We start from the raw sequence: 72,089 nt of genomic DNA, 5'->3' as shown, positions 1-72,089 counted from the left end.
AATTTCTTTATTCCCTCCTTAATGTCTTCTATAACCCAGTCTTTTTTGAGCAGGGTATTGTTCAGTTTCCAAGTATTTGATTTCTTTTCCCTGATTTTTCTGTTATTGATTTCCACTTTTATGGCCTTGTGGTCTGAGAAGATGCTTAGTAATATTTTGATGTTTTGGATTCTGCAAAGGTTTGTTTTATGACCTAATATGTGGTCTATTCTTGAGAATGTTCCATGTGCACTAGGAAAAAAGTATACTTTGCAGCGATTGGGTGGAGTGTTGTGTACAATGATTTATAGCGATTTTATAGGACAGTAGAACTGCCCGTATGGTATCCAAGGAGCGCCTGGTGGATTTGAACTGCCAACTTTTTGGTTAGCAGTGGTAGCTCTTAACGACTATGCTACCAGTGTTTCCATATATATATATGTATAAAAAAAAAATATCTGTATATATATGCACACACACATATAGCAGACGTAAAGAGTCAAAATCAAAATTTCTTCAAAAATAAAATTCCCAAGTGAAGTTTAAGATTTGTTTGCTCTTCTCTTTGTATTTAAGATATATATTGCTAAGAGTGCACATAAACAGGCAGATCTCCATTTACATGGTTCTGATATGTGTGAATTTCAATTACCATGATTTAGTTCAGTGTTTTTTTTTTTTTTAGTTAAATAACAGCACCCAAGAATATGGTTGAATTTCAGTTACCACTGCATATTAACTGTGAGATACTGAATAAATTACAAACTTGGCACTAGATCCTCAGTTTACAAATCACTACCTAAATAACAGATGCTTATCAGTGACCAGTAGGAGCCCTGGTAGCAAAGTGGTTAAGTGCTCCACTGCTAATCAAAATGTTGGTGGTTCAAACCCATCGGCTGCTCCGCAGGAGAAAGACATGGCAGTCTGCTTCCATAAAGATTACAGCCTTGGAAACCCTGTGGGGCAATTCTGCTCTGTCCTTTAGGGTCACTATGAATCGACTGCAACGGGCTTTTAGGTATCAGTAATCAATCACATCACTTTTTTCAGTCTATCAGTGATTGGCCACTTCACCTCTGTTATTCAGTTCGCACACATACAACATTTAGTTGTGTTTCCTACTTGTCCCCCAGTGATAAACTCAGGTGACATTTTATAAAAAGAAATATTTGAAAGCGGGAATTGGCCAGCAAAGAAATTCCAAGTGATAACACTGCAAGTGAAATTCAAACTGAACATAAGTAGAAGAAATAGATGTCTATTTTGAGAGGCTAGATGTGCAGCCACCCCCAAGTGGTGCAAACTGTTATTCTGCTTGGCTACTAACCAAAAGGCTGTAAAGGTTCAAGTCATCCCAGAGAAGTCTCAGAAGAAAGGCCAGGTGAGCTACACCTGAGAAATCAGCCATTAAAACCCTTACGGAGCAGAGCTCCACTCTGACACACACGGACAGCAACTGCTGAATATGCAACCAGAGAAGGATAGGGGAGGTAACCTAATCAATATGAGTGAAGATCTTTGTTGCCAATTAGGTTGATAGTTTTATTTATGACTTCCATAACCCTGCTTGTGTTTTGTCTGCTTGTTCTATCAATCATTGAATGGAGATAAAATCTCAAGATATAACTGTATTTTTTTATATTTGTCCTTTCAATTTTTCCTTTTTTGGTGTTGTTTCAGTTACCCTGAAGCTACACACAAAATAGCTCTTTATGGCACATATTTTTCCATCCTTATATATTTAAACTATGTCTTTCCTCATAGATAATATTTATTTCCTCTAAATATAATTTAGTTGGATGTTTCTTTTTTCCATCTGGCAACATCTGTCTTCCAATTGGGGTATTTTGACTATATATATTTAAGAAAGTTATTGATTTATTTGGGAGAATTCTACCATCATGTCATCATGCCATTTGTTTTCTCTTTGACTCATTTATGCTTTTTACTCCCTCTTCTCTTTTTTTTTTATGTTTATTGGTTAATTTTACAAATCCTTTCATCTCCATTATTGTTAGCTATAACCCTTTGATTTGCATGCATGTCTGTGTGTATTGTGTTGCCCTGAAGTTTATAATAGGCCTCTTTAGGTTATTACGCCTACTTTTAAACATTATCTCATGTATTAGATAAAAAATCTTTCGCAAATTTATTTTCAATATACCTCCCTCATCTTTTTTAATATTGTCGTTATACATTGTACTTTTTACATGTTTGAAAACCCAGAATTTGTTGTTATCATTTTTACTTGAAAGTCAATTATCTTTTGCTACTACTTTTGAAAGAATTAAAAATCAAGAAAAGACCTTCCTTATGTGACAATGTACTTAACAATGCCGATCCTCTCTATTAGTTTCTGAAGATTGTAGTTTCATTTTGGTATCATTTACATTTTATTTGAAGATTTTTTTGAAAGATATTTGTGATGAGTAAAAAATTTCTTTGTGCATGTTAAAAATACCTTTACACTTTTATGACTTGCAATTTATATGTCCAGTATTTTTTGATTGGATGTTGTGCATTGTAAATAACAGATTATTGAATGGATTTTTTTGTCTGCTTTTAATATTGAAATTTGTTTTCCCACAGAGTTACCTTTCAAATCAGTTTGATCATGTGAGCTTTGTTCTGTGCTTTATTGGGATGGGTCTAGTATATAGAAAAAAAAAAAAAAAAACCTATTGCTTTGCAGTCGCTTCCAACTCATGGAAACCCTATAGGGTGAGTAGAACCGTCCCACAGGGTTTCCGAGGAGCAGCTGGTGGACTCGAACTGCTATTCTATTAGTTAGCAGCCCATAGTTCTTAACCACTGCTCCACCAGAGCTCCCTAGCATATACCACTGCTAGTTTTTCTTACTAGTAAGGTGTGATATTTTGGGGATCTGCAATGATCACTCAACTAACTGTTCATCAAGGTCTTTCTACTCTGGCTGGTTGGAATTTGAGCATCTCTAAGCACTGGCTTTTTTTTTAAGCACTGGCGGGAATCAACTCGACGGCACTGGGTTTGGTTTTGGTTTTTTTTAAGCACTGGTGGTGCAGTGGTTAAGCGCTACACAGCTAACTAAAATATCGGCAGTTCAAACTCACCAGTGCCTCCTTGGAAACCTTATGGAGCAGTTCTACTCAGTACTGTAGTGTCATTAGGAATCTGAATGGACTCGATGGCAATGGTTTTTGGTATTAAGCCTTGTGTTTTTTTTTTTTTCTAGTATAGCTCCTTGGCAGTTATTCTTTACAACTTCGTATAACATCACCTAACATGTGCATATTAATATTCAGAAAACACTCAAGGAAATTCCTCTGCAAATTTCTGAATTTCTTTTTTTCTGGTATTTCCCTTATCTCCAGTACTGTACCTTACAAATTTCAGGCATATTATTCTTTGCCTTTTTAATCCAAAGGGGCCTCCATTCTTCACGTGAGTTCCCATCCGTTTTCCATGGTCCAAAATTTTTCATAAGGACAAAAGTCAGAATGATTACAAGACTTCCTCAATTTGTTTTCCTTCTCTTGGGGACTAGAGGTCCATGATACATACTCTTCAAATTGTAAAAACAGTTGCTTCATATATGTTCATCCAGCGTTTTAGATTTTTAAGGCAGAATGGCAAGTTCTGTGCCACTAACTCCTTTGAAATTTGAAACCAGTTTTTTTTTTTTTTTAAGTTGTTTTAGCAGTCATTTAGCACTGCAGTAATGACTTAATAAATCCTAACAGGAAGAAATCTAATCTGTTTTTCCTTCAGTCTATTGCTAAGCATTTTTTATTTAATTTTTTTCTAATAAACAACATGTGATTACAAATAAAAATACTTAAAATTGTATTTTGATCGAAATCATCAAAACTATTAGTGACATTCAGCTGACTAATGTACCAACTGAATAAATAAACATGAGCAAAGTCATCTAATCACCCCTGCCTAATCAATAAAAACTTATACACTCTTACTAATTATTTGTAATTATAATCTTTAACTGAATTTTTTTCTTTCTAGAAATAAAAATTGAAAAAAAGTGCCATAACCACATTTATCTACTTAGGTTCCTTTGGATTACCTTTAAGATCCACAGTTTAAGAAATCTGGACTATCTGACCTTCAAAGACTTTAGAATGCTAATATTGTAATAAAAAAGGATAATTTTGCAACACATGATACTTGTAACAGTTTTCCTCCCCCACTCTCTAACAACAGTGCCTCAGACTTTTTAGATATATAAACAACTGAGGTAAAATTTTAGATTTGCTTAATAGAAAAATAAAGTTTTGGTATAAGCCTTCATTTTTATTTTCAACAAGCTTGTATCTCATAAACTCATCCAAACTGGGAATTTCTTAGCTTCCCTCATGAGAAACATCAGTGTGATGATATGTAAAATAAAAATATTGAGAAAAGAAATTCAAGAATGCAAAGCAGAAGAAAATATTGTACAGGTTCTTTTGTAGTACTAAGTTCTCATACAGAGTGGCTAGCTCTGTGATTGAAATTGTGCTTTCTGATATTCACACTGTTTATAAATCTGTCATAAAAAGTTACCCAAACTAATGCTGTTTAACAATGGGATTAATAAATGCAACTCGATTTAAAGCTTTTTCTGATTGAAGTGAATTTTAATGGTAAATACCATAGCGAAGTACCAAGAGGAAATAAAGAGTTCACTTATATTCATATTTATAACAATTTTCCAAGGCTTAATTTCAATATATCCCACCATACAAAAAGGGTAGAATAAGGAGGTATACATAAATTTCTTTGATCCACTCCTAGGTTACTTTTCTGTTCTCCCTCTGCCTTTGAACAATTCTTTTCCAATTGTTCTCAGCTATGTAGGTAATAGCTTAGAAAATACATTCTGAACACCTACAATGTGGCAGAGCTGTGCTCTCTGCAAGAAATACACCAGTGAAGAATGCTGAGGTGTTTCCAGTTTGGTAAAGAACACAATTGCAGTGTGTTTTTATTGTTTCTGGCTATTTGGTGCCACCAACATGGGTGCCTACTTTCCCTCATTCACTCTGTGTATTTCGTAGTATCCTTCCCTACTGTCATTTAATAAAATGTCCAGTCTTACAGAATAGGACCTCAGCCAGTAATTGGGAGAGCACTGATTATATTCAGTAGCCTGCCACTGAGGTATAAAATACTCATAGCCTGGATTTAAATACCTGGAAGGATATTTGCATTTCCTTTTTAATACGAAAGAATAAATCACAGAAGACTATCATTTAAAATGTTAAGTGAACTGGAGAACTATGAGCAGACATTATTCCACATGGGATTTCAAACAGGAAGTCTTTTGGGAGAGTTAACATGGTAGTTTATCCCTAAAAGAGGCTGTTTTTCCATTTGATACCAACCATATTAAAAATTACTCCCAAATCTATTTTTAAAATACAATCTAAGCTAATTTGGTTGTTCAAAGTTTGGAATATATATATATATGTGTGTGTGCATATATATATATATAGCTTTGGTGATTAGAAGCCATTAGGATTATAAGTACCCTTTTCCAAAACCTCTCAAACGGAAAGCTACAATAAAGAGTTATTAAAAATTCTGCCAAATGTACAAATATGCAATAGCGAACTGGCACTGAAAGAATAAAATAATGGATGTTGGTAGGCTAGAGAAGCTTCATCTCCAAAATTAACTTAAAAACATACATCATACTGCTTACATATAAGAAAACAACATCCCACAGAGAAAATATAACACAAGCATTTCATTAATCAACTCAACTGTTGTCTCCTCCTTGCCTCACTGTGCTTGTTTTTTTTGTTTGTTTTTAACAGTAATTGATGTTCACATGGTTTTCGAGAAACTGTACTAACTTTTCTTCCTACTACTTAATTCCCCATATATATCCAGTTCATAAATAGTATAATCAAATGATTTAAAAACAGAGTTTTAATATTTATTTTTACCATGTATTATTTCCTTCCAGAATAGTTGTTTAACATGTGCCATCATTTTTGTTATTCCATTTGTAAAAATAGTTTAAACTCACTCTTATTTGTGTGATTATCATGCCTTTTTTTGCCTGAACTTGATGTCAGAGCTTTCAGTTTTCAAGTTTTTTTCATGATTATTTTACTGGTGTAGACCTTTATGTATTGATATCAGCCAACTCAAATGGTTTCTGAATCCGTAAAGACTGATATACGTTGCTTTTATTCTCCAAAACAGTGGACAACATGGCTGCTCATACATTCTTTGCCACTCTACTATCCTTTCAAAAATTGTGTAATATTATTTAATTTTCTTCTGAAATTTAGGGTTGTTAAGAAAGTGTATATGAAAACTAACTTTTGTTCTGTAGCTTGCAGACTTTTTCTGCCTAAATACTTCTATTTTGGTTTAACATTTGTCATGTTTATTATCCATGTCATTGTTATTGGCCTATTTTTTTTCCTTCTTTCTTTGATGAGAAGTTATCCATTCTCATCCATATTATAAAAGCAGAAATGCTGTGTGCTGGAACTTGGTCCTATTCATAGTTATTTTTTTAAAACCATAGCTGAAAAGGAGCACTTCTAACCCAATTTATTTTGTCTAGTAGTCATTCATCTCATGCAGTTTTCCTCTGCTAAAATAGAATCTTTTCTCTTTTTTTTTTTTTTTTTGGCACGTGGTGGTGTAAGCAGTTACGTGCTCAACTACTAACCAAAAGATTGTTGGTTCCGTTCAAACCCACTCAGAGTCATCTCAGGAGAAAGGCTTGGTGATATGCTTCCAAAATATCACAGCCATGAAAATCCTTGGAACCTAGTTTTACACTGAAACACATGGGGTCACCATGACTAGGAAGTGATTCCATGGCAACTGGTTTGTTTTTTATGTTGTTGTTTTTATTTGGCATTCTGGCCATTTAAACTGATAAAGATTAGTAAGTGTCCAGTCTTCAATATTTAAAGCTGTCATGAACCTTCACATCTACGTTCTGTGCCTAGAATGATTTATAAATGAGGTCAACAAATCACTTGCCACACACCCACCCACGTGCTAACATCCCAATCCCACCTCATTTTGTTCTGATGGTGAATGGAAATGACATTTATGCACTGTGTGGAGAGTGAGATGAACGATACCTTAGTGTGTTAGTTATGCATTACTCTGTAAAAGATGGCACAAAACTTAGAGACTTGAACAATAATAGATACTTAATACAGACACAATTTCTGTTGGTCATTAGTTTGGGAGAAGCTTACTTAGGTTCTGACACAGGACCTCTCATGATCTTGTAGCCCAGATGTTAGCTGGGGCTGCTGTCACATCAAGGCTTGATGGGCCGAAGTATCCAATTCCAGGATCGTTTGCTCACAGGTTTATCAAGTCCATTTTAGCTGTTGGTAGGAGGCCTCAGTTCCTTGACATAAGGACAACTCCAAAGAGCTGCTGGAGTACCAAAATCATAGTCGTAATGTTTCCCAGAGAGTACAATTCAAGACAGAGCAAGGTAGAAATAGCAATATCTTTTGTAATCTAAACTTGGAAGCCATACACTATCATTTCTAAAGAATTGCATTGGTTGCAGAGGTTAGCCCCATAATAAGTATGGGAGGGGGCTTTGCATGGATATGAGTGCCAGGCAAAAAGGATCATTTGGCGCCATCGTCCAGCTTTGCATCACACTAAGTATTCTCAAGTACACCCAACAGAGTAGAAGTTTAGCTAATTTTTGTGTTTGAAACAGACCTTGCATTCATAAGCCTCAGAGCAAAGAAAGGCTGATTTTGAAATCATTTTTTGATTGACTTTTTTTTTAGGAATTCAGTTTCACTCCCCCCTCCCTACCCATGGCAGCGTTTGCTGCATCTCTGACCTTAGATTTATTATTTATCCTTTTTACTCAAATAACTTATATTTAGTGAGCATTGGTCCTGATTCTGGTAACATAAATTCTAGATGTCAGTGTTAGTTTTGAACTTTTTTTTCCTTAATATGCACTTAATTTGGAATAAGTTGCTCCAAAGATTGATAGTCACATGTTATTATTTATTTTCCAATTAAAAGTAAGCCTATTCTTGGTATCCTGTCTAATTACATCTAGAAAAGTCAATTAATATTAAGAACCTTGATGTTATTCAGACTGAAGCAAGTGTTAACAAATATTAACCATGTGGGGAAGATCATCAATAATTCTACTGGTAAACAACATACTTTTAATTTAAATAATATTATACATTTTTTCACGTCAGTTATATGAAAGACTTACAAATCGAGAACCTCATAATGAAAGAATATGAACTCCAGTTGAAGGGACTAAACATATATAGTAAAAGAAAGTTAAGAAGACAAGCTAGGATTCACTAGTGGCCAGAAAATGAAAAGTTAAGGATAATTTCAATGAAGTTGTAAAACCTTTCAGTAGAACATTAAGGGAAAAAAATAAATAAATAAAAGACAGTACGCAAAAAAGCAATATATTTTTTCATAATTTTTTACTAAAATTGACTTAATTTTTTTAATATTTAGAGCTAAGAACCAGTAGATTTAAAGTATGTACTGCAAGTTATATTCATGAGGTATTTTAAGTAAAGTACAAGGACTACACTTGAATCTCCATTTACTGATTTTGATGATAGAATGTTTGATAACAGAAATTTTTAGGACTTAATGAATTATTGAATTATTTCTCCTCTGGGATTAAAATATCCTTTTTCTTCCTTGGTGCAAAGTTGAAGCTTTAAATTCTTGTCATTGATGTGATGTTTCATCTGCAATGAGCTACTCTTGAATAATAAGAAAGTAGTTGCTGACCAAAGAACAGGTAAGAAAAATGCTTGTATTGCTGATTTATATGTCTCTTACGTTTATATGTAATCTTGCTTGAATACATGTGATTTTCTAAAAAGATTCTCAAAAGATTACTAAATTTCTTTCAGGTACTTGACTTCAAACCTATTTTCTATGTTTTATCTACTGAAGAAGAAATATTAAGTACTAAAATGTGTAATCTTTAGTGAATAATGTAAGTAGCGTTAAAAATAATCTGAAGGAAAATATGAGGAATTGAAGTTATTGATTAGATAAAAATACTAGCAGCTATATTGAAAATTTGATAACGATGATCTCTGTCTACTATGATTTATTTGCTATAACCAAATTATGGAAAAGACCCACATTTCACTTTTAAGTGTAGCTGTATTCCTCAGAAAGCCTGGAATCTATGTTTATCTATCCATCCATTCAAGCCAATTTGTAGTTCCTTCTCATTTGTTTTTCTACCCTAACGAATTTAACTCATTAAAAATAAAAATTTTAGAAATAATCATTTGGGAATCTAAGGTCAAAATGTTTGTTTACAAAACCAATATCCTAAAAAGTGTTAACCTAATCATTTTGGGAAGGTCTTGTTCTAAACATGAAGCCTTACTCTTGCTTGAGATGGACTGCTAACTGAGCTTATGGATGAATAATTGCTATATCATTGTAACATTAGTTTTTATATATTGTGTTAAGCGTTCTCAAAACAAATTATTTTTACTTAAAAAGAAAGTTACTTAAATTCATGTTATTACAAGTTTCCATGTGTACAGTGAATGGGTTATTATAAACTAATAATAAACACCAACATAATGCCAAGTTCATGTATAATATGAAGTTGGCATCTTTAAAGAAAAATTGCATTAAAACAAGAAAAAACTCTTGAACATACATCTCCCACATGTAATTCAAAATCAACAGTCACTTCCTCCCTATTCCTTATAGGCAATTTATGAAAGAAATTCATTATTGTAATTAAAAGTGATATTCATAACTAGATATATTTTCTTATTTGTTATGTCAATCCACAGGGGTAAGAATTCACACTGAAAAAAAATAGTTCACTGCTTGAGTGCCATCGTATATAAGAATGCCATATTTAGGAAAATTAATGTTGTTGTTGTTAGGTGCTCTGGAGTAAGTTTTGACTCGTAGCAACCTTGTGTACAACAGAACAAACACTGCCTGATCCTGCACCACCATCAAAATCCTTGTTATGCTTGAGTCCATTGTTGCAGCCACTGTATCAATCCATCACTTTGAGAGTCTTCCTCTTTTTCACTGACCCTCTGCTTCACCAAGCATGATGTCCTTCTCCAGGGACTGGCTGTCTTAGTTATCTAGTGCTGCTATAACAGAAATACCACAAGTGCATGGCTTTAACAAAGAGAAATTTATTCTTTCACAGTCTAGGCAGCTTGCAATCCGAATTCAGGACACCAGCTGCAGGGGTAGGCTTTCTCTCTCTGTCACTTCTCAGGCAATGTCCTTGTCATCAATCTTCCCCTTTTCGAGGAGTTTTCAGCTCAGGGACCCAGCTCCAAAGGACTCTGTATGCTCCCAGTGCTTCTTTCCTGGTGGTATGAGGTCCCCATATCTCTCTGCTAGCTTCTCCCTTTTTTATTTCAAAAGAGGTTGGCTTAAAACACAATATAATCTTATAGCTTTCATCAACAAAACTGCCTCTAATCCATCTCATTAACATCATAGTGATAAGACTTACAATACATAGGAAAACCACATCAGATGAAAAAATTGATACACATATTTTGGGGGGACACAATTCAATCCATGACATTCCACTCTTTGGCCTGCCAAAATTCATGTCCTTGCAACAAGTAAAGCACATCACCCCATCGTATCATAGCAACAGTCTTAAATCAACTCCAAATCCAAAATTCAACAATTCCTCTTAATCTGTGAAACCTAGAATACAAATTATCTGCTTCCAAAGTACATTGGCAGAACTGGCACAAACTAGACATTTCCATTACAAATGGGAGAAATTGAAGGGAAAGAAGGGATAACAGACACCAAACAAGTCAGCAGAACACATTATATTAGCCCTCAAGGCTTTGAAAATAATTTTGTTCTCTGAGACCATTTACACAATTGCCCTGCCTTCCAGACTCTGGGTGTTGGCCACACTCTCCAGATTCTGGGTGGAGGCTCCTCAGCCCTGGGCTTCAGCTTCCTTTTCTAGGCCCACTGGAAAAGAAACTCTGCTGCCTCAGATTTGGGCATACCATTCTCCTAGTCCATCTGAGTGGTGACTCCACTCTTAGAAACAACAGAGGCCATGGTTCCACCCTTTGAAATCTCAGAAGTCAAGGCTATACCCCTCGAGACTGAGGCAGCTTGGCTTCCTGTGTTCCTTGTCTTTTCAGCTTCTGCTCCCTGGTCCTTGGCCTCTTGCCCTTCATGCCTCACAGCCACCATACACGTCTGCCCTGCTGGGGCAAGTATTCCAAAGCTGTGTAGCTCCACCAATAAGTGCCTGGAAGCGCCCCACTCTGCCAGTAAACTTCGGCTGGAAGACACTCAGCTCTCGCTCTGTAGGTTGGCAAGCCCTGGTCCACAGATAAGTGCCTGGAGGCACCCCACTCAGCCAGAAAGCCTCCTGCACACAGGCACGCAGGTCTTTTGCTCTATGGGCCAGCTCTAGTCCAGCGCTGTCTCACACTGATCTCCGGCATCTGTCACTGCCTATCCTCTACCATTTCTTGCCATCTGCACTGTCTCCAGTATAAGAGCTCTCCTCATTTAATTCTGAGTCCCCTATCCATTCACAGTTTCAAAACCGCTTCCACATTTTAACTATCGGTTAGAGCAGTACTCCACTCTTGGTACCAAATGCTGTCTTGGTTATCCAGTGCTGCTATAACCGAAATACCGCAAGTGGATGGCTTTAACAAAGAGAAATTTATTCTCTCACAGTCTAGGAAGACTGAAATCTGAAGTCAGGGCACCAGCTCCAGGGGAAGGCTTTCTCTCTTTGTCAGCTCTGAGGGAATGTCCTTGTCATCAATCTTCCCCTGGTTGAGGAGCTTTGCAGCCCAGAGATCCCTAGTCCAAAGGATGTTATGCTCTCAGTGCTTCTTTCTCGGTGGTATGAGGTCCCCATATCTCTCTGCTAGCTTCTTTCTTATATATCTCAAAAGAAATTAGCTTAAGACACAATTTAATCTTGTAGATCTCATCAATATAACTGCTGCTAATATATTTCATTAACATCAAGGTGATAGAAATTTACATAGGAAAACCACATCAGATGAAAAAACAGCAGACTATCGCACAGTACTGGAAATCATGGCCTAGACAAATTGATACACATATTTTTGGGGGACACAATTCATTTCATGTCACCTGCCCATCCCAATAACGTGTCCAAAGTATGTGAGACGAAGTCTCTGCAATCTTGCTTCTAATGAGCATTCTGGTTGTACTTCCGAGACAGATTTTTTCCTTCTTCTGACAGTCCATGGTATACTCAATATTCTTCTTCAACACCGTAATGCAAAGGCATCAATTCTTCTTCAGTCTTCCTTATTCACTGTTCAGCTTTCACATGCATATGTGGTGATTGAAAACATCATGGCTTGGGTCAGGCACGCCTTAGTCCTTAAAGTGACATCTTTGTTTTTTAACACTTTAAAGAGATCTTTTGCAGCAGATTTTCCCAATGCAATTGGTGGTTTGATTTCCTGACTGCTGCTTCCCTGGGTGTTGATTGTGGATACAAGCAAAATGAAATCCTTGGCAACCTCAGTCTTTTCTCCCTTTATCATGATGTTGCTTACTGGTACAGTGTGAGGATTTTTGTTATCTTTATGTTGAAGTGTAGTCCATACTGAAGGTTGTGGTCTTTGATATTCAACAGTAAGTACTTCAAGTACACTTCACTTTCAGCAAGCAAGGTTGTATCATCTGCATATCGCAGGTTGTTAATGAGTCTTCCTCCAGTCCTGATGCTGCATTCTTCTTCATGTAGTCCAGCTGCTTTTATTATTTGCTCAACATACTGATTGAATAAAACAAAACAAAACCCATTGCCATCAAGTCGATTCTGACTCATAGCTACCCTATAGGACAGAGTAGAACTGTCCCCATAAGGTTTCCAAGGAATGCCTGGAGGATTTAAACTGCCAAACTTTTGGTTAGCAGCCATAGCACTTAACCACTGTGCCACCAGTGTTTCCAGATGTTGAATAAGCATGGTGAAAGAATACAACCCTGGCACACACCTTTCTGACTTTGAACTATGCAGTATCCCTTTGTTCTGATCAAATGACTGCCTCTTGGTCTAAGTACAGGTTCCTTATGAACACAACTGAGTGCTCTAGAATTCCCATTCTTCACAATGTTATCCATAATTTGTTATGATCCACACAGTTGAACGCCTTTGCATAGTCAGTAAAAGACAAGTAAACATCTTTCTGGTATTCTCTACTTTCAGCCATGATCCATCTGACATCAGCAATGACATCCCTTGTTCCTTGCCCTCTTCTGAATCAAGCTTGAATTTCTGGCAGTTCTCTGTCCATGTACTGTTGCAGCCATTGTTGAATGATCTTCAGCAACATTTTTCTTGTGTATTATATTAATGATATTGTTTGATAATTTTTCATTCTGTTGGGTCACCTTCCTTTGGAATGAGTACAAATATGGATCTCTTCCAGTTGGTTGCCCAGGTAGCTGTCTTCCAGATTTCTCAGCATAGACCAATGATTGCTTCCAGCTCGGTATCCATTTGTTGAAACATCTCAATTGGTAGTCTGTCAGTTCCTGGAGACTTGTTTTTTGCTAATTCCTTCAGCACAGCTTGGACCTCTTCCTTCAGTACCATTGATTCTTGATCATATGCTACCTCCTGAAATGGTAGAACATCAATCAATTCTTTTTGGTACAGTGACTCTGTGTATTCATTTGATCTGCTTTTGATGCTTCTTGCTTCGTTTAATATTTTTCCTGTACGATCCTTCAAATTGCAACTTGTGTCTTGAATTTTTTTCTTCTGTTCATTCAGCTTGAAAAATTCCAAGTGTGTTCTTCACTTTTGATTTTTTGTCTCTAGTTCTTTGCACATTTCACTATAATATTTTATTTTGTCTTAGTGAACTGCCCTTTGAAATTTTCTGTTCAGATCTTATACTTCATCATTTCTTCCTTTCGCTTTAGCAACTTGATGTTCAAAAGCAAGTTTCAAAGCCTCTTCTGACATCTATTTGGTCTTTTCTTTCTTTCCTGCCTTCTCATTGACCTCGTGCTTTCTTTATGTATGATGTCCTTGATATCATTCCACAACTTGTCTGATCCTCGGTCATTAGTGTTCAACTGGTCAAATCTATTCTTGAGATGGTCTCTAAATTCAGGTAGGATGTATTCAATGTCCTACTTTGGTTCTCATGGACTTGATTTAATTTTCTTTAACTTCAAGTTGAAATTGCATACCAACAATTGATGGTCTGTTCCACAGTCAGCCCCTGGCCTTGTTCTGACTGATGATATTGAGCTTTTCCATTGTCTCTTTCCACAGATGCACTCGATGTGATTCCTGTGTATTCCATCTGGTGAGGTTGACACATAGTTGCCATTTATGTTGTTGAAAAAAGTATTTGCAAAGAAGTCATTGGTTTTGCAAAATTCTGTCATGCCATCTCCAGAGTTGTTTCTGTCATCAAGATTATATTTTCCAACTACAAATCCTTCTTTGTTTCCAACTTTTGCATTCCAATCACCAGTAATTATCAATGCATTCTGATTACAAGTTTGATTAATTCCGGACTGCAGATGTTGGTAAAAATCTTCAATTTCATCTTTGGCCTTAGTGATTGGTGTGTAAATTTGAAAAATAGTTGTATTAACTGGTCTTCCTTGTAGGTATACAGATATTGTCCTATCACTGACAGGGTTGTACTTCAGAGTAGTTCTTGAAGTGTTCTTTTTGACAATGAACATGATGTCATTCTTCTTCAATTTGTCATTTCCAGCATAGGAGACCATATGATTGTCTGATTCAAAATGGCCCAAACCAGTCCATTTCAGCTCACAAATGCCTAGGATATCAATCTGTATGCTTTCCATTTCATTTTGGTGACATATAATTTCCCAGCATTTGTATTCGTACATGCCAAGTTCCTAGTATTAATGGATGTTTGCAGCTGTTTCTTCTCATTTTGTGTCTTCCACATGAGCAAATGAAGGTCCTGAAAGTTTGATTCCATCCAGGTCATTAACATTGACTCTACTTTGAGGAGGCAGCTCTGCCCCAGTCATATTTTTGGTTCCTTCCAACCTGCAGGAGTCATCTTTTTGGCACTATTTCGAACAATGTTCCACTGCTATTCATGTTTTCTTTGGCCATTTTTTTTCAGAAGTGTACTACCAGTTCCTTCTTTCTAGTCTGTCTTAGTCTGGAAGCTCAGTTGAAACCTGTCCACCAAGGGTGACCCTGCTGGTATTTGAAATATTGGTGGCAAAGCTTCCAGTATCACAGCAACATGCAAGCCACGAGAGTACAACAAACTGACAGACGTGTAAGGATTCACATTGAAGAAAAATAGTTCCTTGCATGATTGCCATCAAATATAGTATTTCCAACTATATACTACAAATATATATATACCATAAACCTGTACAACATTTTGTATTATATTTAGGTTTATGTTCAAAACAGGAGATTTTATCTGAATAGATGATCAAAGTTGGAAGAACCTCAAGTTTTGATTTATACTGTATGATCTTCTATTATAATTTTTTATTGCTGTATTTTTTCTCCTAATTTCTTCCACAGTATTAATACTATAAATTAGGAATGCTTAAAGAGTATCTTAACAGTAATGAAAACACACAAAAAGCATGTTTTCATTTTAATGACCAGCAGCTGTGCATTGGTTCATATGCGAAGTCCCAAAAACTTTATATGCTGAAACCTACTTCAGCATGGCTTAGTGAACTGGCTTATCAACCCCAGGTTTTAGATATCAGTTTATTGGCTCTGTACTATTTGCATGGATCATAAAGAATATATGGAGGGGCACAGACTTAATTTACATGGATGTCTTATATGAGAGCCTTTATAATGTTAACAAAAGTATCTTTTATATCTCATTTATCTCCTAAGAAAGTTGAATGAATAGGAAAGAATTAAGGTGAAAAAGCACGAGGCAACCATCTTGTAATAACTGAATCTGAGTAAACATTTATATACATATGTATATAAACATTATATATGTGTATATATATACATTATATGCATATAAAAACATTTATATAAATATTTTAAATTATCACCTTCCTAGTCACCATTGAGGAAACCCTGGTGGCATAGTGGTTAAGTGCTACGGCTGCTAACCAAGAGGTCAGCAGTTCAAATCCACCAGGTGCTCCTTAGAAACTCTATGGGGCATTTCTACTCTGTCCTATCAGGTCGTTATGAGTCAGAATCGGAATTGACTCGACGGCAGTGGGTTTGGTTTTTGGGGAGTTACCATTGATTACATATCTGGAAGGGAAAATAAGGAAGTTATGTAAATTATTCATTAGTTTTTAAATAAATTCTATTGACAGTTTATCCAGTGTTTCTACCATATATTAGGGAAAGAAAACATTAATTTTCCCATGAGTCACATAACTATTGCATAAGGAAGTCAACTTTTGTTTTGTTTTTGAAAGTATACATGGAAGAAGATTGCCTGAAGGGACAAGATCAGCCAGGAGAAAACAGGTGAAGGTGCACTACAGGAGACCTGACTGAGGAGAGGCTCACCAGTGTCAGGGTAAAAGTTTCAATGATTTGCCCTAGGAGCATCAGAGTATGTGTACCTGCTATGATTAAAAACAAAACAAAACAAACCCACTGTCATCCAGTTGGTTTCAACTAAAGGTGACCCCATGCGTGACAGAATAGAACTTGCCTCGTAGTGTTTTCTTGACTATAATCTCTACAGAAGCAGATCATCAGGGATTTCTTCCACGGTGCCATTGGGTGGATTTGAAACGCCAACTTTTAGGTTAGTGTACAAGTACAACCATTTGTACCACCCAGATGGTTGGTGCTGTTTAAAATGCTTTCGTGACTATTAAGTATTCCCTGAGTGTACATAAGAGTCAAGAAATCATTTTAAACACCACTAGCTAAGAAACACTGTTTCATCCCATTTTTCTCCTTTCTTCTGCCTTTCCTTCCTCCTCCACTTCCAACACTCAAGGGACTAATGGCAGGAAAGGAGGAGGCGGAAAAAAGGAGAACGAATAACAGCCCAAGGCCTACCACCATCTTCCTTATTCTGCTGTTGGTCTCTGTAAGTCAAAACCGAGGCGTAATGAGGGGGCAAATCTTTTAACCATATGATTTCAACTAAGGAGCTCAGTTTCTCCTGGACTGAACTTTTTGTTAACTGAACATAAGATCAATCTTATAACTGGAAATTTCCAAAAAGCATTGGCCACTTTGAAAAGTCATCAAACAATAGGGAATGAGATTCAGAACTGAGTTTAAAGATGGTGGCAAGGGAAAAAAACAAAGAAGCTATTTCCTTTTTATACCCTATGGCTGAAAGTGTCAACTCTTTCAGGGGAGTCACATTTTGTAAAATAAATAGCGGCAATCTTACAACTCAAGTAATATTTTACTCTTAAGATTGAAGTCTTAAGATTGAAGTCCAGATTTTTTTTTTTTTTTTAACCAGAAGTTCTTCTTGGTGTCCTTTGAATCATACTATACATTTCTCCAGGACGCTCCTCTACGACTGTGTGCTGCCAAGTTGTTTACAGTATGTAAAACACGTTGAAAATGTGTTTGGAAAATGTCTCTAGTTAAGGCAAAGACTAATTTTTTTTTTTTTTTCAAATATGCTTTAAGGGCCATCACTGGATGAGGGGTGACTTGGTGGGTGGCGTTCTGAGCTCCATCCCAGCTTCAATAGGAGAGACTCCTTTGGTATCTAGTTTTATATTGAGTTTTCTTAGTAGCATTTTTCTTAAATGAAATATTTCAAGACTAAAATATTTGAACATTACCAAAATTAAATTAAAATAAAGAAACAGAAATAAGAAGTCTAAACACATGGAATCAAAGTAATATTAAAAAGATTGTCAGTGATCAATGACTAAATATAAATATCATATAAAATGCATCTGAAAGATATTCATGTACTAATCTTTTTTTTTTTTTTAATCACTGGTAAGTTAACGAAGTAACCCATCAAAATATGTGATCCTTTTTTTCTAAGAGTTCTACTTTGCAACTCAATAAAAATGCACCAGCAAGTATCCGAGATCAAAAAGGTCAAGATCAATTCACTAAAATGAAATTAAAAAATGGTTTGTTACATTTCTGTAATTCATTTACTAACTGCATGTTATTATTATTTGTAGTTTTAACTGCATTGGAACTAGCCCATTCAATATACAAATTTTCATCTCATTCCAATTTTGTTTGTTCCTCTTCAGTTTATTCTTTTATCTTCTACCAAGCAAAATTCAACTAGTTTTTGTATGCCAAAAAACTGGGTCAGTGATGCCAGATATAATTTTAACCTTATTATCTATTCCTAATACATAATTTAAACCATTAACTTTTTTATGTTGTTGCTAAATTCTATTATCAGGTTAAATTAGTATTTCAATAGAAAAATTGCTTTATTCTTCTAATCCTTCTCTTCCTAAATTGTGCTTCTAATATAATTTTTAAAAATTGAGGGTTTCTGTTGGAACAAAGATAAAAATAAAACCTTAATGAGTAACACACTTATTTTATCATTTATCAATATGGTGTATTAAATTATTTTAGTCCATTTAATTAAGATTTCCAAAGCTCCATTTATAAGAGTCTTAAAAATTTCAGATTCAGTAAAAGTAAATTGTAAAAAGATGCATTTTTAATATTTGATTTAATTTTTAAAAGTGCTATAAAAACTGTACTAATTTTATGACTTTAGCAAAGCAAACAAGTGTTATGAGAGTTTATAAGTAAAGGAATAGAGTGAGCCAAGTGGACAGCACCTAATAACAACAACAACACAGGGTGACAAGACTCCCTTGTCCTCATTATATTTTGGATACAGAACAAGGAAAGACCCAAGAGGAAAATGTCAATTGAGCTTGCACAGCTCAATATGGTCTTAGATATTGATGTTCAATATATGGTGCTTTGGTTAATATACCAATTTTGAACCATTATTTTTGCATTTCTAAAGAGACAGACTATATGTAGAATAAGGGTTTTCTCAGATTAAGTGGTTATTCTCTTTTTCAGTTATCTCTGTAAGAAAATGGGACCTTTACAAATGGTCATAGGTTGGTGTTGTTTGGTGCCATTGAGTTGATTTCAACTCATAGTAACCCCATGTGACAGAGTAGAACTGCACCCTAGGGTTTTCTAGGTTGTTACCTTTACAGAACCAGATCACCAAGGCTTTCTCATGCAGAGTAGCTGGGTGAGTTCAAACTGCGAACCTTTTGGTTGTTAGCAGCTGAGCTCTTAACTGCTGTGTCACCTGGGCTCCTTGGTTGTAGAATAGGTCAAAGAAAAAATGTCATCTTTCCCCAAGAGCAGAGGATCACTCTGGACTGGCTTCCTAGAGAGGCTTGGAGATCTTCAGGTGGCTTGCAAACTTTGGGTAAGTGGAACCCCCACACGTGTAGGGTGAAAAATTTAAGATGTGACTTCTGTAAAAATTTCAGATAAAAACTTACCTTCAGATCTAGACATGTACTAATTTATGGAATTATTTGTATTAATGGAAAAACCAAAGAATCTGAAATTGAAAGATTTTTAATTTTTCTAATTACATAGAAATTTTTTTTTAAAGAATGTCATCTTTTAATTAATATTTTATGTTAGTACTCTAAGACAATACTATGGTTTTTGTAGTTAGATACCTTCCCGTCAGCTTGAAATCGGTGATCATATGTACAACAGAATGAACCACTGCCCAATCCTGAGCCATATGTACAACTGAATGAACCACTGCCCGATCCTGAGCCATATGCACAATCGGTGCTATGTTTGAGCCCACTGTTGCAGTCACTGTGTCAATCCATCTTTTTGAGGCTCTTCCTCTTTTTCACCGACCCTCTGTTTTACCAAGCATGATATCCTTCTCCAGAGAATGGCCCCTTCTAGTAACATGTCCAAAATACATAAGAGGAAGTCTCTCCATCCTGGCTTCTAAGGAGCATTCTGGCTGTACTTCTTCCAAGACAAATTTGTCTGTTCTTCAGGCAGTCCGTGGTATATACTATATTGTTTGCCTACACTGTAATTCAAACAGATCAATTCTTCTTCAGAATTCCTTATTCATTGTCCAGCTTTCACATGTATATGAAAAAGGTGATTGAAAATACCATGGCTTGGATTAGGTGTACCTTAGGCCTGAAAGTGACAGCTTTGCTTTTTAACACTAAGAAGGTCTTTTGCTACAGATTTCTATAATTCAGTATGTCGTTTGGTTTCTTGACTACTGCTGCCATGGGTGTTGATTGTGGATCCAAGTAAAATGATATCCTTGATGTCGTGGATTGAATTATGTTCCCGCAAAAATGTGAGTATCAATTTGGCTGGGCCAAGATTCCCAGCATCGTGTGGTTGCCCTCCACTTTGTGATTGTAATTTTATGTTGAGAGGATTAGGGTGGGATTGTAACACCACACTTACTCAGGTCACCTCACTGATTCAATGTAAAGGGAATTTCCCTTGGGTGTAGCCTGCACCACCTTTCTCTCTCAAGAGATAAAAGGAAAGGGAAGCAAGCAGAGAGTTGGGGACCTCATACCACCAAGAATATAGTACCGGGAGCAGAGCACGTCCTTTGGACCTGGGGTCCCTGCATCTGAGAAGCTCCTTGACCAGGGGAAGATTGAGGACAAAGACCTTCCTCCAGAATCGACGGAGAGAGAAAGATTCCCCTGGAGCTGATGCCTTGTATTTGGACTTTCAGCCTACTTCACTGTGAGGAAATAAATTTCTCTTTATTAAAGCCATCCACTTGTGGTATATCTGTTATGGCAGCACTAGATGACTAAGACACTTGACATCTTCAATCTTTTCTCCATTTATCATTATGTTGCTTATTGCTCCAGTTCTGAGGATTTTATTTTTTTTCATTATGTTGAGGCATAATCCATACAGGAGGCTGTAGTCTTTGATCTCCAGCAGTAAGTGCTTCAAGTTTTCTTCTCTTTCAACAAGCAAGATTGTATCATCTGCATATAGAAAGTAGTTAATGAGTCTTCATCCAATTCTAATGCCACATTCTTCTCCATATAGTCAAGTTTCTCAGATTATTTGCTCAGCGTACAGATTGAATAAGTGTGGTGAAAGGATACAACCCTGGTGATTGGAATGCAAAAGCTGGAAACAAAGAAGGATAGGATCAGTAGTGGAAAATATGGCCTTGGTGATAGAAATGATGCTTGAGACCACATGACAGATGTTTGCAAGACCAATGACTTCTTTGTTGCAAAATACCTTTATTCAACAACATAAATGGTGACTATACATTTGGACCTTGCCAGATGGAATACACAGAAATCAAATTGGCTATATCTGTGGGAAGAGATAATAAAAAAAAAAAAAATAGTGCTATCGAGTCATTTCCAACTCATAGTGACCCTATGCAATGCCCCATAGGGTTTCCTAGGAGCGCCTGGCAGACTTGAACTGCCGACCATTTGGTTAGCAGCCATAGCACTTAGCCGCTACGCCACCAGGGTTTAGAGAAGTTTAATAAGATCAGTCAGAACAAGACAAGGGGGTGACTGTGGAACAGACCATTAGTTGCTAATATGCAAGTTCAAGTTGAAGGTAAAGAAAATTAAAACAAGTCCACAAGAGCCACAGTACTACCTTGAATATATCCTACCTTAATTTAGAGATCATTTCAAGAACAGATTTGACACATTGAACACTAATGACTGAAGAACCAGAAAAGTTGTAGGATAACATCAAAGACCTCATACATAAAGAAAGCAAGAGGTCATTAAAAAGACTGGAAAGAAACAAAAGACAGAAATGGATGTCAGAAGAGGCTCTGAAACTTGCTCTTGAACGTACAGTAGCTAAAGCAAAAGGAAGAAATGATGAAGCAAAAGAGCTGAACAGAATATTCCAAAGGGTGACTCAAGAAGACAAAGCAAATTATTATAATGGTATGTGCAAAGACCTGGTGTTAGAAAACCAAAAAGGAAGAACAGGCTAGGCATTTCTCAAGCTGAAAGAACTGAAGAAAAAATTCAAGCTTTAAGTTACAGTAGTGAAAGATTCTATGGGCAAAATTTTAAATGACACAGAAAGCACAAAAAGAAGATGGAAGAAATATACGAAGTCAATCTGTCAAAAAGAATTGGTTGAAGTTCAACCATTTCGAGAGGTTGCATATGATCAAGAACCTGTGATACTGAAGGAAGAAGTCCAAGCTGCACTGAAGACACTGGCGAAAAACAAGTCTCCAGGAATTGATGGAATATCAATTGAGATGTTTCAGCAAACTTGGCCAAGTGACTGGAAGAGATGCATATTTGTGCCCATTCCAAAGAAAGGTGATCCAACAGAATTTGGAAATTATCTAACAATATCATTAAATTTTACACACAAGCAAAATTTTGCTGAAGATTGTTCAAAAGCAGTTGTGCAGTACATTCACAGGAACGTCTAGAAATTCAAGCTGAATTCAGAAGAGCATGTAGGTTGAGGGATGTCATTGTTGATGTCAGATGGATTGACTGAAAGCAGAGAATACCAGAAAGATGTTTACCTGTGTTTGACTGGTTATGCAAAGGTATTTGACTGTGTAGATCACAACAAATTATTGATAACATTGTGAAGAATGGCAATTTCAGAACACTTAATAGTGCTCATGCAGAACCTGTACATAGATGAAGAGACAGTCTTTCAAACAGAACAAGGGAATACTACATGGTTTAAAATCAGAAAAAACAATGATATTCAAATTTTTAGTAGTGTTAATTGCAGGTTATCCATATGTTACTTTTCACATAATTAATGTGAAAATTTGGAGAAATATTTAAAAATTATCCTTTCTTTATTAGAGGTTACAGGTTATAGTATCAAGGGACAATTACATTAAAATCCACAGTCTACCATTTCTATTGCCTTTTGCTTTTGTTCTAAATAGATTTCATACGATTTGAAGTTATCTCCAGGGAAATAAGGTGGGTAAGTTCTATAAATGTGCTACTTACTGTTCATATGAATTATTCTCATATCAATAGATTTGTGCAATGCCAGAAGTTCTTATATTAAAACAGTTTTAATACTTATGAGAGGTAGCAAAATACTGAAGTCATTAAGGAACTGAAGCCTTCAAACTGTGCATACCAGAGATAGAGCTGAGGTAGTAAAAAATACAGCATACGATTTAAATTTTAAAATATTTTCAAAAGTGCATTTTCATTTAGGGAATTATGTTTTGATGAAAGTAACATTATAATTCCCAGAAAATGTTTAAGTGTGGAATAAACACAGAATTCTTACCTGCTGTCTGCTAGTGGGTTTCTAGGAATTTCTAATCCTGCCGAAACTGTTCACAAATTCAGTGTCTGTGCGTTGGTAGGGGAACAGGTGGCAGTCAGTGGATAATGTCTCAAGCTTGCAACAGATTGGTCTCTGATCCAAACAATTTTAGATATGACTAGTGTGTAAATGCACCACAGATCTGTCAGTTTGTCGTACTGTGGTGGCTTTCGTGTTGCTGTGATACTGGGAACTTAGCCACTAATATTTCAAATACCAGCAGGGTCAATCTTGGCGGACAGGCAGTGGACTTTCCAGACTAGGAAGGAGGACCTGGGGGTTTACCTATGAAAAAAAATGGCCAGTGAAAACCTTGTGAACAGCAGAGGAACATTGTCTGATATAGTTCCTGAAGATGAGTCCCTCAAAATACCATTGAGGAAGAGCTGCTTTCTCAAAGTGGAGCTGACATTAATGATGTGGAAGGAGCCAAGCTTTGGAGACCTTCATTTGTTGATGTGGCATGACTCAAAATGAGAAGAAACAGTTACAAACATTCATTAATAATCAGAATGTGGAATGTACAAAGCATGAAACTAGGAAAATTGAAAGTCATCAAAAATGAAATGGGATACATAAAGATCAATATCCTACACATTAGTGAGCTGAAATGGACTGGTATTGGCCATTTTGCATCAGACAATCATGTGGTCTATTAAACTGGGAAGGATAAAGTGAAGAGGATTGGTGTCTCATTTATCCTCAAAAAGAACAATTCGATACCTTTCCTGAAGTGCAGCACTGTCAGTGATAGGATAATATCCATAAGCCTACAAAGAAGACCCCATGCACCTGTCAGTTTGTCATAATGTGGTGGCTTCCATGTTGCTTTCATGTTGCAAACTATGCCATCAGTATTTTAAATACCAGCAGGGTCACTCATGGTGGACAAGTTTCAGCTGAACTTCCAGATTAAGACAGACTAGGAAGAAGGACCTGGCCTACTTCTGAAAAAATGAACCCAGTGAAAGCCTTATGAATATCAGGGGAATGTCATCTGATATGGTGCTGAAAGATGAGACCTTCAAAATACGACTAGGGTAGAGCTGCCTTCTCAAGGTAGAATTGAACTTAATGAAGCGGATGGACTAAAGCTTTCACAACCTTCATTTGCTGATGGGGCTCAACTCAAAATGAGATGGACAGCTGCAAACATCCATTGATTGTCATACTGTGGGGGCTTGTGTGTTGCTGTGATGCTGGAAGCTATGCCACCAGTATTCAGATACTAGCAGGGTCACCAATGGAGGACAGGTTTCAGCTGAGCTTCCAGACTAAAACAGACTAGGAAGAAGGACCCAGCAGTCTACTTCTGAAAAGCATTAGCCAGTGAAAACCTTATGAATACCAGCAGAACACTATCTGATATAGTGCTGGAAGATGAGCCCCCCAGGTTGGAAGGCACTCAAAAGATGACTGGAGAAGAGCTGCCTCATCTAAATAGAGTCGACCTTAATGACGTGGATGGATTAAAGCTTTTGGGACCTTTGTTTGCTGAGGTGGAACGACTCAAAATGAGAAGAAACAGCTGCAAACATCTGTTAATAATTGGAACCTGGAATGTACAAAGTATGAATCTAGGAAAATTAGAAATCATCAAAAATGTAATCGAATGCATAAACATTGATATCCTAGGCATTAGTGAACTGAAATGGACTGGTATTGGCCATTCTGAATGGGACTATCAATAGTCTACTATGCTGGTAACAACAACTTGAAGAGGAATGGTATTGCATTCAAAAGGACATTTGAATGGTATTGCGTCAAAAAGGACATTTCAAGATCTATCCTGAAGTACAATGCTGTCAGTGATAGGATAATATCCATATGCCTACAAGGAAGATCAGTTAATACAACTACTATTCAAATATACGCACCAAACACTAGGGCCAAAGATGAAGAAATCGAAGATTTTTATCAGCTGCTGCAGTCTGAAATTGATCAAACATGCAATTAAGATGCATTGATAATTACCAGTGATTTTAACGCAAAAGTTGGAAACAAAGAAGGATCAGTAGTTGGAAAATACGGCCTTGGTGATAGAAACAATGCTGGACATCAAATGATAGGATTTTGCAAGACCAACGATTTCTTCATTGCAAATATCTTCTTTCACCAACATAAACAGCAACTATACACGTGGACCTCACCAGATAGAACACACAGAAATCAAATTGACTACATCTGTGGAAAGAGACGATGGAAAAGCTCAATATCAGCAGTCACAACAAGGCCAGGAACAGGCTATGGAACAGAACATCAATTGCTCATATGCAAGTTCAAGCTGAAACTGAAGAAAATCAGACCAAGTCCATGAGAGCCAAAATATGACCTTGAGTATATCCCACCTGAATTTAGAGACCATCTGAGAAATAGATTTGACGCAGTGAACAGTGGTGAATGAAGACCAGACGAGTTGTGGAATGACATCAAGGACATCATACATGAAGAAAGCAAGAAGTCATTGAACAAACAGGAAACAAAGAAAAGACCAAGATAGTTGTCGGAGGACACTCTGAATCTTGCTCTCGAACGTCGAGCAGCTAAAGCAAAAGGAAGAACTGATGAAGTAAAAGAACTAAACAGAAGATTTCAACGGGTGTCTCAAGAAGACAAAGTAAAGTATTATAATGACAAGTGCAAAGAGCTGGAGATGGAAAACCAAAAGGGAAGAACACGCTTGGTGTTTCTCAAGCTGAAAGAACTGAAGAAAAATTCAAGTTTCGAGTTGCAATAGTGAAGGATTCTATGGGGAAAATGTTAAATGACGCAGGAAGCATAAAAAGAAGATGTAAGGAATACACAGAGTCATTATACCAAAAGGAATTAGTCCGTGTTCAACCATTTGAAGAAGTGGCATATGATCAGGAACCGATGGTACTGAAGGAAGAAGTCCAATCTGCTCTGAAGGCATTGGTGAAAAACAAAAACCAACCAGGCTCCAGGAATTGATGGAATATCAGTTGAGGCATTTCAACAAACCAATGCAGCACTGGAGGTGCTCACTTGTCTATGCCAAGAAATATGGAAGACAGCTTCCTGGCCAACTGACTGGAAGAGATCCATACTTATGCCTATTCCCAAGAAAGGTGATCCAACTGAGTCTGGAAATTATAGAAAAACATCATTAATATCACACGCAAGCAATTTTGCTGAAGATCATTCACCAAAAACAGCTGGAGCTGTATATCACAGGGAACTGCCAGAAATTCAGACCGGTTTCAGGAGAGGATGTGGAACCAGGGATATCATTGCTGATGTCAGATGGATCCTGGCTGAAAGCAGAAAATACCAGAAGGACGTTTGCCTGTGTTTTATTGACTATGCAAAGGCATTCGACTGTATGGGTCATAACAAATTATGGATAATGTTACAAAGAATGGGAATTCCAGATCACTTAATTGTGCTTATGAGGAACCTTTACATAGATCAAGAGGCAGTTGTTCGAACAGAACGAGGGGATACTGATTGGTTTAAAGTCAGAAATGGTGTGTGCTAGGGTTGTATTCTTTCACCATAGCTATTCAATCTGTATGCTGAGCAAATAATCCGAGAAGCTGTACTATAAGAAGAAGAAAGGGGCATCCGGATTGTAGGAAGACTCATTAACGACCTGCATTATGCAGATGACACAACCTGGCTTGCTGAAAGTGAGGAGGACTTGAAGCACTTACTAATGAAGATCAAAGACCACAGCCTTCAGTATGGATTACACCTCAACACGAAGAAAACAAAAATCCTCACAACTGGACCAATGAGCAACATCATGATAAATGGAGAAAAGATTGAAGTTGTCAAGGATTTCATTTTACTTGGATCCACAATCAACATCCACAGAAGGAGCAGTCAAGAAATCAAAAGATGCATTGCATTGGGTAAATCTGCTGCAAAGGACCTCTTTAAAGTGTTAAAGAGAAAAGACGTCACCTTGAAGACTAAGGTGCACCTGACCCCAAGCCATGGTATTTTCAATCGCATCATATGCATGTGAAACTGGACAATGAATAAGGAAGGCCGAAGAAGAACTGATGCCTTTGAATTGTGGTGTTAGTGAAGAATGTTGAATATACCATGGATTGCCAGAAGAATGAATAAATTTGTCTTGGAATAAGTACAACCAGAATGCTCCTTAGAAGCAAGGATGGTGAGACTGCATCTTACGTACTTTGGACATGTTGTCAGCAGGGATCAGTCTCTGGAGAAGGACATCATGCTTGGCAGAGTACAGGGTCAGCGGAAAAGAAGAAGACTCTCAACAAGGTGAGTTGACACAGTGGCTGCAACAATGGGCTCAAGCATAACAATGATTGTAAGGATGGCTCAGGACCAGGCAGTGTTTCGTTCTGTTGTGCATAGGGTCGCTGTGAGTTGGAGCCAACTTGATGGCACCTAACAACAACAACAATAAGGAAAACTGGAAGTAAACAATAAAATAGCATGCATAAAGATCGATATCCTAGGCATTCAATCTTTATGCTGAGCAAATAATCTGAGAAGCTGGAGTGTATGAAGAAGAACACGGCATGAGAATTGGAAAAAGACTCACCAACAACCTAGGATATGTAGATGACACAACCTTGCTTGCCGAAAGTGAAGAAAGCTTGAATCACTTACTGATGAAGATAAAAGACTACAGCCTTCTCTATGAATTACAACTCAACATAGAGAATACAGGAATCCTTGCAACTCAACCAATAAACAATATCATGATACACAGAGAAAACAGTGATGCTGTCAAGGATTTCATTTTACTTGAATCCACAATCAGCACCCATGGAAGGAGCAGTCAGGAAATCAAAGGACATGTTGCATTGGTCAAATCTGATGCAAAAGACTTCTTTAAAGTGTTAAAAGGCAAGGGTGTCGCTCTGAGAACTAAGGTGTGCCTGACCCAAGCCATGATATTTTCAATTGCCTCACATGCTCTTGAAATCTGGACAGTGATTAAGGAAGACCTACTAAGAATTGATGCCTTTGAGTTATGGTGTTGGAGAAGAATATTGACTATACCATGGACTGCCAGAAGAATGAACAAGTCTATCTTGGTATAAAGAATGAGTGCTCCATGGAAGCCAGGATGGAGAAATTTCCTCTCACATATGTTGGACATTTTATCAGGAGGGACCAGTCCCTGGAGAAAGACATCATGCTTGGTAAGGTAGAAGGTCATTGAAAAAGAGGAAGACCGTCAAAGAGATGGATTAATTCAGTGGGTGCACAATGAGCTCAAACATAGCAATGATTGAGGATGACGCTGGACCTCGCATTGTTTTCTTCTGTTGTACATAGGGTCACTATGAGTCAGAACCAACTCGACGGTACCTAACAACAACAACAACAAGTATGTATAGAGTTTAATTTCAGATCTAATGTATTCAATAAGAAGAAAAATTAAGAAAACCTTTATTTGAAATATAGACCTTACTCTTAAGCCCCCTCAGGGCAAGGAACTGTTACCATATACTTACGAATCAAATGTGACAATGAAATACTCTTATAATTTGCACTTATTTCTGACAAAATTAGAGTGTAAAAAACAAACAGCAGCAGCAACAACAAAAACTTCCTTTTGAAAGACAACAAAAGAGAAGAGAGTGTTGCTGACACTCATTACGTGTGCTACCATGGGGAAAACCATGGTGACAAAACCAATTCATCATTGTATAAAGTCATTAGTGTAAAAAATAAAATTGACATACGATATCCCAGATTTCAAACAAGCCATTGACATACCACTCCTTCAGTACAGAGGAATCTGCCTGAATGTATTTTTCTGCTGATAATTGGAAGCAATATAATTGTTTGTGCAAATGGCTAATTGCAGGTTCAGTGAGCCTTGCTTGCTCTAAGATGATGGGCAGGTGGCTAATTGGTGTTAAAATTATTTCCACACACAATAAAATGTATGTGTTTAAAACTGAGGTTGTAGAGAGGAAAGTCATTCATGTAAATTCCTGCTTTGGACTTTTAACACCAGTTTACAAGATCATATCTAGAATACTGCAACCACTAGAATACTGCAACCCTTACATCTTGTTCAATGACCTCTTTTGCAAGAGAATTTTTACAACTACTTTCTCACAATAGCTGAAGGGGAAAAAGAAAAAAGTAGTTGGAAGTGTTTTTATTAGGTACGGAGATATTTTTAGATTTTTTATGATGAGACATTTGTTAATTTACTTGTTAGTTCAGACCACAAAATACCAATCCATCAGCAACTACAACTCTAGCTTGTATCTGCTAAAATAAAAGAAAATAGATGGGGAGGACACTTGGGATACTATATGAAAACAGATTGGACAATTCTAGAAAAATTTTACTAGTGGAACAGAGCAGTCAAAAAGAATTCTTGTGATTAGAAAGTCTATCACTATATGCCAAAGAGCAGAAGTTTTGTACAAAACAAAATGAAATAAACTCCTCTTGGATACTTTTTTGAAAATCACACTAAGTTACTTACCTTCTTAAAAATATTTTGGAGCAAGAAAATAGTTAATTAACAGGTGTTATTAGTGACTTTTGTTTTCTGTTAAATTAAACCTTTCAGAAGCCCATTAAAGATCCATTTATTTAAATATTGAAATTACCTAAGTAGAATTTCAAATGTATTCATAATGCAATATAGATGACATTTGTATTTTAATCAATTAATTTGTGTTTGAATATTGAGAATAAAATATTGCAACTCACTGCCATCTTTTTGGCAAACAAAACTTTATTCTCCTTCACATTCAAGAATAATGGCAAGTATTATAAAGGATAGTGTATGTTACCCAAAATTTTCCCATCCATCTTGTTGATTGGAATTTTCTTAATATTATATTATTTTCTCAGTATACATCAATTATTATTTAAAGTATCTACTTCTTATTGTCACAGATTTAAGGGGATTTCATTAAAGGAAAAAATATTTGGGAATACTCCACCTATTTTTGACTTTTTATAATTTAAAGCGGTGTTTCCAGCTTTTTAGTTTGAGAAACTTGTTTTTGTTAATAACCTAAGTGTCTCTGAAATGGTCTCAAATCATATAACTCAAAATAGATCAGTGTATAAAAAAAAAAAATAATAATATTTTTTCTTTTTTTATAAACTAAAGTGTCAGATTTTTATGCCATAATATCAAATGTAATTGAAAAGCAGGCTAAATTCCCTGGAGAGTATAATCTGCATCTGTAGACAAATCTGCCAGAGAAATTAAGTTATAATATGAAGGTTGCTTAGTGTTCATGGTATCAGTACAAGGGGAGTCGATTGTATCATTCAACTATATATACGCATCAAACTGTGAAGTCTGTTGTTTAGGCATATGGTAAGCATCAAATTTATTGATTTAATGTGACAGACCATTGTAAATATGGTTTTCCTCTTCCATCGATGTCATTCTGTTTTTTTTTAAGATGACTGTTTTTTTTGTATAGGCTACTAACCAAAAGGTCGGCAGTTTGAATCCTCCAGGCACTCCTTGGAAACTCTTATGAGGCAGTTCTACTCTGTACTACAGGGTTGTTATGAGTCAGAATCAACTCAACAGCAACAGTTTTTTTTTTCTTTCTTTCTTTCTTTTTTTGGTATATGTAAATAATACCATCCATCGTATCTTGTTTTTTATCATTTTATCATTTAACACCTCTCCTAGGTTTAAATTATCAATAACAACAAACAAATCAGGAAGCTTCTTTCAAAGAGAAAAAAAAAAGAATGCTAGCAGTTTAACCTTTTTTTTTTTTTTACTAAACTTATTTAGCTTATTAAAACTTTGTCACCATTTCATAACAATTTAAAAAACTATATGCACACAACTGTAGGACAATTGGAATGAAGAACCAACAGAGAAGTTGATGCTTTCTCAAATGAGAAAAGTTACCTATGGGTTAGTTGTAGAAAAAAAATAGTAAGAGCTGATGGTGGGTTTTCATAGTCTCTCTTTTTCTAGTAAATTGAAGAATTTAAGACACAGCCTGACCAATTAGCCTGGGTTCCAGAATAAAGATTCAGGGGTAAAGCCTGAATAAGAAATAAACCTAGGATTCTGGGGTTGTTCGTTATGACAACATAATCTAACTTCTCTTGAATTGCATTAAAATTAGTAGCTAAAAGTGGGTTTTTGATATTAAATAAAAGCCTAAAACGTATGCCATTATTTAGAGAGAGAGAGCAAATCCAAGAACATCTAAAAAAGAAATGTGGGATTGGCTATTGATGTAAGTAATGAATTTGAATCTAACCACGGTTTTGAAAGTGATGTACTACCAAAGAAACCACCGACTCAATACACTTGCCACGAAGAGCCCAAAGGCAGGAATACAGCTGAAAAAGCTGTCCAGTTTTAAAAGACAGCTTATTTTTCAATGCCTACATCATACGTCCAGGGAAGAGAAAAGGCATAGCTAACAGGACTATGAGAACAGACTAGGGAACACCATTCAGGGAAAGAATTAGAGGCTAATCAAGGAATATTTTCCATGGGCTGAGCTAAGAGCCCTCGCAACATCTGCCCAGAACAATATCAGAATTCCTAGAGGCTGTTGTTGATTGTTTCATGATTCCTATTCCTGTCTTTTCCTAGTAGGAGTGATTATCGTAATTATTCTGTCCCTGTCAATCATGGTATACTGGATATGTGTTTTTTGGTGTAGGGAGGTAATGTATCTTTTGATTCACAGTTCTATGGATCGGGATTACTACATCTGTATGTAGTTAATGGCTAATTTACCACATATCTCATAATGTACAGACTATGATGCATTACAAAAGACTCTAGGCTTTCAGTTTTTGCCGTTGTTACTGGATATGACTATGGTGTCTTGATCAGAGCGAGATAAACTATTTGGTGACTTGAACTGACATAGTCATTAGTGCTATCCACCATATATTTCTTACTTTCTATCTTTTAGGCACATGGCTGTATTATACCCCACTCCCTTTGAAGTTAGGTGTTGCCGTGTGATTTTTGTCAGGCAATGAAATGTTCATCAGATGAAATATAGAAGTTAAAAATTTGATCAATACAGATTTTTTCAAATTTCAGTTTATAATTTTACAAATTGTTCAAATTTTTAGCTTATACAATGGGCCACACGCACAGACACCATTTGTGTAAAGTTTTAGGCTATGTTCAACTTCGTATTTAATAGTTTCAAATATTGGAGTTAGATATAAAATGATATATTCAGCTGCTTTACTGGCAGTTATCAGCTGAAATTTCACTGATGTACCAAGTATGAACTTATCACTTGCTTATAGCCTGCAGCTGAACTGATTAGTTGGTGACCATGTTGTATTATTTCCTTATTATTATTAAGATCACTGTTATTTATAGAAATATCTTATAAAGCATTTATAAATTGTAGTTTCCTTTTTTCTTCTGTGTCCTATTTTTAATTTTTGAAGAATTAAGAGATTTCATACTCTATTTCTAGTATAAAATCTGTGTTTTTGTTTGGTTGGTTGTTTTGGGTGGCAGACTTGTTGATGTTTTTGATTGACAAATGTGTGGCTTTTCATTCATGATATGTTAGGCTTCTACTTTCACAAAAACACACTGAAGGACTTAAATAGGGATATTCCTGATGGAACTTTGCAATTTTAGAGCTGAGGGAAATAACTGAAGGCAGAAATAGGTTAAGAATCCATTTATGATTACTGGCACTAAGTACTTTTTTTTTTTTTTTTAATTTCTGGCTAGCCAAATATACTCTAAATTGGAATTATGGCTTTATTTTAGGAGATATTAATCCAATACTAATTTCAACTTCATGAAAAAAGAATTTTCACAAAAGGATAAATCAATGTTATACAAGGAGTACAAATGTGACTTCAGTAGTGGCTCCACTGATCTTCTGTTAAAACAGCTACCTGTACATACTTTAAGCTGTATCTCTCACAATAAAATCCTTGTCTAATAAATTAGGAAAAAATGGTTTTTCAAATATTTACCTATTACTTTCAAACACTACATTTAGCCTAGTTTATTGAATTATGAAACAGTGTAGGACATATTTTGTTTTAGTATGTAGATAGCACCAGGATCCAAAAGATTGTGTGTGTGTGTGTGTGTGTGTGTGTTTCCCTTTTGGCTCTGATGAACCTAACCTGCCTCAATTTTTTTTTTGCCAAACCTCTATTTATAAAGTTGGGTTCTTTTAGTCTTAGTGTGTTGAGATGGTATAAGCAAAATGAGTTTGCAACACCTGGCCTAGAATATCTAGCTCATGAGAAATCCTGTGCCCAAATTACAATAACTTAACATTTTTTCACATGACCATGGCGTAAAAGCAAAGCCACCTGAGAGTGTTTTCATAAAGGCAGGTATACTAAGAAAAAGTTTAATGGTTACATAAATATGTGTAATTCTCCAGAGAGCAGTGCCATTTCTTTTTGTAAATCCAAGTTAACAAAAGATTATTTGAAAGGTAAATTGTTGCCAAGGGCTTTTGTGTTCCAATCTGTTTTATATAGACTAGTTTTTAAGGAATAACTAAAATAGCATCGATATTCTGTAGAAATTAGCTGACTTAATTACCTAATAAAGGTTGAGAAATTAAACATTTAAAATCAGCCTTACTTTCCACTTTCAAAATTAAAATTTAAATGCTTTGTTTCTCAGAAATCAAGGCAGAAGTTGTTTTTGTTTAATTCTACTTTTTTATTTGTCAAAAGAGAAGTTTGAATTTTTGTACCACACTTGTTAACAACCCAGAAACTCATCCTAATATTTTTTTCAAGGATCTGAATAATACTAACTATAGTTCAAGCTAAAAGGAGTGTCTGAATAGAATCTAATAAACCTTAGGGGGAAAAAATGAATATCCAGACCTCCAAAAGGGCAGGAAGGAGGAAAACTCTGACACCCCGGAAAGAAATGCATGGATTTAGTTCTCTAAGAAAATATTAGTTATTCCCAATCCTACACAATTTCTATAAATTAGCTCAGATTTTCATATGGAAAAATCTGATTTGTTCCTCTAAACTCAAACATTCAACTGACCTGATCTGCTTTGACCAAGGAGTCACTATTACATAGCTAAACCCAGTTTTCTAATAACAACACGGATAAAGAGGAGATTATGGGTATTTCTTAACTTCCCAGCACACATGTTCTCTTCTCCAGTGCATTTCTAAAAGTCCATTCACATAACTCGTTTCAAATATCACAAATGCCAATGGCAAACATGCATTCTTTTCCCATCTTGAGACAACATGAATCATGACAATTTTAATAAAATAGAAGGGGAATGGTAAGAAGTCACATAATTCCTGTTTAACTGGGGGGCCTAACCACTAATAGTTAATGTAGTTATTCATCTGGTTGGATTTAAATTGATTATTTTACCATTTGTTTTCTGTCTTTCCCCACTTCCAATTTTGTTCCTCAGTGCCTCCTTTCTTGCCTTTTCATGAAATAATTGATTAAAAAAAAATAATTTAACCTTATCATTTGTCTTTGCCTCTTTGTATTGTTTTAGTTGATTTTGTTAGTAGTTACCACTGATATTTTGAGTTGGATGATTCTTTGTTATTGTGGGCTACCCTATGCATCATAGATGTTAAAGCAACAATCTTTGCCTTGACCCAGTAGATGCTAGTAACACACCACCAAGTCATGGCATTAAAAAATGTCTCCACACGTTGCCAAATGTGCCCTGAGTTGAGTTTACTGCTCTAATAATTAAAATAGAGTTAAAGTAATGCACATATTTCTCACCTGTGCTCTCCTAACGTTTTATGCTGATCAAATGGTCGCCCTAACCAAATATACCTTCAGTCTCACTGATGGTTAAGTATACTGGGTGTTACAGCATTTTTGTATCTTCTATAATAAAATCCAAGTTTATAATTCTGACACTTTTTTTCTAATATCTAATTATGTACTCAACTCTCCCTAGCTTAATATGCCAAAAATCAAGCTCTGATCTCACCTACAAAACATACTCTTCTCACTTTATTAAATATCAAACACCACCATCCTAATCTAAGCCACTATCATATTTTACCCAGACATTTCAATTCTAATTGACCTCCATACTTTTATTTTGCCCCTCCTTCTTTCCTCTCAAATAAAGTCAGAATGATCCCTTTAAATAAAAATTGGATCATTTCACTCCTCTGCCCTACACTCAATAGACTTTTCATTTCAACAGATTGAATTTAAAACATTTAACCATGTTCCCCAGGACTTTTTAAAGGCTCTGTTACCTCCATGACCTCAACTTCTAGCATTCCTACTTCTTGCTCTCAATTTGAGTCATGGATCCATCTTCTTGCTGTCCCTTGAGCTGGCGAGGCAATATTTACTCTATCCTCACATCGTTGCAGTTGCTATTTTCTTTGCCTGGGGAGTTTTTTGCCTTCAACAACTGCTGTATAAAAAAATCCTTTCTCATACCTCCCGTCATGACCCATTTCTCTAACCCCTCCCCTTTGTTTTCATGTATACCACTCACCATTACTTGGTGTATGTTTTATATGTCTGTGTATTAAACGTCTCCTCCCACTAGAACATGAAGTACTGAAAAGAGGAGGCTGTTTTCCTTCCCCTTCTTTTCTTCCTTCCTTCCTCCTTTCCTCCCTACCTCCCTTCTTCTCTCCTTCTCTTCATTCTTTCCTTCCTTCTATTCTTTCTTTCCTTCCTTCTATTCTTTCTTTTACTATTTAACCTAAGTGAATGGAAAAGTGATAGGTACCACATACTATGTGCTCAATAAATGTTTGCCTAAAAATGAATCTTTCTTGCAAGCATAAAAACATGCTGTATAATTCTCAACTTTAAAAAAAATAAAAACTTTAACATATTCCCTTAACCTGCTTATTCTCCCAATTATTTACTTTATTTCTCTTCTCCCCTTTGAAACAAAATTTCTAAAATATTTGGCTATATTCAGTCTCTATTTTCTTAAATTACATAATCTTCTCAACCTATCCAATCAGGATTTGCATATGGATTCCTCATATAGCCATTAAAATAGTCAGTGCTAAGACTTCAACATTCTGAACCTATAAGCATTGTTTGACCCAAATAATTACTTGTTCTTTTTTTCATTTTGCCTCTAGGGCAGAAAGATCTCCTGGTTTGCTGCCTACCTAAGTCGGCAGTTCTTAAGTCTCTTTTGCTGGTTGCTGCTTCTCTTCCTGACTTCTAAACTTTGAAATAAACTAGTGTGCAATTTTTATCCTTTTCCTTGTCTTCTTAAATCATGTAATCCCATCCTGTCTTTAGAAATTAACTGTAGTCTTGACTGTAAAATTAAAATCTCTGACTTCTATAAACTGTAGATTTGTATACCTACCTGCTTATACTTCATCTACACTTACATGTCTAAACATTGAAATCTTGTCACACTCAGGTTTACATCTTAACTTCTTTTGCTCCCAAACATGATACACCGTGATTCCATTCTCAATAAAGAGCATAATTGTTCTCCTAACTATTCAGGCCATAATTTCTGAGTCATCTTTATCGTCTTAAATATACTACAAAGGTCACCATCCTCTCTATTCCACATTACAGCGTTAGCATACTATCTGAACTCTTTGCTTCCTCTCTTGCTCCTCCAAACAGTGCCAATATAATTCTTTTAAAACATAAATAAGATTGTGTGACACTTGTGCTGTCAAACATTTCAATGACCCTGACCTAACTTCTTAGCAGTTTCCCAAATACTTAACGTAGTCCTGCCACACTGGTCTTGTTTTGATTTGTTTTTTTTTTTTTGGCAGGGGCAGGGCTTGAGCATGTAAAGTGTGTTTCCAGCCTGCAGAGAGAGAAAGCTGAGTGCCTTTGGGCAGACTAAGGGCCAGAGAGAGGTCTGCCTTCTAGCACAGCTGGGGAGAGGCTATCCTGATGGAAGAACTGTAACCTGAGTATTCTTGAGCCTGAATTGTAACTGTTAACTTCCCTAATAAACCCCATAATTTTGAGTATGGTCTGCGAGTTCTGCGTGGCCGTCACAATGAATTATTGATCCTAGTAGAATGCTGTGGGAGGGACGGTTGGTGTCAGGTTTAGTAAAGATGGCAGAGAGAGGCGGCTTGTCTGGCCTCCACCTCGTGGAAGCCAGCCTTGCACTGTTGATCTTGGTTCTCCTTCCCTCTTGTAGGGTTGAAGGAGGTCAGACACCTCCCCCACACTGGTTTTACTGTCAGAATACAACTTTTGCTCTTCCTGTTCCCCCATCCTGGGCTGATCTTCTCCTAGATGTTACCCGAAATGCTCTCTCACTTTCTTTGGGCATGTGCGGTCTTCTATAAATGCTCACCGTCATGAAACTATTTAATAAATAGGCAGTTCCTTTTCTCTCTCACCCTTGATTTTCTTGTCGCATGTATAATTATACAGCTATTCATTTCTTTTCCATTTCTGTAAATATAACATAAACTTCATGAGGGAAGGGACTTTGCTTTTTCCGTATCACAGATGCTTGTCTAGCACATAGTAATCACTCAATAAATATTTGCTAAATGAGGAAAAGAATAAATTACTCAAAAAATACAACCTTGGCCAAAAACAAATAACAAAAGTTTAAATTTCTTTCAAAAGATCATGTACTTTCCAGAAAATAGAACATTCACTTTCAATTTGCAATAAATGTATTGCTTTGAAGCAGAATATACTCCTGTGCCTCCACATTTTATAAGTCATGTATGTATGGCATGATGGCTTAGAGGCTGTACCAGGATAGTGGTGAGGGTGGAAAGTGAGAGCAAGAAATACTATTGGACCATAACCAAACATATTTTTCACTCACACCAAAAAGAACCCCTCATTTTTTAATAACTTATTCTCAAATTCTTAAAGAGTATTTTTCTTACAGATAACTTCTATTCTTATTTAAATGAATTCCATCAACCAGATGAACAGACAATATTTTTTTCAAGATGTGTCAAATAGTAATAGGGCAAAAGTAATTCAGAAAAAAAAATTAATCTTTATATTAGAAAATTTCTTTTCAATCAGAACATACAAGCTGGGTGTTTGAAAGCTGAGGCAATTTGTTGTAGGTTGCAGAGAATGTAAGAATCCAAGTAGCCCCTTAGGCTGAAAACAATGACTGGTTCATACTGAGTCATTAATTAGTTTTGTGACCTAAGGGAAGTCACTTAACCTCTCTGAATCTCAGTTTTCTAATCTGTAATATTAAAGTGTTGGATTCAATTATCTCTAAAATTCATTCCATGTCTGAGATTATATGAGAATTTGAAAAAAGGTCTCTGTGGATTCAAAGTGATGTTATTCCTGTCCATTAAAAGGACAAAAAATATTAATTCAGTTCACTTAGCTTTAGATCTTAATCAAGTTACAAGTCTTAAAAAATGCATTTAGAAGCCTGAATAAATTGATTAGATATAATGAGTAGAAGCCAATTTGACTATATGAGCTTTAGTACAATTTAAATTTCTATGATGCAGTGATAATTACTTAAGAAAATACAAATTTGACCAGTACTGATTGATATTTTTATGAAATGGGTAAGAAATTACACTGTGGGCTAAACTCTCTTTGGATTGAAAAGTGTAGAGTTGATGTTCCTATGATTTTGTCATCCATCTTGTACTTGGTAATATTAATCTTGAAAATATAAATTGAGAATTATTTTTCTATATCACTTTCCCATTTTAGTATCAGCCTCTACTCTTTCAAAATCTCCTAATCTCTTTTAACATATCATCTCTCTAAAAGAATAAACTTCTGGCTCATTTGACTTTTAATATCTTTTTAAGGATAATTTTACTACATCATTCTGCTAAAATGAAATTAATGATACAGGAAAATAAATGATAATTCAGGGTTTTAAGAAAGAAAAAAATAATAGTATTGATGCTATTATACTGAAAAGTAAACAAAGGGTTTTTTTGTCCTGTAGGCTATTATCTAGGGATAGTCTGTCCAATATGGTAACCACTAGCTACACATGACTATCAAGCTCTTGATAAATGACCAGTGCAAATTGAGATGTGCCATAAGGATAAAACAGACACTGGATTTTAAGACTTGGTATAAAAAAAAAAAAAAAAGTTGAACACCTCAGTATTATTTATGTTGAATAAATATTTAAATAGTAATTGAACATATTGGGTTAAATAAAATGTATATTCAAGTTAGTTTCACCTTCTTCTTATACTTTTTATGATGTAAAAACCAGTTGCCATCAGTTGATCCGGATTCATACCGACCCTATAGGACAGAATAGAACTGCCCCATAGGGTTTCCAAGGCGTGCCTGGTGGATCCGAACTGCTGAGCAGCCGAACCCTTAACCGCTAGGTCACCAGGGTTTCCTTACTGATGTAGCTAATAAGTAATATAAAATTAATATGTGGTTCACCTAACATTTCTATCGGAAAGTGCTGACCTAAGAGTTTAAACAGTATTCTCTAACTTCAGTAGTTTGAACAGTTGCAGATGATATTAAAGTCATCAACACATTCAGTGATTTTTGTTTCCAAATATAGAATGTATCAATGGCCTTTTATAATACTTAATGTGTTAGTTGAACATATTGTTTTAAAATAATGTGTCATCATATACTCCCTGCTATAAATATATTTCAGTCCATTATTTTAAAAATATAGAATGTATTAATACAAATGATAATAATTTCCTCTAAAATATTTTAATACATTGACTTGTTATTTGTAAATTTTCAGAGAATGTGAAACACCTTTCCATACAGCTTTCTGCCAAGTTGAATTTTAATAAGTTACAGTGCTTTAAAACAGAATGCTATAATCTATCTGTAATATTTAAGCATATAACAATTTAAATACTTTTTTTATATTTTATATTTTGTATTTAGTAATTTATAATTAACCTTAAGCTTTCTAAATATAAGCATAATTATATTTAGTAAAGTATACCTAAGAGTAGGGTTAAAAATTAATGTTTAGGAAAAATAAAATACCTGGGTGAAATAATTCAAAACTGTAAAAAGAATAAATCTATAATAAGGATATATCCTATCATACATATACATTACTTTGTGAATAATGAGAATAAATACCTAATTTTTATCAATTCCATTAGTACCTTTCATTACTCACAGACTTAGCAGATATCCTTTAGTTTATCATTTAAGTGTGACTCTTTTCTAGGCGTGATTTATGCTTTATTGTTCAGTGGTTAAGAGCTATAGCTACTAAACTAAAGGCTGGCAGTTCGAATCCACCAGCAGCTCTTTAGAAACCCTATGGGGCAGTTCTACTGTTCTATAGGGTCCCTATGAGTTGGAATCAACTCGATGGCAACAGCTTTGGGTTATTTTATAAAAAAAAAAATTTAATTAGTTATATAACTTCTGATGAAGAGATTCTTTAAACTTAGCAACTGTTCATTCCATTTCTTCATGAGTCCTAATGCAAAGTTTGAAAAATAGATCTTCAAATAGCAAAAATGAATAAGTTGTCTAGATGTTTTTGTGAAAATACATATGACCATTAAAACCACTTTCAGCAACAATGAATAAACACTTCAAAAATTTCCCTAAGGAAAATATTCAATTACAATCTAATGGATATTTTAGAAGTATAGCAGTTTGAATGTCAGGTTTTTGTTTTTGTTTTTTTTTTTAATAAGCATAATGCTGTGTCAGGTTTACCTCAAGGTTGACTTAAGTTTAAAGAGTCATAATAAGAGAAAGTATTGTTGAAAAAATAAAATAATAATCAAATAGAATAAAACCACATCCACCATGGGTAGTCCCTTAGTTTTGCTTTATAATTACTCAAACTCTTGACAGTTATCTTCTATCCATGAATTTGTAAAGGTGTTACTCTGGAGTTGAATGCGTAAGGTTAATTATTTGCTCCATTGTACAGATGCTTCTGCCCTTCTTCTGTAAAATGGTGTTAATAACTGTACCTAGTATTTCTTCAGGTTCTTCTGAGAGTTAAATGAGATAATGCATGTAAGTACTCAGCACAATGTCTGACACATGAAAAGCATCAAATAAATGTTAGTATTCATAATTCCAGTTTGTAAGCTAGATTGATAACCATAGTACACAAAGAAAATTGTTTCTCATTTTATGAAGGCATGGGTAGACTGATTTCATTGTCAGGAAATTTCTTAGTTCCACATTTATGCATGCTTTCACTGGAAGACCTGTAGAGAAACCATTCTAAAATAGTTTATATACACACAAGAATTGAATGTTAGAGTGAAGCGTGTGAATGAACTATGTTAACTTAGCATCTCATTCCAGTATATTTACTGAAAATAAACCAATTTTGAAATAGAAAATAAAGGACCATGGATGGATGAAAATCTGAGTATTTGGAGGGGAGGGATAAATTGGAACCTCTTTCTTTGACATACTATCATACTTTTAGAAAATCTGTCTTATCAGGGGAAACTAGATCACGAGCACTGTAACGATGAAGTTATCCCACCCCTTAGAAAACCCAAACTTCATGTTCTTCATTTTGTAATGTTTGTAGGTACAGTTGAGGTTAAAAACTTTTGACTCAAAAGTTTGTGCTTCATCTTACCACACTAATTATTTACCATCCTTGGTGATGTGCAGTGTATAATACAATACATATTGTCACTCCTTAGACTTATTTTTCTTTTTATGGTAATTTTCATCTGTGTTCCAGGAGCTGAGTTTTCAGTTAAGTAAATCCCTGTTATTTACTTATATGTTTTTGTTGCTTTTTTTGTTACTATTATTGGTCTGTTTGTCATATTTTTTCTTTTTTTTTCAAATTCTTACAGACACAGAATTTAGAGATCATTGAATGCCGCATTTTTTTATTATAGATAAAAATTAAAAAAAAAAAACAGATACTGACAAGTTAATGTATTTGCCTCAGATCATAAATTACTTAGTGACTCAGTTTGAACTAGTCACTGTTCTGATCTATAAAATTACAGAATCCTACTCATTTTGCTTAAATGTATTTTTTCAAAACTTTGCTCTCCTCTTTATCATCATTACCACTGCTTGATATGAGGCCTTAATCTTCTGATGTAAAATCTAATGCAATTTCACCTTAACAGGCCTTCCCACATCTAGCCATATTGCTTCATGCTGTTGTTGTTGTTAGTCGCATGGAGTCAACTCTGACTCATGACAACTGTATGCATAAGAGAATAAAACATTGCCTGGTCCTGAGCCATCTTCACAGTCTCTGGTATATTTGAGCCCATTATTATATCCACCCTGTCAATCCATCTCATGGAAGATTTCCCAATTTTCATTGACCCTGTACTTTACCAAACACGAAGCCCTTTTCTAGACATTGACCTTTCCTGATGACACATCCAAAGTAAGCAAGACAAAGTTTCACCATCCTTGCTTCTAAGGAGCATTCTGGATTGGATGTACTTCCTCCAAGATAAATTTACTTGTTCTTCTGGCAGTCCATGGTATATTCAATATTCTTCACCAACACCACAATTCAAATGTGTCAGTTCTCCTTCAATCTTCCTTTTTCATTGTCCAGGTTTCACATGCATACGAGACAATTGAAAAGACCATGGCTTGGGTCAGACACACCTTAGTCCTCAAAGTGACATCATTGCTTTTTAACATTTTAGTGAGATCTTTTGCAGCAAATTATCCTCATGCAATATGCTGTTTTCTTAACTGCTGCTTCCATGGGCATTGATTGTTGATCCAAGTAGAATGAAATTCTTGATAACTTTAATTTCTTCGTCATTTATCTTGATGTTGTTTATCGGTCCAGTTAGGAAGATTTTTCTTTCCCTTTATCTTTAGGTGTAATTCATCCTGAAGGATGTAGTCTTTCACCTTCATCAGTGAGTACTTCAGCCATCTTCACTTTATGCAACCAAGTTTGTGTCATCTGAGTATCTCAGGTTGTTAATGGGTCTTCCTCAATTCTGATACTGTGTTCTTCTTCATTAGTCCAGGTTTTTGGATGATTTGCTCAACATAGAGATTGCATAAGTAAGGTGAAAGAATACAACCCTGCCACACATCTATTCAGATTTTAAACCATGCAGTACCCACTTGTTCTGATCCATGTGCAGATTTTACATGAGTGTAATTAAGTATTGCAGAATTCCCATTCTTCATAATGTTGTCCATAATTTGTTATGATCCACACAGCGAATGTCTTCCATGGTATCTTCCGGTAAATGTCTTCCATAGTAAACATCTTCCATAGTATTTTCTGCTTTAGGTTGAGATCCATCTGACATCAACCATAATATCCTTTGCTCCACATCCTCTTCTGAATACACCTTGAACTTCTGGTAGTTCCCTGTCAATGTATGGCTGTAGTCATTTTTTTAATTATCTTAGGAACTTCACACCTTTCAGATAAAAAACAGTTTTTGAGTCCAGATGTATATGAATGTCCAGGCCAGGCCAGGCTTTTGAGATATCATAGGTTAGAAATAGTCTGTGATCATGAGTTATTGTAAAAATGTTGATGATTTTCTTTTTATGGCATGGACCCTTGACATTCATGTACCAAAGTACTTCATTAGTGAGGGCGTGGAATTGAATGGGGGAGGTAAATCAACTTCTGGAACCTTCTTTTTCTGTCTTTCCCTGGCCTCTTGTTTTCAAAGAATATAACATAAAATTTTGTTCCTCTTTATAAGCATAAACCACAGAAATTGATAGCTTAGATGAAAAATAGATTTTTAATATAAATATCTTATATATTTTCGGAGGAGATTATTCTGCCCATAGTGATTGTTTTGCATTTTCTTCTGGTATCAAAATGTCTCTTTGAATTTTGAGAAAATAGTCCCTAAGTTTTGAGAAGTTCTATTGCTCAGAAATTCATTGATCTATTGAAGTCTGGCCATTATTGAATCATTATATATTGATTTCTCTCAATGATTCAAGCTGTTTGCAGATGACAAAAATAAACAAAAACAACAACAAAAAGCATATAAATGAGCAGGTAACTAAAAAGTCCTCAAGGAAATGATTTGCTAGTTAATTTTTTGAAGCAATTTGTTGTGGCATTGTATTTAGTCTTTATATTCTCATAAATGTTAACAATTAACTTTGGGTTTAATTTTAAACACTATTATTATTATTTTGGAATTGACTTTCATAGAGTTCTTAAGCAAAATATCAACCAAATCCTTTATCTACTTCACTACTAGATTTCATTGTGTTTTATGTAGGCACAAAACAGCATCTCATCTATTTTAGCTCAGAATATGTCAGCAAATATCAGTTCTAACATCTGATTCCAAGAGTTTCAGTGTTCACTATCCATTTCCTGAATGTACCCATACAATTAATTTGGATTATGTGAGAAAAAAAGCTGAATGAGAAAAAATAGAGTTCTGAAGACTTTTTTTTAATTTTATAATAAAAAGCAGTTTGAGTAACCAAAATAAATTTCATTAAAAAAAGTTATAGGACTGACGGATATAATTCTCTCAGTTACTTTTTTTATTAAATAATTTATTTTGGCATTCAATTTTGTGATTCTTCAAATAATCATTTCTCATCATGAGAGAAATAAAACAGAGATGGAAGATAATTTTGGTATTCATCTGATATGATTTGCATAAAATTGAACATTTGAAAATTTCTGCAGACTTTATATATTCTCCAAAAATTTTACAGCTTACCTCATGAAATTGTTTCTAATCAACTCTAACTTCATAGTCAGTTCCATATACCTGCTGCCACTGAGTCGATGCCAACTCATAGTAACTCTACAGGACAGAGTAGAACTGCCCCATAGGGTTTCCAAGGCTGTAAATCTTTACAGAAGCAGACTGCCACATCTTTCTCCCGTTGACCTTTCAATTAGCAGGCAAGTGCTTAACCACTGCACACCAGAGCTCCTCTCATAGCCTACAGTAAGACTAAAAACTTCTTGAACTTTTTTTTTAAGTTAAATATTTTAGGTAAGTTTTACAGTTTTGTGGGTTTTCAAAAGAAAGATCCTTAAATATCAACTGATCACATCACCAGAGACTAGCAGTTCATTCTAAAAGTCCAGCTAACAATTCGAAAAAAATAGAAAAATCACAATGTAATGCATTTTCTCTACATCAAATATTTTAAGATTTAAACAGTTAATGAAATAATAATTTCATTTTATCAAACAATAAACATATTTCATTTCATTGCTAGGTAGCCCAGCCACTAACTTGACATTATCACTGGCTCAGGCACGAAGAGGAAATTTAATTTTCTCTTTGTGTTCTAGTTGACTCCTTCCTAACCTCCTTGCACACCTGGAGCATTATAATGTTATAAATGCACAATTACATTCCATTCCCTCTTCTTCCCAAGTAAATACAATACAAAGAGAGTAACCGTCTCCCACGGTAACATGCCTCCAACAGTCTGTCAGCTCACTATGGTGTCATACCGTCCAATAATCTCAATGCAAAATATCTTTACAAATAGGTCCTGTAGATTCTTTACACCATCGAAATCATTAGCAAGGATAATTAACTGAGACTGTGGTGAATAGAGCTGCATTACTGATCAGTGTAATGAAGAACAGAAGCCACTAATTACAGATATAGAGCCTTGAAGCTATTGAGGAATGCAATTTAACGTTGCTGCCCAGATTCCACACAGCCTAATATAAGTGTGCAATTAAAACAATAAGGTCTTCCCACTGATAATGCTTTTGGGACTGTTCCAGGTGTGAGAAAACGTGCCCATCTGCATAGAGCGGTTTGTGACCGGGTGCCTTAGGATAAAACACTTTAAAAATTAAACCTGCCTGAATATTTTGTTAGGTACTCATCACAACCCAGGCTTTCTAACCAATTCACTGGTAATTTGTTTTAATTTTCAAAAGATTATTAATACTTCAGAAGAATGTGCAGTATAGAAACATGACATGAATATAATGAAGCTACACATCTATACAGCCATTTAAAATTGTTTCTGCAGAGAAGAGTAATATGCTGTAAAGCAGTGTTTCCCAAACTTACTTCATGAGAAGAATTACGTGAAGCTTCTGTTAAAATGCAGATTACTGAAAGAAATCTGGGCAAACAGAATATAATCTTCAAGGGCAGGACCTAAGATGCTTTGATTTCAACTGAGATTTCACTGTGAGAGCTCCAGGTAATTCTCATCAGCAGGCAAATGTGGGTGCAATAGAAATAAAATAGATTTTGGACTTAATACTGAATCTTCGAATCCTGGACTGCCATCTAACAGAAAGGTGCCCTACTGAGAGCATTTCTTCTCTCTGAGCCTCTGATGATTTTTGAAATATATCAAATTCATTGGGTACATAAATTAGAAGAATATATAAATTGCCTAGCAATGTGTTTGTACAGAGTATACGTACATCAAATATCAATTCTCTTTCACTTCTTTCTCCATTGTATATGGAAAAGTAATCTCGCCATGATGTTTTTTCTTCAATAAGTATATACAGTCTCACTAACAGCAGAGCCTCACAAACATGAAAATCACATTGAAGGGGAGAAGAGAGCAATAAGAATAGTATCTGCCTTCACATTTTAAAGCACACCACAGTATACATGTGTATATCAATAATTAATCTTAATATAAAGAAGGAGTAAGCTCAAGAAGATAGCTTCCTATTGGCATCCCAGATTATAGTGCCTTAAGGCACCAGGTGAACATATGTGTAACATCTGCCTAGACAGCCACTCTGTCTTCTGTTAAGGTGTTAGAATGTGGTAGCTGGTACATCCTCTAGTTATTAGTCAAGAGGATTTTAGCATGAAGTAGAAGTTGTCATCTATTTATGGTGAATGGTTTGTGATCCAATTCTACTAGTGGCAAAAAAATTTCCAAAATATGCAAGATAACATAAAAAAAATGACAAATTTCAACCTTTAAAGCGTTTTCCTATATACTGTCAAACATCTTAGAAAAACTTCTCGACATTACCAATTTCATGAAGAACTAGAACATGGTTTGGAGTCCAATATAATAATTTTGAGGCAGTCCCAAAGATTTCTTTTTTTAAATGCTTTTATCTCGAAGTTATTGTGTGCTATTATCTTCTGGATTCTACTTATATGATAATTGATACAGTAGCCTTCCAAAAATTCTACAAGAAGCCATGCTGGAAGGATGTTTCCTCTTTTAAAATGAAAATACAGTCTTATTCACAAAAAAAGTGTAATCTTCATGTTTGACGTGAAATCAAATATCTATTTATTTAAGAAATATTTATTAATGACAGATGTCCGCCACTGTGCTAAGCCAGTTGGGGAATATAAAAATTAATTAGACACAGAAGAGGTCTTAAGTAGGTTCAAGTCTACAAGTTATTCATACACATTTTTATAAAATGGATCAAAGATTGACTAAGAAATGTTTAACTATCTATGTAAATCCTGAGGACGGTTGGATTACATCCAGTCAGGATGAGCAGCTGGGTACGATAAAACTTCACAACTTAATGGCATAAATCAATTCACAGCCAAATGAGAGCTAACAACACCAAAAAGTGTTTCTTGGCTTTTGATTTATACTTGTATGAGTTTTAATGTAAATATACACTGGTCAAATTAAACCTCCAACATGAATTTAAACAAGAGTGAATAAAAGAATTAATACATAAATTTGATAAGGCTATGTTTAGCTTTGTAACCAACTGCCGAACTGTCTTCCAATCTGACTTACCGTTTTGCATTTCCACCAGCAATGAATGAAAGTCCATTTTGCTCCATATCCTTGTCAGCATTTGGTATGGTTAAACAAATATTACTGTATTTGAAAAATCTACTATATACCACACTAAGACTTTGGGATGCGCTAAGGAATAAAACAACTCATTGATCTTACCTTTTATTGGAGGGAGACATGCAATACCCAATAAACATTTTATGTAGAAGGTAATATGTGTGATGGAAAAAATAGAGTGGCATAAGGGAGTTCAAGATCGAGGGAGAGTGCAGTTGTAAATAGGATCATGGATGATCAGTGTAGGTTTCATTAGGATGCTCCTACTTGAGGACAAATGTGAAAGAGGTGAGGAAATGAACAATCCAGGCAGAGACAAGAGCTGGTAAGAGGGCCCTACTGTGAGAGCATGTGCAAAGTACCCCTGAGGGTTATCGTTAAAATCAAATAAGATAACAGAGATTAAAACTCTAAGCCATGACTCATGCAAGGTATGATTACTGATGAATTAATTAATGATAAATTAATTTAACTTATTAATTCAGGGCTTCAGGACTTCAGTCAAACTAAAGATGCTTATTTCTCTTTTCAATTAACCCCAGTAGCCTTCTTCCATCCTGGAGAAATTTTCACAATTTTCAGCCATAGGACAATGATTTGCTCACAAGAATCATAAACTTTTTTTAAAGATGGAAGACAGAGGAAAACGGTGTGGTAGTCAAGGCATACCCTGAACATTTGGAGCAACAAAAGGATCAGGTTCGAAAACAGAGTATCTCCTTGCAGTTTGTTAAAACCAATAGTTATTACTTGCCCAGAGCCATTGCTCTTTTTTATCATGCTTATTCATGCAAATCCTGAAAAATATAAACAAATAAAACACAAATTTTATAAATATCTTCTTTACCTCCCAGACTCAGTGATTAATACAAGTTCAATTAAAAATAAATAAAAGCATGAGGGAAATAATTAAAAACAACAAATCTAGGTACCTGAGGTAAAACAATTGCATTGTACATAAACTAAAACTTTTGGACTTGCAGTCTTATAAAAAGCGGGGGAAATCTTGGTTTTGTTATCCTCAGAAAAGAATAACAAGCATGCCATTTTCTACTTTTAGCTTCAGCTCTTTTGTAAAAATCCCACATTATAGCTGCCCATCTTATTTTTCCACAGATAATTAATATATCTGTTAAGATAGGGGATGTTTCAAAGGTAAAGAAAAGACTTGGAAAAAAATCTAAATATGAGACATTACTGCTTGATATAGTAAATAGTCAATAACTATTAGCCCTTTCTTCCTGCATCAATTACCTAGTACTTATTTTGGAGGCCTGGTTGCACAGTGGTTAAGAGCTACGGCTGCTAACTAAAAGGTCAACAGTTTGAACCCACCAGCTGCTCCTCTGAAACCGTATAGGGAAGTTCTGCTCTGTCCTATAGGGTCTCTATGAGTTGGAATCAACTTGACATTGAGGAGTTTGGTTGGTTTTGTACTTATTTTACATATACAACTAATAAAACTATTATTTACAGATTTCTGCAACAGTATTTCTTGTGTGTAAAAAATGTTTGAATAACATTTGATAAAAATATATTCCAGAAGTGATTCTATGTTAACATTAGTAGTGTAGTGTTTATGCGCCTAGACACCCAGCTGAAACACCTCTCAGAGATTCACAGATTACCACAGTCAATTAGTTTGTACTCCTTAATTACTTTTTTGGCAGTTTATTATTTGAAATATTGCGTTTCAGTTACACAACAAGAAATGTAGAGGTTCTTGTAGGGCCGTTGAAAAGAAGAGCTTGAGAAGACCACGAAACCACTAAGGTAAAGGCTCTGATTAAGGAGTAAGGAGATGGAGAAAAAAGTTAAAGAAGAGGCTAGAGTCAGAGCTTGATAAAGTCAGTTCACCACCACCATGCCCTTTGCCCCATTTATGCATGTTTACGAAAAAGTGTTTAACCCAATTTTAAATCATTTATTAATTACCATATTTTTTCTGCAAATAATGCATGCAGCAACCTAGAAAAAAAAAATTGGCATAGCGGTACATATGAAAATACCTTGCAGGGGGAGGGAGTGGCTGGCAAACAAATGTAGAAGGCATGTGTTATTTGTCTAAACATACAACAGAGGAGAAAATAAAAAAACACATTTGTGTTTCATTTAAATACAGAAAGCGAAGTTTTTAAACACCGATTCATTCACTAACTGCTTTATGTATTTTGTATTTAAGATGCTTATAATATAAAAATAAGTATTTGAACAGTAGAAGAAAGTAAAATGTGGGAAAGAAAATAATAAACTCACAGTTAAGATTAAAAGCCCTAAAGAAAAAAAAAAAACCCATTGCCGTTGAGTCAATTCTTTCTCATAGCGACCCTATAGGACAGAGTAGAACTGCCCCAGTAGAGTTTCCAAGGAGCACCTGGCAGGTTAAGATTAGCATATAAAAATGCCTACCATCAAGTCAAGTAGTTGCAGAGGTACACCAAAATAATGACTCTAAAATTCCTAATGGTCAAAGCAGTCAGGATAAAATGCCAAGTCATGGCGTCCGTGAGACTGGGGGAGGAGGAACAAGCCAGTCTTCAAGAGACACAGCTTTTACTGATGCTGAGGTCTGAGAGAAATTTCCCCTTTGGGATACTGTTCAGGGAAAGCTGTATGGAGGGCACGCATCAACATGAGTGAAATTCTTTATTTCAGTGTTCCTAAAATTTCATGATTAAAAAATTATAAACAGGTGATTCCTCAAATTAAGCTTCGACAGTAAGCTATGTCACCCAGCATGATGGTTTAACGATCAGTTCTCCAAAACGGGAAGCACCATAGTGAATTTTTGTTTTGATTTTTTTCTTCCTGAGGCCAAAGCAGTAGTAGCATTTTTATCTGGCCTTATTCGTTATCAAGGTTCACTTGAAAACTTCAGAGGTGATGTTTGGAAAATGAAAATAGCTCTCATTTTTATTTTTCACTTCAGGGCAGCATGTAAAAATGGCAACCCTTTTAACCCCAGGGAAAAATGCTTTTAGACAAACTCTGTAGGTGTTCTTTTTTCTGGGAATAAATTAAAAGTAATGTGAAGGAACTATTATAGATAATGTATTGACACAGTAGGCCACTAAAAACAGAACAGGTAGAAATCATCAGAGTTCTCCACCAATTTAGGCTTTATATATTGCAAGGTATGGCACAGTCAATGGAAGCCTTGGGGGCAACAATAAAATTAAATGTATAGTAAAGACAAAGGATCTACTTTTTTCTTTTAATAATAATAATTTTAAGTATTATTAGAACCTATAAAATAGCAAAAGATTGGTTTAGAATGCTGATATTTTATATGAAATGTATTCCGATTTTATAAGCACATTTCAGCCTCGACTTGCTTTTTCTTCCAGCATCAAGAGTCTGTGCTTTGTGAAAAAAGGGTGAGCTACATGAGGACACACAACACTCGTGGAGGTTTCCCTGGCAACAAAACTTTTCCATTCATCTTGTGGTTTCAGTGGTTTCCTTCAGCGTCCTATCACTTCACTGAAATGCAAGGCAATGAATAGAAGACTATTAAGCACCATCCTTGAACTAGGGAGTAACCTACTTTGAAGGGTGCCAAAATCAATTCCAGATAGCTTAAGCTGCCTCTGCATAGTTTTCTTGTAATACATTTTTCCTGTTAAAAAAATCTTCCTTGAAAAGAGAATTCCTTGGAGATGTTAATAGATATGTATGTATATATCCTCCATAATGAGGGAAATTGTTTCTAGTCAATTCACATAGGCTTTCACAGCTTGAAAATGTAAATCATCTGTGTCATTTGTGTATTTAATATAAAAAATTGATTGTATTAATCTGAATTACAAAAACAAAATTTGAACAAAAATAAAGTCCTTTTCTTATATTAAGAAAACAATAATAAATTCTTAGTCTAAAATTCTCAGGTTTGTTTTGTATTGTTGCCTGAACCACCTTTATAATTTTCAGTCAATGAATCTGTAAAGTCTTACAATTTTATGTGAATATATATGTATATATAAAACAAATTCACCAGAATATTATTAGTACTAAAAATTTTTGATCTTTGTTCTTTTTAGAGGTTATCCTGCGAGATAACCTCTAAAATCTTACAATTTTCCCGATGATTAAAATGTCTTTGAATTGGCCTCCAGATCCCATGTGAAAGTTTATGTTAATGATATGATTCAGGTCAGGGCTGGCCAGGCCAGAAAGACTACCTTCTGACATCAGCTGACCTCAGGGAATAGAATCATGATGCAATCAGTCATGAGTCCCAAAAAAACAAACCCACTGCTGTCAAGTTGATTCTGACTCATAGTAACCCCATAGGGTTTCCAAGGTTGTGAATCTCTTTGGAATCTCTTTGCCATATTTTTGGTAGTTTTGATTTGCTGACCTTTTGGTTGCAGACAATCATTTAACCACCACTCCACCAATGCTTCTTTAATCATGACTGCATAACAATAATAATAAACCAAACCCACTGCCATCAAGTCAATTCCGACTCATATGACCCCATAGAGTTTCCAAGGCTGTAAATCTTTACTGAAGCAGACTCCCACATCTTTCTCCCACAGGGATGCTGGTGGTTTCAAACTGCCAACCTTTCAGTTAGTAGCCCATCACTTTTCCCACCAAGGTTCCTGACTACATAATGAGGTCACAATAAAAAAAACTCTGGATGGGAACTGCTTTGGGTGAAGGGAAAGACAACACTCAAAACAAGGAAGGTCAGCCTAATTGGACAGGATTAAAAGTAAAGAGGTTTCCGAGATAAAATGAAAGCTTCAAAGGATAGCGAAGCAAGGGCTGGGGTCTGGGGAACTTGGTTTGAGAGGACTTCTAAATCAATGGGCAAAACAATTCTATTATGAAAACACTCTGCATCCCACTTTGAATTGTGGCACCTGGGGTCCTAAATGCCAACAAGCAGCCATCTAAAATACATTAATTGGTCTCAACCCACCGGGAGCAAAGACAAAGGAAGAACACCAAGGTCACACGACAACTAAGAACCCAAGAGACAGAAAGGGCCACTTGAACCAGAGACCTACAATATCCTGAGACCAGAAGAACAAGTTGGTGCCCGGCCACAATCGATGTCTGCCCTGTCAGGGAACACAACAGACAACTCCTGAGGGAGCGGGAGACCAACGGGATGCAGACCCCAAATTCTCATTAAAAGACCACACCTAATGGTATGATTGCGACTAGAGGAATCCCAGAGACAATGCTCCCAGAACGTCTGATGGCACAGGACAGGAACCATCCCCGAAGACAAATCATCAGGCATGAAAAGGACTGGTCAGTGGGGGGAGAGAGATACTGATGAAGAGTGAGCTAATTAAATCAGGTGGACACAGGAGAGTGTGTTGGCAACTCTTGACTGGAGGGGGGATGGGAAGATAGAGAGAGAGGGAAGAAGGTAAAATTGGCACGAAACGAGAGACTGTAAGGGCTGACTCAATAGGGGGAGAGCAAGTGGTAGAAGGGAGTAAGATGTATGTAAACCTACATGTGACAGACTGATTGGAATGGTAAATGTTCACTTGAAGCTTAATAAAAATTAAAAAAAAAAAAAAAAACTCTGGGCTGGAACTCAATGAGTTTATTGGTTGGTGAAAGATATCCATGAAAGTGAGAGCATAGTGCATCCCTTTTTAGGCCATCAAAGCTCTACATTGGGTAACCTCCCAGACCTAGCCCTATGTATCTCTTCATTTGTATTCTTTCACTATAATAAAACCGTTATGGAGAGTACATCACTTTTCTGAATTATGGGAGTCATTTTAGCACGTTATCAAACCTGAGAAGGTATTGACAGCGAGCAGGTCAGAAATGAGGGTGGCTGGGAACCCCAATCTTATGACTGGTATCCTGAGAGGGTATAGGGAGCTTTCAAATTTGCAAACAGCAGATCCAAATTGATGGCGTTTTGTGGGCTTCAATATTGCAGCTGAAGTCTGAGATCTTGGGTAGACGTGGTAGTCCAGAGGACTGTGTCCTTTAACTTGTGAAATCTGGCCTAACTCCAAGGGTTGGGGTCAGCAAAGAAGTGCTACATGTGCAACTGGCATCAGAAGAGAAGTGGAACAAACAGAAATGGTAATGAATTGATTTGATTGATTGTGGTGTCAGAAAAATGAAAAATGGGAATTTGATATGCAAGCAGCACTGTGTCATCCCACAACTAAATAGACAACGTGTAAATATAAATAAAACTTTTCTACGTGAGGAAAACTGCCATGAATATAAAAAGGATCTTACAATAGTTTCCAAAGATATCATCTTAAATATTCTTTTTATACAAAATTTCCTGAATATTTTTAACTTTGTATGTTTTTAATTAATATATGAACCAAAATTAGTCTAACATCTCTAAAACATAAGAGAAGCTCATAATCACATGAAAATTCTAGATTTAGATTTTATGATCAGCTTTCATATTGTACAATATAAATATGATATGGATATATAATGACTACAAAATAACACAGCATTCAAAATGGAAGAAAAACAATGCACAGATGCATCATTCCTCATTGAGAATTCTGAAATCCCAAAAGCTTTGAAAACCAAAATACTTTCTAACTCATGTAAAGTCAAAATCTAATTTTGACTATGATGCTATGTCTTTATTAATCATATTTAGTTTGAACATTCATATATTTCACTGACAAAATAGGTATTTATCCAGATTCCACAAGGGATAGATAACATATTACTTTTCTGAAATACAAACATATTTGACCTCTCAAGGTTTTCAGATAAGGGATAGTGGACTTATATGGATGCATCACATACCTTTCTCTTTTAAGGTAGTAGTTAAATCAGGGGCTCTGTAATGAATCCTTGTTACGGATTGACCTTTGTCCCCAAAAAATGTGTACCAGCTTGACAAGGCCATAATTCCCAGTACTGTGTGATTGTCCACCATTTTGTCATCTGATGTGCTTTTCCTATGTGTTGTAAATCCTACCTCTATGATGTTAATGAGGCAGGATTTAATCTACAAGATTAGGTTGTATCTTGAGTCAATCTCTTTTGAGATGTAAAAGAGAGAAGAGAGCAGAGAGACAAGGAGACATTCTACTTCCAAGAAAGCAGAGCCAGGAGCAGAGTGCTTCCTTTGGATCCAGAGTTCCTATGCTAAGAAGCTCCTAGACCAGGGGAAGATTGATGACAAGAACCTTCCCCCAGAGCTGACACAGAGAGAGAGAAAGCCTTCTCCTGGAGCTGGTGCCCTGAATGCAGACTTCTAGACTCCTAGAGGAAGCCTTGGTGTTGTAGCTTGGTGCTAACTAAAGGGTCAGCAATTTGAGTCCACCAAGGCACTCCTTGGAAACTCTATCGGGCAGTTCTGCTCTGTCCTATAGGGTAGCGCTGAGTTGGAATCAACTCGAAGGCAGTGGGTTTGGTTTTTGGTGTGGCCTCCTAGACCACGAGAGAATACATTTCTGTTTGTTAAAGCCATCCACTTATGGTATTTCTGTTATAGCTGTACTAGATAACTAAGACACCCCTGTACTGAAAATTAAGTTCTACTACCTATTAGATGTGTGACTGTGAACATTGCAAAAATGGAATTACACTATATGAATTGTCTTGAGGCTAAAAATATTTTCAGTTTAAGTCCTTAACCTATTGCCTATCACACAGAAAATACTTAAACAAAGATAGTTATTACTAATATTATTGCCATATTCTTTATATTTTAAGGAGTATATGTTCTAGAATCCTATTCCCCTTCTTGAGTCTTCTAATATTAGGTAAAACAGTTCAAATTAAATATGTTAGGCATTGAATTTTATTATTTAAATTTATTGATTTTAATACATAATTTATGAGTTAAACTTATAAAAGCTATTTATTTCCTTAAATTTCCTCATTTAAGAAATACAATATTAGCACCAGGTTTTCAGTGTTGGAGAAGGGAATTATAAATATGAAATGGGAAAAGACCAGAATGTACCAGTGTGTTGGAGTGGGCTTTGAAATATCATTTAGAACTCACAATTTTAGATTGATGATAGACAGATGGATAGATAAATCTCAGACTTACATTCTTCTAACTTTGTAACTGAGAGGGTCAACCTAGAAGAAGTGACATTCCAGTAACAAGGAGCACGCCTTGGCTCACATTTTGTTTTCTAAATACTATTTTTTCATTAGAGGGATACAAAACTTCGGACAAGAAGATACAGGAAAAGTAAAAGTAGAGCCTAGAGAATTTTCATGCCTAGCAAGTAAAGAAGTGGTCAAAGAATGATGGGGGTCATATCAAAAGGACAAAAAATCTAGTTAAACATCTCTACTGGTCAAAGCTGAGAGAATTTGAATATTAAAATAAGTAATTGAGAATGTACTGTTAGCTTATTGAATAAACTAAGAATTTATGGGTCCATATTGATATAATCAAAGAAATAACTAATAGGTAAGGGGGGAGAGATTTCTTCCTTGCAATAAGAAGCCAACTAATAGATATAGAAGGAATGATTGAATGAGAATACCATCAATCAGTTGTCACTAACACTAGTGGGCCGGAGTTTGATGAGCATCAGGATCTTTACACAGTTTCAGATTACCTCCCCCTTAGAGTTATTTTTTATTAGTGACAAAGAAAAAATAGTAACTGTACGGTGAAGAAATCTGGCAGACACAAACATTAACCCATGAGAAAAACCAGCATCATTTTCCTCATCACCTGATTTATTGAGGAGAAAGGAAAAAAAAAAATCAAAAACAAAAAGGACTCCTGTAACATTCCTTCCACAAATGTATAAATTGAATCTATTCATAAAACAGTATTAGTAAACCCAAACTGAGGAACACTCTACAAGATAAATGACCTCAAAAAATATCAAGATGAAGAAAACAAAGATAGGTTGAGAAACTGTCATGTCATGACAAGCAAAAGACACTCCAGTTCATATTTTGCTGATTTTTTTTTCCTCTGTAGATTTTACGGCCAACGATACGTGTTTCAAGTGTGTTTTTAGCAGCAGACTACGGATGATGCAGAACTGCCTTGTAGGGTTTCCAAAGCTGTAATCTTTATGGAAGCCGACTGCCACATCTTCACATCTCTCTTCCTCCAAATGACTGGTGGGTTTGAACAGCTGACCTTTTCATTAGCAGCCAAGCGCTTAAACACTGTGCCACAAGGACTTCTTTTCCAGCTCATACTTTGATAAAGATGACATGGGATGTAATTTGCCTCAATCCAAACGAAAGAAATAGTCTTTAATATTATCAATAGTATGAAATTGGTGCTAATCTTTATGCAAGAGAGATGAATGTTTGCTTCTGTAAGCAAAAGCAATAGGAAAATTATTTAATAAGCGATGCTAAAAATGTGCCCTTTCTTTAACTAATAATGGCTGGAAACAGTGGCAGAAAAATAAAGGAAAAAGTGAACATAATGGGTGAAAATAAAAGATGGTATAAGGAAAAGAAAATAAAGGCAAATGTGAAGAAACAAGAAACCATCTAGAAATATCCAGTCGTAGATACCTAAGAAGCAAATGAGTGAATTATTGTATTATGGCATAAACCATAATTGATTTTTGTGAGTTGAAACAATATTTGAGATATATTTTAAAAGATATAAATGTTTCATTAAGAATCAAAATGTAGAATTAGATGGTGCCTGGCCACAATTGATGACTGCCCTGACAGAGACCACAATGGAGAACCCCTGAGGGAGCAGGAGAACAGTGGGATGCAGACCCCAAATTCTCATAAAAAGACCAGACTTAATGGTCTGACTTTGACTAAAGGAATCCTGGCAGTCATGGTCCCCAAACATTCTGTTGGCCCAGGACAGGAACCATTCCAGAAGACAACTCATCAGACGTGGATTGGACTGGACAATAGGTTGGAAAGAGATGCTGATGAGCAGTGAGCTACTTGTATCAGGTGGACACTTGAGACCGTGTTGGCATCTCCTGTCTAGAGGGCAGAGAGGGTTAGAAACTGGCAAAACAGTCACGAAAGGAGAGACTGGAAGGAGGAAGCGGGCTGACTCATTAGGGGGAGAGTAAATGGGAGTATGTAGTAAGGTGCACATAAGTTTATATGTGAGAGACTGACTTGATTTGTAAACTTTCACTTAAAGCACAATAAAAATTATTTTTTAAAAAATCACCAGAACTAGATGTAGTCTTAGAATATTGAAAGCAGTAAATAACTAAATAAAATGTAATATTTATGACAAAAAAAAAAGAGTCAAAATGTAAAGCATTCAAAGGTAAAGCAATTTTAAGTAAAAAGTTCATGTTTTATGAGAAACAGGTCCTTGAATAGCTTGGTGATTTAAAGAGCAAGCACTACCGTTTCATTTTTCTGACAGGAAATTTCTATTTTACGGGGGTTTGGCAATGTGACTGTCATATTAGCTTTATTTGTTTAATTAAATTAAAGACTGAGTAAAAACATGTAGGAAGAATGTCTTTTTATTCTGCAATGAAATAAAAAAAGTATTTTTTTAAACTAGGAATTAAACAAACCAGATGGAAAAGAAGACATTTCTTCGAAAATAAATACAGACTGGTTGAGGGTAATTTATCTATCAAGAGTTAGAGCTGCCTACCATAATTATTATTTTTTGTAATTTTTAAGTAATTATAAATTTCCTCCATTTACTCATTACAAAGTTTCTCTCAATGATTTCATCAATATCCAAACCAGAAGAATTACTTTGGTACAACGTGTATGTATAGTTCTATGTCAGTACAGTAATTATTTCAACATAGATTAGTGATACTTTTATTTCTTCTTACATTTTTATAGCTAAATTTATTAATCTAATTTTTTTTTCAAACTGTATCCACCAATCCAGCAAAAGACACTGAATTTATCCATATTTATTTGGGTCTTTCTTCATACTTACTTCCAACCCACTTGTTGCTAGCTCAGTGAACTGGCACTTGTTTTGCACCTCAGGCTGTTTACTCTGGCTAATTTAGCTACTGAGATTCTCCTGTCTGGTGTTTGGCAATAAAATCTCAGTTGGATTTTCCAACCAACAGCAATTTGCTTTTAGTTTCGGAATCTCAGTTTTGCTGTCTTAGTACCTTCCCTTCTGATTGCATGAAGACAATTGCTTCTAGGGACACCTGAACCTGAGATGAACTTAAAATATATTGCAGTCTTTCAGCTTACCAGGCAATAGAGGAAAATTCATACCAGTCCCAGGGCTCCTAACAGCTGTTGCTATAAGGTGGTATTGCTAAGGAATCCTAAAATAGAACAAGGCAAATACCATCCCTGTGTGGGTTCTACTATATTTTGGTGATATCCAGCTGGAAATTTAATTGTAATTTAAACAGAGTATACAGAAACAGCTTTCCTGCTACTCACCATACTTTTATTGAATTAGACAATTTAATCCATAAGGCACAATGCTCTCTAATGCAGCACTCTGCAAAATTCCAAAAGCAGAGAAATTTAATCTTCGTTGCCTATTATCCTCATTTTCCCGATTGCATTCTTCCAGGATTTTAGATAATACCCTTTCCCATCAGGAAAACCTGGTGGTGTAGTGGTTAAGAGCTATGGCTGCTAACCAAAAGTTTGGCAGTTCAAATCCACCAAGTGCTCCTTGGAAACCGTATGTGGCAGTTCTACTCTGTCCTATAGGGTAGCTATGAGTTGAAATCAACTCGACAGCAACAGATTTGGTTTTTTGGGCTTTTTTGGTCTTCCACATCTCAGTCAAGTGTTTAAACACTTGAAATTTATCTCTCATTCCTTGTGTCAACATCCCCCAGCCAAAGACCACCAAGAATACAACTGTAGTTGAACAAGTTTGGGTTTCTTATTGACTGAAGCTAGGGAGAATGCACACAATAGGAAGATGTGGATTATTTCAAAAATCAGGCATTAGAAAGAACCTATTATCATATTTGGGCTTTGGTTGTATGATTTGGGGGAAGATTTACGGAAGCAGGGATTTACTCTGGATTATCTACTGCCAGAAGTGGGGGCAATTCTATGATTGAGTATAACAATAAATATCACCTATAGTGAGGACAGATTAGAGTGATGTTAAAGCTTCCATTGGTAAAGAAACGTAAGTGGCTCTATTAGCCAGCATATGAGTATGTTTGCTGTGTTGTGGTACGGATAACTTTTGTAATATGTCTAAGGTTCATAAACGATTACTGACTGTTCTTCTTTTTGTCCATATCCATCTTGGTCACAGAGCGGCCTTACATGATTTTGAGGTTCTGTGAAACTACTCATGTCCAAAAGGAAAGCACAAAGACCTAAGGGTGTCAGGTCAGCTTGCAGCAACACCAAGGCCTAGCTGATAACACTGGACCAGCTCCTAGATGTCTGAGCCTGCTTTTTTTTTCTTTCTTATATGATTCTATTTAATAATGTTGATAGAATCTCTCACTGAACTTTTTTTTCATTCATTAATTTGTTCTTCATTCATAACAGAAAGACTTTCAAAAAGTGGATTAATCTTAAATAGCAGAATTTTTGCCAATCAGATGGTGGGGAGGATAGTGTTGTTGCTATTGTTAGTTGCCATTGGGTTCGCTCTGACTCACAGTGACCCTATGTAAAACAGAACAAAATACCCCCAGTCCTTTGCCATCCTCACAATCATTTTTATGCTTGAGGTCATTGTTGCAGCCACTGTGTCAATTCATCTCCGTGAGGGTCCTCCTCTTTTTCACTGACCCTCTACTTTATCAAGTATGATGTCCTTCTCCAGGGACTAATTCCTCCTGATAACATGTCCAAAGCATGTGAGGCTTAGTCTCGCCATCCTTGCTTCTAGGGAGCATTCTGGTTGTACTTCTTCCAAGACAGATTTGTTCATTCTTCTGACAGTCCATGGTATATTCAATATTCTTCACCAACACCACAATCCAAAGGCATCAATTCTTCTTCAGTCCTCCTTATTCATTGTCTAGCTTTCACATGCATATGAGGCAATTGAAAACACCATGGTTTGAGTCATGCGCACTTTAGTCCTCAGGGTGATATATTTGCTTTTCAACTCCTTAAAGAGGTCTTTTGCAGCAGAAAGGTGGGTAGTGATAGGTAGAAATCTTTATATGATCCTTAAAAAAAAAAGCTTGGCAAATATAAGGTCAATCTCTCATATCCTATTAATCACTTTACCACTTAGTATTTTCCTTATATAAATGTATTTAACGGATTGAAGACACATGTTTAAAATATTCTGCAACAGAAATATAAGTTTCTTTCCTATCACTATGCTGTATTAAGCAAAGGTTTTAAAGATCTGTGTTAGATTGAACTTAAAATACTACAGTAGTAGAAGGCCTCTTATCTGACTTAATTGGAACCTTTATGTGGTTATTTAACTGAAAAAGTAGGTTAAAACAGGTAAAAATAAACAAACAGGAATATGTTTAAGTAATATAAATATGTATAAGTGCCTTAAACTTTTTATTTCAAGTTAAGATATATGCATGCATCTTATGGTGTGTGGTCCAAGCCTTGCCTTTGAGACTTTGCTGGCTGATTTTCATTTCATCTTTTTTACATAAAATACATCCTAAGGCCTCATCTACAATGTCTAATGTAGGTTTCATTAGATAAAGTAAGAAATTTAGGAGATAATGGGGTATAAAAAAGAGTAGCAGTTTATTCATTATGCTTTTAAAAGAGATTGGAAACTTCAGTTCATCTCAAAGATTAATTAAGTGCAGAGCTTTGGTGTGTTCTGTAAAGGTTTACAGAGTCTACTTCATTAATAAAACTTTTACATATTATCTGGAAATTATTATAATTATTTTTAAGTATTATAAAATCTCATGCCATAAGTCTTAATGCCTAGTAATTCAATAGGACATTTTTTCCATGTATTTTCTATACTTATATAAGACACCACTGCAACATATTTTGGGAAATTAAGAATAGAAAACAATTCTATACTGGTGTTAAGATGTATTTAGTTGGTTAAAATGTGTTTACATCTAGTCTTTCAGAAAACATATACTTGTAGAAATAAAAATTGTAGACTATAATGTTCATCCATTTCATACATACATATATATATATATATTTCAAAACTCTAAAATATTTTTCCAAACACTAATCAATGATACATTGGCATTGGTCATACTTGCTTGTTATGTTGTCAATCAAAAAAGAACTCTAAAATATTTTTCCAAACAATAATCAATAATACATTGGCATTAGTCGTACTTGCTTGTTATGCTGCCAATCAAAAAAGGTATGACTGCTCAGTAATGGCATTTGGCAGAAGCAACGGAGATTAGAAGATAGATAGGTTCAGACCTCCAAGTCAATCTGTGCAGCTTTCAATTCCAACCAAGCAGTGACACCTGCATGTGGTAATCATTCTCCTTGGTTACAAGTGCTGGCAGATACTAGAGACCTGTTTTTCAAGCTAGAGCAAAAGAGCTAAATATAAATGTGAAATCCTCTTCAAAGGAAAACTTTAACCTTCTTTTAAGGGGAAAAAAAGAAAAAAGCAAAATCAGAACTGTCTGATTCATTTTTAAAAATTATTTTGTAGTAGGATATATTAAGTTTAAGCACATCAAGGATGGATAAGCATGATGGTTACATTATCTTCCCCAGTCCATGATAAGTATTCAAAGTGCAGTCCAGTATCGAGCATGGGGCTTTAAATTGCTGTGCTGGTGCCCAGTACACCAGTCTCCTTTTTAGTTACTTGTTAGAACTGTGTGAACCTTTCATCTTGCAGAACTTGCCAACTTGAGGAATATTTTATGAGTTACCAGCTTTGCAACTTTTGCAGAATACATTCAAACATCACTTTTTTAGGCAGCAGGACTGCAAATTTTTCTTCAGTGATTTAAAAAAAAACTATATAAAAAAAGGAAACTATGGAAAGAAAAGTAGTAGTGTTTTCCCATTGTTTCTCAGCAAAACCTTTTCCTTTCTGTAACTTGAAATGAAGTCAGGCCCTGAGGTAGGGTCAGCAGACCATCCTCCTGTGGTTACCATTATCAATCCCGTTCCCATCCAGAAGAGGAATAAGCTTTGACTTTTTAGGCATTTAACTACCATTCTTCTGTGAAAACAGGACATTACTTAATAATCTCATGTTGTTTCTTTTCATTTTTCCCAATTTATCACCCTTACTTGATATTTTAGCAAAGTCTCATCTATTGATACATAATAATATTTATTTAATCTGATAGATAATGAATGTGCCAAATATGTTTTATTAACTTTCAGAGAGCATTAGAAAAACATACTATTCTTTTCTCAAATGTTCGTAGTAGGTCATTCTTAATTCTAACCAAAAAGTTTGCCTATGGGACTCCAGAGGGCACTAAGGATAAGTCAGATATTAGATCAAATAAATGGAACAAATCAGAAGTTTGGTATAATGAATTCAACTGTCTGGAAAGTTGACCTGAATAAGAAGCTCAGTGAGAAAGGTAAAAACTGATTTTGTAACACAATTGGCCTTGCAATGAAGAAAGGAAGAAAAGAATTGTAGAACAACTAGTTTATACTAGAGTCTCAGAGTAATAGATATTTTTGCTTGATACCCTTATATACATTCTCTCTCCAGATATTGTTTGGGATCTCTTCATGGGGTTTCCATGGGATTTTGCCCCCAGATCCTTCTAACATAAAAGTATGCGTGACACAAGTCAAATAACACATTGCATTTATCTGACCACAGGCAAGCATCTAAAGTTATCTATTCCAAAAGAATATAAGAAATTCTGGATATTTCTTGGAAAAGTTTTTTTTTTTTTTCCTCCTGAACTAGGAATACACAGAGCTACTGTACCAAAAAGAATTCATCAACCTTCAGCCATTCAGGAGGTAGCATATGATCAAGAACCAATGGTACCAAAGGAAGAAGTCCGAGCTACGATAAAAACACTGGTGAAAAACAAGGCTCCAAGAATTGACAGAATACCAGTTGAAGCGTTTCAACAAATGGATGCAGTGCTGGAAGAATTTACTCATCTATGCCAAGAAATTTAGAAGAGAGCTACCAGGCCAACCAATTGGAAGAGATCCATATTTGTACCTATTCCAAAGAACAGTGATTCAACAGAAAGCAGAAATTATTAATAGTATTATTAATGTCACACATGAGTAAAAATTTGCTGAAGATAATTAAAAAATGGTTGCAGCAGTACATTGACAGGGAAATGCCAGAAATTCAAGCCAAAGTCAGAAGAGGACAAGGGATATCATTGCTGATGTCAGGTGGTCCTTGGCTGAAAGTAGAGAATACCAGAAAGATGCTTACCTGTGTTCTATTGATTATGCAAAAGCATTTGATTGTGTGGATCACAACAAATTATGGATAACATTATGAAGAATGGGAATTCCAGAACACTTAATTGTGCTTGTACAGAGATATTGTTCGAACAGAACAAAGGAACAATGCATGATTTAAAATCAGGAAAGTTGTACATCAGAGTTGTATAATTTCATCACATTATTTCAATCTGTATGCTGAGTAAATAATCTAAGAAGCTGAACTATATGAAGAAGAATGTGGCATCAGGATTGGAGGAAGACTCATTAACAACCTGTAATATGTGGATGACAGAACCTGGCTTGTTGAAACTGAAGAGGACTTGAACCACTTACTGATGAATATCAAAAACTACTGCCTAGAGGCGGGGCCAAGATGGCAGAATAGGTGGACGCTACCGAGGATCCCTCTTGCAACAAAGACTCGGAAAAACAAGGGAATCGATCACATACATAACAATCTATGAACTCTGAACAACAAGCACAGACTTAGAGACGGAAAACGAACAAATACGGGCAGACAGCGACCGTTTTCAGAACTAGGAGCCAGCGTACCAGGCAGGTGACCTTCGGAGCCCGATCTGGGGCAGAGCCCAGAGGGGCAGACGGCACAGAAGGGGGGCACAGCCCTTCCCCCCCGAACCCATCCTGGGAGGAAGTCTAGCTGGTTGGTGCAGGCGGCGTAGCGACGCAGCCGGAGGGAGAAGCACCCAGGAGGCAGTGACTGATCTGGGAGTGGAGAGAACAGCGTCCCAGCTGGGGAGCCGTCCCCCTGGGAGTTTAGCGGAAAGCAGGAGGGGTGCGAGCGGGAGGGGGGGTCAGCTATATTTCCCTAAAGCGACCCTGGGGCGGGGCCCACTCGTTCTTACGGGGGGGACGCACACTCAGTCCGCGCGTGTGGCGCGGCGCACCGGAGGGAGAAGTCCCCGGGAGGAAGTGACTGGTCTCCGAGCGGGGAAAGCAGCGTCCCAGCCAGGGTGCCATCCCGCTGGGATTTGGGTGCGCGCGCAGGTGGGGCGTGAGCACGGGGTCCAATTTTATTACCCTGAATTGACCCAGGGGGCGGGCCCACATGGTCGTGCGGGTGACGCCCACCCAGTTCACGCGAGAGGTGTGGCGCACCGGAAGGAGAAGTCCCCAGGAGGAAGTGACTGGTCTCGGAGCGTGGAAAGCAGCGCCCCAGCACGGGAGCCGTCCCGCTGGGATTTGGGCGCATGCGGGCAGGGCGTGAGCCCGGGGTCCAATTATAGTCCCCTGAATTGACCCAGGGGGCGGGCCCACCTGGTCCTGCGGGTGACACCCACGCAGTTCGCACGAGCAGTGTCGCACACCGGAGGGAGAAGTCCCCGGGAGGAAGTGACTGGTCTCCGAGCAGGGAAAGCAGCGTCCCAGCCGGGGACCGTCCCACCCGGATTTTGGCGGACGGCGGGGGGGAGCAAGAACTCGGTGTTCAGCTCTATATTCTGTGGTGCTACACTCCTAGCTCTCTGATCCCTCCCCCACCCTCCCCAGGGGGCTCCATTAACATCCGAATACCTGGAGCCAGAGGGAGAATTCAGATAGGGATCTGCCTGCATTTTTTTTAGCTGATTACCAGGAAAATCTAGTTTCCCAGTGATGGCTCGGAGACAGCAGTCCATATCAAACCACATAAAGAAACAGACCATGACAGCTTCTCCAACCCCCCAAACAAAAGAATCAAAATCTTTCCCAAATGAAGATACAATCCTAGAATTATCAGATACAGACTATAAAAAACTAATTTACAGAATGCTTAAAGATATCACAAATGAAATTAGGATAAATGCAGAAAAAGCCAAGGAACACACTGATAAAACTGTTGAAGAACTCAAAAAGATTATCCAAGAACATAGTGGAAAAATTAATAAGTTGCAAGAATCCGTAGAGAGACAGCATGTAGAAATCCAAAAGATTAACAATAAAATTACAGAATTTCACAATGCAATAGAAAGTCAGAGGAGAAGACTTGAGCAATTAGAATGTAGACTGGGACTTCTGGAGGACCAGGGAAACAACACCAACATAGCTGAAAAAAAATCAGATAAAAGAATTAAAAAAAATGAAGAAACCCTAAGAATCATGTGCAACTCTATCAAGAAGGATAACTTACGAGTGATTGGAGTCCCAGAACAGGGAGGGGGGACAGAAAACACAGAGAAAATAGTGGAAGAACTCCTCACACAAAACTTCCCTGACATCATGAAAGACGAAAGGATATCTATCCAAGATGCTCATCGAACCCCATTTAAGATTGATCCAAAAAGAAAAACACCAAGACATATTATCATCAAACTTGCCCAAGCCAAAGACAAACAGAAAATTTTAAAAGCAGCCAGGGAGAAAAGAAAGGTGTCCTTCAAGGGAGAATCAATAAGAATAAGTTCAGACTACTCAGCAGAAACCATGCAGGCAAGAAGGGAATGGGATGACGTATACAGAGCACTGAAGGAGAAAAACTGCCAACCAAGGATCATATATCCAGCAAAACTCTCTATGAAATATGAAGGAGAAATTAAGATATTTACAGATAAACACAAGTTTAGAGAATTTGCAAAAACTAAACCAAGACTGCAAGAAGTGCTAAAGGAGATTGGCCTGATGACCAATAATATCAGGTACCAGCACAATACAAGGTCACAAAACAGAACGTCCTGATATCAACACAACTCAAATAGGGAAAGCACAAAAACAAACAAATTAAGATTAATTCTAAAAAATAAATAAATAAACAAAATAATACACATAACAGGAAATCATGGAAATCAATAGATAAACGATCACAATAATCAAAAAGAGGGACTAAATATAGGAGGCATTGAACTGCCAGATGGAGAGGGATACAAGGCGATATAGAAGGATACAAGTTAGGATTTTACTTAGAAAAATAGGGGTAAATAATAAGGTAACCACAAAAAGGAATATCAATTCCATAACTCAAGAAAAAAGCCAAGAAAAACTTAACGACTCAACAAACACAAAGTTAAACATTATGAAAATGAGGATCTCACAAGCTACTAAGAAAAACGTCTCAGCACAAAAAAGCATGTGGAAAAATGAAATGGCCAACAACACACAGGAAAAGGCATCAAAATGACAGCACTAAAAACTTATTTGTCTATAATTACGCTGAATGTAAATGGACTAAATGCACCAATAAAGAGACAGAGAGTCACGGACTGGATAAAGAAACACGATCCATCTATATGCTGCCTACAAGAGACACACCTTAGACTTAGAGACACAAACAAACTAAAACTCAAAGGATGGAAAAAAATATATCAAGCAAACAAAAAGCAAAAAAGAAGAGGAGTATCAATATTAATTTCTGACAAAATAGACTTTAGACTTAAATCCCCCACAAAGGATAAAGAAGGACAGTATATAATGATAAAAGAGACAATTGATCAGGAAGACATAACCATATTAAATATTTACGCACCTAATGACAGGGCTGCAAGATACATAAATCAAATTTTAACAGAATTGAAAAGTGAGATAGACACCTCCACATTTATAGTAGGAGACTTCAACACACCACTTTCGGAGAAGAACAGGACATCCAGTAAGAAGCTCAACAGAGACACGGAAGATCTACTTAAAACAATCAACCAACTTGACCTCATTGACTTATACAGAACTCTCCACCCAACTGCTGCAAAGTATACTTTTTTTTCTAGTGCACATGGAACATTCTCTAGAATAGACCACATATTAGGTCATAAAACAAACCTTTGCAGAATCCAAAACATCGAAATAGTACAAAGCATCTTCTCAGACCACAAGGCAATGAAGCTAGAAATCAATAGCAGAAAAACTAGGGAAAAGAAATCAAATACTTGGAAAATGAACAATACCCTCCTGAAAAAAGACTGGGTTATAGAAAACATCAAGGAGGGAATAAGGAAATTCTTATAAAGCAACGAGAATGAAAATACTTCCTATCAAAACCTCTGGGACACAGCAAAAGCAGTGCTCAGAGGCCAAATTATATCGATAAATGCACACATACAAAAGGAAGAAAGAGCCAAAACCAGAGAACTGTCCCGACAACTTGAACAAATAGAAAGTGAGCAACAAAAGAACCCATCAGGCACCAGAAGAAAACAAATAATAAAAATTAGAGCTGAACTAAACGAATTAGAGAACAGAAAAACAATTGAAAGAATTAACAAAGCCAAAAGCTGGTTCTTTGAAAAAATTAACAAAATTGATAAACCATTGGCTAGACTGACTAAAGAAAAACAGGAAAGGAAACAAATCACCCGAATAAGAAACGAGAAGGACTACATCACAACAGAACCAAATGAAATTAAAAGAATCATTTCAGATTACTACATAAAATTGTACTCTAACAAATTTGAAAACCTAGAAGAAATGGATAAATTCTTGGAACAATACTACCTACCTAAACTAACACATTCAGAAGTAGAACAACTAAATAGACCCATAACAAAAAAAGAGATTGAAACGGTAATCAAAAAACTTCCAACAAAAAAAAGTCCTGGCCCAGACAGCTTCACTGCAGAGTTCTACCAAACCTTCAGAGAAGACTTAACACCATTACTATTGAAGGTATTTCAAAGCATAGAAAAAGACGGAATACTACCCAACTCATTCTATGAAGCTACCATCTCCCTGATACCAAAACCAGGTAAAGACATTACAAAAAAAGAAAATTTTAGACCTATATCCCTCATGAACATAGATGCAAAAATCCTCAACAAAATTCTAGCCAATAGAAACCAACAACACATCAAAAACATAATTCACCCTGATCAAGTGGGATTTATACCAGGTATGCAAGGCTGGTTTAATATCAGAAAAACCATTAATGTAATCCATCACATAAATAAAACAAAAGATAAAAACCACATGATCTTATCAATAGATGCAGAAAAGGCATTTGACAAAGTTCAACACCCATTTATGATAAAAACTCTTACCAAAATAGGAATAGAAGGAAAATTCCTCAACATAATAAAGGGCATTTTTTTTTTTTTTATGCAAAGCCAACAGCCAATATCACTCTAAATGGAGAGAACCTGAAAGCATTTCCCTTGAGAACAGGAACCAGACAAGGATGCCCTTTATCACCGCTCTTATTCAACATCATACTTGAAGTCCTAGCCAGGGCAATTAGGCTAGACAAAGAAATAAAGGGTATCCAGATTGGTAAGGAGGAAGTAAAGGTATCACTATTTGCAGATGATATGATCGTACACGTGGAAAACCCCAAGGAATCCTCCAGAAAAATACTGAAACTAATAGAAGAGTTTGGAAGAGTCTCAGGTTATAAAATAAACATACAAAAATCACTTGGATTCCTCTACATCAACAAAAAGAACACCGAAGAGGAAATAACCAAATCAATACCATTCACAGTTGCCCCCAAGAAGATAAAATACTTAGGAATAAATCTTACCAAGGATGTAAAAGACCTATACAAAGAAAACTATAAAACTCTGCTACAAGAAATTCAAAAGGACATACTTAAGTGGAAAAACATACCCTGCTCATGGATAGGAAGACTTAACATAGTAAAAATGTCTATTCTACCAAAAGCCGTCTATACATATAACGCACTTCCAATCCAAATACCAATGTCATATTTTAAGGGGATAGAAAAACAAATCACTAATTTCATATGGAAGAGAAAGAACCACCGGATAAGCAAAGCATTACTGAAAAAGAAGAAGAAAGTGGGAGGCCTCACTCTACCTGATTTCAGAACCTATTATACAGCCACAGTAGTCAAAACAGCCTGGTACTGGTAGAACAACAGGCACATAGACCAATGGAACAGAATTGAGAACCCAGACATAGATCCATCCACGTATGAGCAGCTGATATTTGACAAAGGCCAGTGTCAGTCAATTGGGGAAATGATAGTCTTTTTAACAAATGGTGCTGGCATAACTGGATATTTCCATTTGCAAAAGAATGAAACAGGACCCATACCTCACACCATGCACAAAAACTAACTCCAAGTGGATCAAAGACCTAAACATAAAGACTAAAATGAGAAAGATCATGGAAGAAAAAATAGGGACAACCCTAGGAGCCCTAATACAGGGCATAAACAGAATACAAAACATTACCAAAAATGATGAAGAGAAACCAGATAACTGGGAGCTCCTAAAAATCAAACACCTATGCTCATCTAAAGACTTCACCAAAAGAGTAAAAAGACCACCTACAGACTGGGAAAGAATAATCAGCTATGACATCTCAGACCAGCTCCTGATCTCTAAAATCTACATGATTCTGTCAAAACTCAACCACAAAAAGACAAACAACACAATTAAGACGTGGGCAAAGGATATGAACACACATTTCACTAAAGAAGATATTCAGGCAGCCAACAGATACATGACAAAATGCTCCCGATCATTAACCATTAGAGAAATGCAAATTAAAACTACGATGAGATTTCATCTCACACCAACTAGATTGGCATTAATCCAAAAATCACAAAATAATAAATGTTGGAGAGGCTGCGGAGAGATTGGAACTCTCATACACTGCTGGTGGGATTGTAAAATGGTACAACCACTTTGGAAATCCATCTGGCGTTATCTTAAACAGTTAGAAATAGAACTACCATACAACCCAGAAATCCCACTCCTCGGAATATACCCTAGAGATACAAGAGCCTTCACACAAACAGATATATGCACACCCATGTTTATTGCAGCTCTGTTTACAATAGCAAAAAGCTGGAAGCAACCAAGATGTCCGTCAACGGATGAATGGGTAAATAAATTGTGGTATATTCACACAATGGAATACTACGCATCGATAAAGAACAGTGACGAATCTCTGAAACATTTCATAACATGGAGGAAACTGGAAGGCATTATGCTGAGCGAAATGAGTCAGAGGCAAAAGGACAAATATTGTATAAGATCACTATTATAAGATCTTGAGAAATAGAAAAAACGGAGAAGAACACATACTTTTGTGGTTACAAAGGGGGGAGGGAGGGATGGAGGGAGAGGGCTTTTTATTGATCAATCAGTAGATAAGAACTGCTTTGGGTGAAGGGAAAGACAACACTCAATACAAGGAAGGTCAGCCTAATCGGACTGGACTAAAAGCAAAGAGGTTTCCAGGATAAAATGAAAGCTTCAAAGGTCAGCGGAGCAGGGGCTGGGGTCTGGGGAACTTGGTTTGAGGGGACTGCTAAGTCAATGGGCAAAATAATTCTATTATGAGAACATTCTGCATCGCACTTTGAATTGTGGCGCCTGGGGTCCTAAATGCCAACAAGCGGCCATCTAAGATACATCAATTGGTCTCAACCCACCTGGAGCAAAGGCAAAAGAAGAACACCAAGGTCACACGACAACTAAGAACCCAAGAGATAGAAAGGGCCACATGAACCAGAGACCTACATTATCCTGAGACCAGAAGAACTAGTTGGTGCCCGGCCACAATCGATGTCTGCCCTGTCAGGGAGCACGACAGACAACTCCTGAGGGAGCAGGAGACCAATGGGATACAGACCCCAAATTCTCATGAAAAGACCATACCTAATGGTATGACTGCGACTAGAGGAATCCCAGAGACAATGCTCCCCAGAACTTCTGATGGCACAGGACAGGAACCATCCCTGAAGACAACTCATCAGGCATGAAAAGGACTGGTCAGCGGGGGGGAGAGAGATGCTGATGAAGAGTGAGCTAATTAAATCAGGTGGACACTGGAGAGTGTGTTGGCAACTCTTGACTGGAGGGGGGATGGGAAGATAGAGAGAGAGGGAAGATGGCAAAATTGGCACGAAACGAGAGACTGAAAGGGCTGACTCAATAGGGGGAGAGCAAGTGGGAGAAGGGAGTAAGATGTATGTAAACCTACATGAGACAGATTGATTGGAATGGTAAATGTTCACTTGAAGCTTAATAAAAAAAAAAACTACTG

Source organism: Loxodonta africana, chromosome 6 (assembly GCF_030014295.1).
Source record: "Loxodonta africana isolate mLoxAfr1 chromosome 6, mLoxAfr1.hap2, whole genome shotgun sequence".
NCBI lineage: Eukaryota > Metazoa > Chordata > Mammalia > Proboscidea > Elephantidae > Loxodonta > Loxodonta africana.
Note: the sequence above shows the minus strand (reverse complement) of the source record.